The 72089-nt window shown below is 38.5% G+C and overlaps 1 pseudogene; it reads left to right on the plus strand.

The window, feature by feature from the left end:
* The first annotated feature begins 21354 nt into the window (after window positions 1-21354).
* On the plus strand, window positions 21355-21996 carry LOC118625606 (annotated as a pseudogene).
* Window positions 21997-72089: the final 50093 nt, after the last annotated feature.

Consider the following 72089-nt stretch of genomic DNA (forward strand, 5'->3'; position numbering starts at 1 on the left):
AGATGGAGTGGAGATCCCAATACAGGCCGTAGCCCCTACAGTCCTGTTCTTCATGAGCACACAGGACTCCTCTTGAATGTAGCATAACATGCAGGAAAAAAAATCCACCAAGTGTTAAAAGCAAAATTTTACAGTTATAAATAATCCCTTTAGAATAAAGGCATTTATATAATACAAAGGAAGCATGTTAAAGAGATTAGAGTTGAGGGATCTGCTAAGTCAGAAAATTTTTTATGTACAGATATACCTGGTGCATAAGTAGCTCAAAAATCAATTGAGACTCTGGCCAGGTGGTTTAGTTATTTGGAGCATTGTCCCATACACCAAAAGTTGGCAGGTTCAATCCTGGTGGGGGCACATACCCAGTTTCAGGTTCAATTCCCAGTCTGGGTGTGTATAGGAGACAACCAATCAATCTCTCTCTCTCTCTCTTAAAAAAAAAATCAATAGAAACATATTCTTGGATAAGGATTTTTTTAAAAATCAATTGAGAAAACTTTCCTCCAGCACAAAAAAAAAAAAAAAATGGAAATTTTTAAAAAACACTATTTTCTATATTTCCTAAAGAAAGCAAAGAAAAAAAACAGGCTTCTAAAAGTTTCCATTCAGGTAGGGTTACATTTTCAGAACAGTTTTATTTTAGCCAAAATGAGTTTCTAAAGTGATTTACAGAAATTGTTCCTCTAGATGTTATGTTTATATTTTGTGTAGCTGATTTTGATTTTTAACACAGTAGAATGCTACAGGACTAGACTGGTTTGGTGCATTTCTAAAATGAAGCTAATTAATGCTCTCCATAACCTCATGAGGCCATTCTGTTTGGAATAAAATGGGATGAAAACTCCACCCCACTCCTCCCACCCCTAGCCTCTCCAGGCCTTCACCACACTATTGTCTGTGTAACTTTTCTCTTTCATTTCCACAACTGAGTTTCTACCCACCCCTCCATATAACCCAGATGTCCCACACTTCTCCCCTCCCAGTGCTCAAGGCATATTGGTTTGTCAGACTCTCAAATTTGCTGAGTGCTTATATCTCAATACCATCATTCATAAGTTCCTGCTACTTAGAACACTTTTTTCTCCCACACCACACTGCACTTCTACTCAAATTCTAGTGATTTTCTTTTTTAAGGAGAAGTTTTCTCTGACCCCTAAATTATATTGTTAGATTGTTCTCTCTGACTTACACACACTTACTGTTTCTTCTTTTTACTTTCATCTTTCTTGTATTTTTTTTTCAATATCTGTCTTTTCTAGTAAATTATAAGCTCCAGGACATGGACTATCATGTTTTTTCTTGTAATTCTAATATTTAGCATGGTGCCAGGCACATAGCTGCTGTTTAATGAATAGTTGTTACAGGGATGAATCAATTAATGAAGTAAACACAAAGAAGTTGTTACATATCCAAGAGCTTTAAAAATATATTTATGTATATGCCATTCTTTTTTTTTTTTTTCTTTTTTGATTTTTAGAGAGAGAGGAAGGGAGAGGGAGAAAGAAACATCGATGAGAGAGAACATCGATTGGCCACCTCCTATATTCCCCCACTGGGGATGGGGCCCACAACTTGGGCACGTGCCCTGACCAGGAATCTAATCAGTGACCTCTTGGTGCATGGGTCGATGATCAACCACTGAGCCATACTGGCTGGGCCACATATGCCATTTTTTAAGTGTGTGTGTGTGTGTGTGTGTGTGTGTGTGTGTGTGTGTGTATTCCAGCCACTCAAAATATTAATGTAATTAAGAGCTCAAGATTGAAAACAATGTGATGTAAAAAGACCAATGCTGAGCACTAAAATCAGGTAAATATAGATTCATCTACAAAAATGTAAAAAACATGTCATATTAAGTAAAATAAATTTGAAATTAACAAAAGATTACTAGCAGTATCTATAAGTACAGCAGAATATGGTTGATTTTTACTTTTTATATGTCATTTATATTTACCAAAGAATCTACAAAAAGCACAAAATATTTTCTAACTGAAGAAAATCAACATATATTGAAAAGTTGAAAAAATAATAATTTAAAACTATTGGGTCTATGAATTTCAATAGTAAATTCCTTCAAAGGGCTAAAGAACAAACAATCCTGTGTTCTACAAATATCCAGGAGATACCATTAGAAATCATTATATGGTCTCTGGAAAAACAGACTAGAAACACCTTTTCCTATTTCTTTCACTAAGTATAAGTTCAGGACATTTTATACAGAATAGACATCAGAGGAAAGATAGAAGGAAGAAGGCAAACCAAATAGAAGCTTCAGGATCCAAGAAACAATACAATGGTAAGTTCTCTGGCTCTTCTCTATGCCTCATATATCCCAGAGTTGGGTCTTAAGAAACTGGTAACCTCAAAAAAATAATAGTTAAATTTTTTCAAATTTTGCAAAAGACACAAAGCTACAGATTCAAGAAGATGAGAAAACCTCAAAAAAAATAAATAAATTCTTAGAAATCCACACTAAAACACATCACATCCACCTTCTGAAAACAACGAAAAGGAAAAAAATTTTACAAATAGTGAACTAAAAATAATAGTTTATCTATAAAAGAAGAACAATTCTAGTGGCAGTGGATTACTTATCAGAAACCCTTAAGTCTAGAAAGAAAGGCATATTTTTAAATGCTGAAAGAAAAAAAAAACTGTCAATGGAGAATACTATATCCAGAGAAAATATACCTCAGAAATAAAGAGGAAAATCAAGACATTTTCAGATGAAGGAAAACTAAGAAAATTTGTCTCTAGCAGACCTGTCCTAAAAGATTACTAAAGAAAGTTCTCTAAACAAAAAGAAAATGATAGATGTAGGATCCTTGGAATATCAAGGAGACAGAAAGAACATGATAAAGAAAGATATGGTGAAGCAATACACTTTTCTTCTTTTTTTTAATTTACTAAATTGTGTATGACAGTTGAAGGAAAATTTTAACACTGTTTGATATGGTTCTAAATGTATGTAGTGGAAATATTTAAAACAATCATAAACTAAGGATGGTAAAGTGACATAAATGGAAGTAAGTTTCCTATACTTAATTTGAACTAATAAAATGATGACATCAATAGACAGTGATAAGTGATATATTATATTTGATGCCAGCAGCAACTCTAAAATATTTATACAGAAAAGATACACTAAAAAAGCACTATATATAAATCAAAATAGAATTATAAAATGTGTTCAAGTAACTCACTGGAAGGCAGGAAAGGAAAACAAAGAGAACAAACAGGGGAAAAAAAAGAAAGGTAAATTTAAAGGTAAATTATAATAATTACATTAAGTGCAAATAGCTTAAATACAATTATTTAATTGACAGTAAATTAAAAATCATAATGCAACTATAAGCTCTCTTCAGGACACTCATTTCAAATATAATTATGCAGACAGGTTGAAAATAAAAGGGTAAAAAATAACTTTCCATGCAAACACTTATCAAAGGAAATCAGGAATGACCATATTAATATCATATAAAATAGGCTTCAAAGCAAATAAAATTACCAGAGACATTATGGAATGATAGAAGAGTCAATCCACCATTAAGATATAGCAATCCTAATTGTGTATGGACCAAATAAGAGAACTGAAAAATATGTAAAGCAAAAATTTAATAGACGTAAAAAAGAAATAGACTAATCCACAATTGTAGTTGGAGACTTCTATTTCCAATTCTCAGCAATTGATTTAACAACCACACAGAAAATCAACAAAGATCTAGAATAATTCAGTAACTCCATAAACCAACAAGACCTAATCAACAGTTATAAAATAATCTATCTAACAATAGCAGAATGCATATTCCTTTAAAGTTTTGATGGATCATACACCAAAAAAGAGTATATCCTGGGCTATAAAATATACCTCAAGAAATTAAAAACAAATAGTTTAAATAGTGAAGAGTATGGCCCTGACCGGTTTGGCTCATAGGTTAGAGCATCAGCTTGTGGACCAGAGAGTCCTGGGTTCAGTTCCCACTAAGGGCACGTATCTCGGTTGCAGTTTGTCCCTAGCCTCGGTCAGGGTCGTGTAGTTGGCAACCACTCGATGTGTTGCTCACATCGATGTTTCTCTCTCTCTCTTCCTCCCTCCCTCCCTCCCACTCTATCTGAAGATAAGTGCAAAAAGTGTCCTCGGGTGAGGATAAAAAAAAAAAAAAAAAGATAAATAGTGAAGAATGTGTACTCTGACCACAAATAAATCAAACTAGAAATCAATAGCAGAAAGATAAGGTAAATCTCCAAACACCTGAAATGTAACAACATGCTTCTAAATAATTATTGGGCAAAAGAGGAAGCCTCAAGGGAAATAATATATATGTATATCTTATTTATATAAATATACGTTTCGTTTTAGATATATATGAATAAAAATGAAAATACAACAAGTCAAAATTTGTAGACCACAGCTAACACTGTGATTAGAAACGTATAACACTAAATACAAACATTAGAAAACAAGAAAGATCTCAAATCAGTAATGTAAGCAACCACTTCAGAAACCTAGGGGGGAAAAAAGCAAAATAAATCAAAATAAGAGAAGGGCAGAAATAATAAGGGTAAGAGCAGAAATCAATGACATTGAAAGCCAAAAGCAATAGAGAAAACTGATGAAACAAAAGAGATAAATCTTTGAAAATAACCATAGAATTGACAGGCCTTTGGCAAGACTGATGAAAAAAGCACATATTATCAAAATATCAGAAATTAAATAGAAAATATTACTAGAGAACAAACAAACTTCATAAAGATAATAGGGGAATGCCATAAACAACACTATACACAAAAATTTGACCATTTGGATGAAATGGACCAAACTGCCAAAACTACCACAAAACACAAACTACAACTTACCAACTATGAAATAGATCATTTGAACAGACATATGCTATAAAACAAATTTATTTTGAATTTAAAACTGCCCCCAAAAAATCACCAGGCCCAGATTATTTCACTAGAGAATTTACCAACGGTTTAAAAATGAATAAATGCCAATTTAATACAACCTCTTGAAGAAGAAGAAGAAGAAAAAGAAGAAGGAGGAGGAGGAGGAGGAGAATTCCCAATTCATTTCATTAACTAGTATTACTCACATATCAAAACAAGACAAAGACAACACAAATAAAAAAATACTGGCCAACATCTCTCACAAATATATACAAGAATTCTTAACAAAGTCCTAGCAAATAGAAATGAGTAATGTATGAAAAGAATTACACTCCATGGATGAAAAACTCAAATAAAATTACAAATGAAAGAGGAGACATTACAGTTGATTCCACAAAAATACAAGTAGTCATGAGGAACTACTATGACTCATAGGCCAACAAATTAGACAATCTATAAGAAATGCATAAATTCCTAAAAGTGTAAAACCTACCAAAACTAAATTATGTAGAAAGAGAAAATCCGAACAGACAAATAACAAGTAAGGAGATTGAATCAGTGATCAAAAACCTTCCAATGAAGAAAAGCTCAGGACCAGATGGTTTCACTGGTGAATTCTACCAAGTATAATCATAAATGTGTGTATGTGAATATATATATATATATATATATATATATATATATATATATATATATATATATATTTCTACCTCTGCCTAACTCCTATTTGTTCTGTTTCTCCGAAAAACCCAAACTAATGCAGCATTCAACAAAATCCAATATCCCTTGCTTATTTTAAAAAAAAAAAATGCACATATTGTTATTCATCAATTATTTACATGTTCCTTAACCTTTCCCAGTCTCCATGAATCTTAGTGGTCTAGGTATACGCCTCATTTTCACTTGTGAAAATGAAAGAATAAAGTTACACAGACAATTGTGCAGTGAAAGCCTTGGGCAGCTGGGGGGTTGGGAGGTGGGACTGGGGTAGAGGGGGTAAAAAAAAGAAGAGCTGTGGCTCTCAACATTGAATCCATTTTAGTGGCTAAAAGCAAAATCGCAGAGCTGGTAGAGTTAGAATTTGGAAGCAGTCTGGATTCCTGGGACACTATTTAGAAAAGAAACACATAGGAGCCTGACCTATCACGTACTATGATATGAGCAAGGGATACATCTTTGTTGTGTAAAGCCTTAGATATTTTAAGATATATTTGTTATTGCAGCATAGCCTTGTGTTACCCTACACCTAATATAACTAGAATAAGTTTCAATTATCATGATAAAGAATATTTATTTTAAATCAAAAGAAAGCATTATATTTAATGCTTCATAAACCAAAATCCCACAAAACAAATGCTTGGTGATCTTTGAAAAAGTGGTTGAGTGCATACCTGATCTCACTCTTAGTGATTCAGAGTGCATATTTGTATTTTAGAGACTGGGAAGTCACCCGGGCCGGTTTGGCTCATAGATTAGAGCATCGGCCTGTGGACCAGAGAGTCCCTGGTTCGGTTCCCGCTAAGGGCACGTACCTCAGTTGCAGTTTGTCCCTGGCCCTGGTTGGGGTCATGTGGATGGCAACTACTCGATGTGTCACTCACGTCAATGTTTCTCCCTCTCTCTTCTGAAGATAAATGCCAAAAATGTCCTCAGGTAAGGATAAAAAGAAGAAGAAAAAAAGACTGGGAAGTCCTATAGAAATCTCTATACCTCTTTGAACTCAATATTTCACAAATCTATTTGATAACAGTAATCTTTTAATCAGTGGTACATCTATTCACCAATGTGTTTGAATAGTACAGAATAAGTTGGAGAAAATAAGGCACTAGAAGCATTTCTATGAGACTCAGAATATAGGCAAAATATCCACTGTTTGTGCTAGACTAAGAATTGTACACAAAGACTTTTATTATAGCTTTATTTATAATATAAAACAAATAATAAATTTACATATCTAGATAGAAATATATTTAAACAATAAATATAAAACAAATTAATAATGTTTTTAAATAACATTGCATACCTGGAAAATACTGTGCATTGCTAGGTTGAGAAAGCAGGGTACAAAACTGTATATCTAGTATGGACCCAGTTAATATACACACATTTAAATATATATATGTTAGTGGTAGTTATCTCTAAAAGCTGGAAACATGGGCAATTTTTTGCTCTATTCTTTATACTTTCCAGTATTTTAATCAGAATAATGCACATTATTTTTTTAAAGATGTAGAAATAGAACAGTTTCTACCTTACAAAATTTCTGCTTTGTCCTTCAGCAGGCACATTATTATTAATAATAACGCCTATTGAGCAGGAATAATCTGTGTTCAGCAAGAAACATCTCGTATTCATGCAAAAATAATCTTAATACTTATTATTTTTAATGAGAAAAATGTGCTCAGGTAGAGCAATTCTTATCAAATACTTGATATGAATATGTAAAGGAGAACTTGACTTTGTAAAATCTGTGCTGTACACCAAAATGTTACAATCGCCGATAAACTATGGAGAGAGAGAAAGAGAGAGGGGCGGCAGCTGGCAGCAAGAGAGCGGCCCGAAGATTCAGAGGATCCATCCTGATGTGTGTGACCTAAAAGCAGGTCCCAGTGTGGTCCAATAGATTCCCATCATCATCACCACCACCACCAACAACAACAAAAACAACATACACATGCACACACACACAACACACACACACAATAAAGCAAGTTTCTTTTAAGGCCTTTTTCCTTCTTCTGTTTTATGACTTCTCTAGTCTGTGGCTGTCCATTTTCTTCTTCCAGGATCTTCTTCATTTAAAAGTCCTCTGCTAAAATAAATATTTGAGGACATTTTCACTGTGTTATTTCCAAGACAAATTTATGGCCGAATGTAATTTCACTAGAAGTTAACTCACTGACTATTTCATCGTCTTCCTTGTAGTCAACTTCAGGGCATATTTCAATACTAAAAGCCACTTGGTGGATATGTTGCCTCCTTAACATTTCCACCATAGCCTCTAGATTATTGGTGGGTGGGTGTTTGTGTGTGTGTGCATGTGTGTGTTTCTTTTCCCTTTTGTTTTCTACAATTCTGCCTTAATTTTATTTGAACTATGAAACTCTGATATGTAACACCATAAATTGTGTTGGGATATATATTCCCTCAAAGACCTCATGAACAATAAAATTGTATCTCCTTGCAGAATCAGACAGCTCAATGAAATGAACTTATACCATTCCCATATTTTTCTCCTTTTCACATATATTTAGTTTTCAAGGAGTTATAAAATGGTGCTTCCAAGATATAATATTGTGCCCTTTTTTACTGATCTTTTTTAGTCCAGCTTCTACAAGAACAGTAAAAATGGATCCATTAGAGCATGAACTGACATTTCAAACCTTTATTTTTTTTTAGGTCATCTGTAATAAAAACATAGAAAATGGTTTTTGTCTAGTCATTGGATCATAGTATAATGTAGAGGGAAAAATACAGCCTTCAAGTCAGATCTGGGTTCCAGTCTCAGCTCTACTGAATATTTTTATGGCTGTGTTACACCATTTACCCATTCTAAGCCTCCATTTATTTTTTTAGCAATTAAAATATAAAACTGCCTGCTTAACATATTTTAATGATAGATAAATGACACTAATTAAATGTGCTATATAACTGTTCATGTCCCTACCACTTAACTGTAGGTAGGTACTAAAGGCAGATAAATAAAGTTTATTATTATAGTGGATAATACATACTTACTCAAGAAAACAAATACTCTATAAAAAAATCATAAAATGTGCTCCAAAGGCACCAAATTTTACATGTAGATCATTCATTTTTATTTTTTTCCCAATTTTTTGTCGCTCTCTATTAAATCAGTAAGTTGATAGTTTTCTGGGAAATTAAGTTCTATTTTTCTCTATCAGGCTTTCACGTTGCCAGTTTTAATTGACAATTATTATAGCAAGATGGCAGTCTCCAGTTTGAAGCTAAGAAAAGCCATTGAGGTTGAGTAAAAAGCTGTTTAAAACTCTCGTGGGTAGTTTTCGTAGTTTGTTGTGAGGAGGGAATGGAGGCAGTTAAGTACTTATTACAATGTCAGCATGCATACTACTGAGATGAATCTATTTTGACCTTTGTTCACATTCCATCTGCTCTAGTGACTAGGGTGAGTTCACAGGTTCATGATGAGTCAGGCTTCATTTACATCCTTGGAAACATTTGCAGTTTGGAATACTTGACAGTAACACACCCCAGTGTGGTAACCCAGAGTGAGTGAAGGATTTGCTAAAGACGTCGCCATGGCTCGCTCAAGTATTGTGATGGAGGTAATTTACTGGAGTTCCTGCACTGAAAACACTTCAGTGTCCTGAGTTAGCCCCAGAACCAACTAGGTCATTATAGAATTGACCCTTGGCCAAATCATGGCACATTTCCAATAAAGGTGAAATTAATTAAAATAAACATCAAGAGTACCTTGTCAATGTGATGCACCACACAACTCTCCTCTCTATGCAGACACATGCAGAGGAAAGAAAGCAGGATTACTTCTTTGCCCTAGAGTCAAGTGGGAATTTAAGGAGACCATATCTGGCAGGGATAGAACTGCTTCTCCAGGTTGACAACTACACTTGAAACTCTGTCTTTAGGATCAAATTGTAGAAGCACTTCATTCCCTTCTATTGCTTTCCAGTTATTAGAACCACCCAAAGTGGAATGAGAGGAATCGTCTTTACATTAGAAATAATCAATCAACCAGGTAGTCCTTCTGAGCACCCCTCAGTAGGTGCTCAATCTCAGTCCCCTTAGCAGGTTCCCCTTGTTTTGTTTTTATCTCTAAGAAGGGCAAGATTTGGTCATTAAAAATCTCTTCACAATCTATACTTAACTCATTAGATGTTTTAGCTAGTTCTAGAGTTTTAAATACTATCTATTCACGGAAAAAAAAAAAATCCCCAAATTTTATCACTAGCCTTGATCTCGTGACTTAACTACAAACTTACTTACTTGATAGCTCATCTTAGACATCTAATAGGTGTCTCAATTTTATCATATCCAAAACTGATTATTTAGTTTTCCCTTTCCAACCTACCTCTCTTGATGTCTTCCTTATTCCAGTAATTGGCATCTTCGTCTTACCGTTTAGACCAAAATCCTTTCAGTAATCTTTGATTCCCCTCTTTTTATCAATAAATCCTTCAGTAAAAATGCCAGCACTTCCTTTGAATTATATCCAAAATCCAACCATCTTTAAATGCTTCCACTACTGCCACCTTGATCAAAGCCCCTACTAACAACTCTTGTTTGAACTAGCCTCCTAACCAATCTCTGATTTCATACTTGCCTCCCTACAGACACAGAAGCCAGAATAACACCTTTAAAACATAGGTCTGATCATGTGACTCCTCTATCTACCACCCTTCAAAGGCTCCCCATGTCATTTTGAGCAAAATACCAAGAGTGTCCCTGAGCATACAAGACCTTGATTAACTTGGACTGCGGCTGGGGCACTGCCCTCCACTTCTACTCTCTACCAGCTTTCTCTACCCCACCCATCCTGGCCTCCTTCTTCTTCCTCAAACACTACAAGCACACTCTCACTTTTGGGTGCTTGGACTCACTTGTCCCTGTAGATAGAATATTTCTCTACTAAGATGTCCCTTACTTTTTTCAGAACTCTACCCAAAAGTTGCCTCCTCAGAGAGACTTTTTGTGATTAGTGTGTGTCCCTCTTCTTTTCCTTTTCTTTTTTTTTCACTAGAGTATTTATCATCATGAGATATGTCTTGTGTTATTTGTTTATATTTTTATTGTCTTTCTCCCCTGACCAGAATGAGAGCTCTTTGTGAGGAGAAAATGTGTTTATTTATAACCACACATTGTGCCCAGAACATAATACAATAACTGGAACAGAGAAAATTCCCAATATGTATTTTAAATGAGTATGAGTATATCAATACAGTTCTTATGTTCTTGTCTTCAAGGAATGCACCAGCCAGTAGGGGGAATCAGGATAGACACAGCTAACTATAATGCAAGCCAACAGTGATTAAACAAATTATAGGTTAGCACACAGGAGACAAAATTAATTCTAGCTGGGGTTAGGGAAAGGTCAGAGTTTTCTCACACATAGAGACATTTGGACTGAAACAGATTAATGATATTCCAACAAGAAGAGATATGGAGATCAGCATGAACACAGGGCAAGAACTTGAATGCTTAGAAGTGCTCAACATATTCAAGGAACATCAAATGATCCTGGGTGGCTGCCATCTGGGAGCTAAAGTGAGTATAAGGAGAAAGAGATGGGGCTGAAAAAATAGAGAGAGCCAGGTCTTGAATGCAGTGAAAGTAATGTTGTTTTATGTAGTTAAGAAATATTTCTTAAGTATTTACTCTTGAACAGACTCTGTGCTAAGTGCTGGAGTTATAGAAATGGCATCCTGATTCCCTGTGTTCGGGAAATGGACAGTGGACCATAGGGTATACAATAGGCAGACAAATGAGTGTCATACAGTGAGAGTGTCATAGCATCTATCTGAGGGGCAGCATAATGAAGGGATAAATATTTTGTAGGCCAACAAGGAGTTTTCCAGAAATATTTTATGAAAGAGACTATGAGTCAAGGACTTTTGAGTTGGAGACTAAAATGGTGGTATCTAAGTTTTAGAAAGATTATGCAAGTTAGAGTAGGCAACTGATTCGAAGAGCAAGAGACTAAAAAAAGAGCTAATTCTCTTTTGGGTAAAGACTAAGGAGATCCTAATAAAATTACGTTACTTGACAAGACATCTCAGTGCTATCCTCTGTCCTGGTGAGTGCTTACCTCCTCAGAGATTTCCTAACATTAAACCAGTTTCATGTGAGTAGAAGGAGAAGTGATCAGAATCCACTTACCTGATGATATTTTACAATATTTCTCTCTAAGTTAAAACAGGTAAGAAATCTAGAAAAGCCATGCAAAAATTGTCGAGACAGGTGTGGAGGAAGAACAAATGAACCAGGCAGAGTGTGATATTATACAGAATGCTCTTTAGTATGGGTACGGTTAGTTACATAACAGTACTGGCTTTTATCATTGACATTATTTGTATATTTTCAATAATTAATAATAACCAAATAAAAACAAACTTGTAACGTTCTCTACTCCCATCTTTCTACAAAGCCTCTTCATGATTTCAAGATGTTAGCTCTGACAAGTTCAAATCATAATCATGATAATTAGTATTTGACACTCAGAGCCTCTTCACCAACAGTATGTGTTGCTCATTTGTCAACATATAGTTGCAGTATAGAAAATATTTATCATATATAAGAACCACATTTTGAGTCATTTAGGAACATTTTGATAAGCTAAATATACTGAAGGGTGCTTCCACCACTACTTATTTTTAACCTATGAGCTATTTCTATTTTGTTAAGGTGCAATTTTATAAGCTAAATTAGTTTTCAAATTCCTGTAGTTGCTGGGTTAAGTCCCTCCAAACTATTCTTTGACTCATGCAAAAGAAGTCATAAAATTGACTCACTAAGTTTAAAAAGTGAAAAATGGCCCTGGCAGGTTTGGCTCAGCGGTTAGAGTCGGCCTGTGGAGTGAAGTGTCTCAGGATCAACTCTTATTCCAAGTACTTGGGTTGCAGTTTCAATCTCTGACCCTGGTCAGGATCATGCAGGGGACAGCCAATCAATATGTCTCTCTCACATCGATGTTTCTCTCTCTCTTTCTCCCCCTTCCTCTTTTTCACTCTATGTAACAATAAATAAATAAATAAATAAATATCCTCAGTGAGGGTTAAAAATAAGTAAGTAAATAAATAAATAATAAAAAGTGAAAAATAAAATACTATAATCCCCACACATATTACTATAGGTGTTATTTTCTGGTCACTACAAATGCATGGAAAGAATATATCATTTTTCCATGTAATATTCAATATACTTCTTTTTTCGACAAAGAAACTAAGTAAGAGTCAATGGCATTTTTATTCAAGTGTATGTTTTCTTGTGGAAATTCAAAGCCTGTGCATTTTTCTGCTTTCTTACAGTAATTATTTTGACTTGGGATTGCTTAATAAGATTTCTCCTCTAGACCAGCACACATATTTCCTTAGACGGTTGGAGTAAGGTTTAAATATGGATAGCATCTGCATTCATGATCTAATTGAGGAGAAATACAAGTGTGAAGTAGAGGAACAAGAACAGCCATAGTTGCAAGTTAAAGAAGAGCTGTTTGTCATCATGAATTAATTTTAGAATATTTAAAATCTGTCCTGCTGGATCTATGGGTACAACCATTTTGATGCCTATTTATTAGAAACTATGAATCTTACTCAGTTTACCTATCAAAGTCACCAAATCTAAAAGTCGGTCACAACTTGCCACCGTCCCTTCTGGAGAAGCAGCCAAACTACCAGGCTTCGGTGGCTCCTCGGTAAGATTTTCTGACCCCATCTGGCCAGGTGCTTTCACGAGGGAGCCTGAAAACTACTGCTCATGATCACTGGGAGGCTTCCCCACAAATATCAGCTGGAAACAACCTGATATGTACAGAAATAGTCCTAGGGTTCTGGGGTTTTACAAGGTGCTTTGATAGAAAAATGATAAAAATAAACCATGAAAGTAAATAAACACTAAGTGAACCCCACTTGGAGAAATGGCATTATTAGAATACATCCATGGGAAACAATTCTCCTCAAAGCAGATTCTCAGGGTTTTGTTTTGTTTTTTTATGTCAGAATTATCTGATACATTATTACAGTATAAGGATGTGTGTCAAGATTATTATGATAAAAATTCAGTGAAAACAGTACAAGCCTATGAGAAACTAACTGAATTGAAATACACAGAGGTATTAGGTTAGAGAAAGATAAATGTATCTTTAAGCAGTATATGCCTGAGAAATAATGCATGATCAAAAGTCTTCCCACCGACCCACTTAGGACTAAACATCCTTAGCACAAAGAAGAAAATTACAAACAGGTACAATTCCGTATCAGAAATAGAAATGAATAGTTCCATACCTTCACCTTCTTAGGTTTGCACAGTATTTTATAGTTTAGAAAAGAACTTTGAAAGCATTACCTCCTTTGATCCTTACAACATCTTGGTGAAGTAGGTAAAAGATTTTTACAAAACAGACTTGAGTAAGCGAAGTTGTAGATTTGCTTAAAAAGCAGTGTCCTTGACTCTACTCACCAGCTGAGTCTTACACTACAGGCAAAGGATGGAGTTGAGCAAGGAACAGTGTCAGAACAGAAGGTGCAAGCTATATGTGCACATGTGTGTCTGATTGCAATTTTTTTGCCTTCCACACAGACTCAAGACATTTCTGAATCTCCTATGATTTTGGAAGACTTGTATCTATTTCTTCTCCTTTTAATTAACAAGAATAAAAATATAAGCATCCAAAGAGCATAGTATAGTCAATGCAACCTGTTATTAAAGTATAGACAGAAAATTGCAAGGAAAAAGAATAAAGCCAATGTGGCATGTGTCAAAAACATTTATGCAGTACTACATTGCTAAAGGCACCCATAGGTACCAATAAAAATATCTGAAGAAGTTCCCCATATAAGGCCTGTTTTTATCTAACAACTGTTTTCCAAGGTCATGCTCCTCTTTAGAGATATTTCAGTATTAAAACTCTGATTCCTCTACTATTTACAATAGTCATTGCTCTTGAGTATGGATCTGTGTAGAAGCAATGTCCCATGACAGGGAGCCATCTATTACTAACCTTAAATGTACCTGTATCTTCCACCAGACAGCTCCACCTAGGTGTTCTTATGGACATCTAGAAACCAATCTTTAAAAACTAATTACACTACCTTACTCCTCAAACGGACTTCTACTATATCCTCTCTCTCTCAATAAATGACAAAACCATTACGCAATCTCCCAAGCTATCAACCTTGTTCCCTGGACAGCTTCCCCTCTCTCTCATCCATACATCACTTAGTCCTGTTGACTTTGTCTTCATGATAACCCACAAATAAATGCCCTTTGCTCTAGCCTCACTGATGTTATTTCAGTCTGTGTGAAAGGTAACGGGGGCCTGGACTTCTTGCAAAAGTTTTCTTACTGACCCACAGGATAAAGTCCAGTTTCTAAACACGCCATGCTAGCTCTTGCTTTGTGATCTAGACCCTGCTTGGTTTTCCAAACCAGGCTAACCTAACCCCAGCCACACTGAACTCCTTGCAGCCCCCCAAATGCTATGCAGTCTTATTTCTCCACACTTGAGCTCTTTTGGTTCATTCTGCATAAACTGCACTTTCCACAACCCTGTCTGTCTCCCTCTAAGTATGTTCCAAAATTTAGCTCAAACATCAACCACCTCTCTGAAACCTCCTCTATTTGCAAACAGTTAGCCACCCTTCTTCTATGCCTCAGTTACTCATACCTTTATTATTATTATTGCTGTTGTTGATATTATTAGATGTTTTTTCTTCAAACATCTTTTCCATAGTTTTTGTCTTAACTAGTTTAATAATTATGTATTCTATACCTATTATTCACTTCTATCCCTAGCACCTGCCATGTATAGCAAATAATAATTTTTTTTTTTTATCCTCACCCGAGGACATGTCTCCATTTGTTGTTGTTGTTGTTGTTGTTATAGAGTGGGAGGAAGAGAGAGAAAGAAACATCGACATGAAAGGGACACATTGAGTGGCCGCCGCCTGCACGACCCAACCAGGGCTGGGAACAAACTGCAACTGAGGCACACGCCCCCAGTGGGAACCGAACCCAGGTCTCTTGGCCCACAGGCCAACGCTCTAACCACTGAGCCAAACCGGCCAGGGCATAATAAGTATTTTTTAAAATGGATGATAAACTAATTTTTTTATCTCCAGAAAATTTTTAAAATATTATTTACAATGGCCTTACACCAACTTGAACATTATCACCAAAAATCTCTAATCTATGTTTTTAAAATATCAGATAAAAGGAAAAAAATGAAACAAATCATTAGCCCATGGACAATAATTATTATATTAAACTATATTTCATATAATTCTGGGAGGAACCGATTGAGCCAGATTCTAAATTAATAGCCTAGATAGATAAGCAATAACTAAAAAAGATTTATCATGATGATAATAAAAGTTTTCAATCCATCCCACTCATCTCCTAATTTACCTTATCACCACCTGATGAAAGAACATCTGATTTAACAATTCTCCTGAAATAACAGCTGTCACTGCCTCTGTAGCAGTTTGGAGTGCTGCCTCCATGAAGCTCTATGAAATCAGTCCTGGACTTTTCCTAGCAAGCTGTCTGAATGACATCTAAACCAAGGGGCCGATGCTCTGTTCACAACATGTATGCAGACACTATGATGGGGGGAATAAGCTTCAAGATCATGTTTACCGGATGGAAAATATTTCTACAGAACCAGAAAAAAATAAATGTACAAACGATAGTCTTTTAAAGAGTGAAAAGCTACCAGTAAAAATCAATATAATAAAGAAATAGTTGGAAACCACTTTTAAAATATGAGGGGACAAAAAAATTTGAATGTGAGGTTTCTTTGTCTAGTGCTTGTTTTATCAGGTGGGGAGCCTTCAGATTATGATGTCCAGTTTAAATCACCAGGCTTGCCCTCGAGGACTGTGGCTATCAAGGAGAAGTTTCTGAGGGGAATTACAAAGAGAACTTAATAGAAGGAAAGATGGAGACTTTTAGGCTAGGGCAGAGATGCTAACATTATAGCAAGGTGATAACTAACAATTTCAGATATATTAAGAAGTTAACAAAAAGGGTCCTCAAATCATTCATATCAGTGATGACCCAAAACCAGAGAACATTGTTAAAATCAAAGAGGAAGGTACTGAGTTTAGGAAAAAGAATCACTAGACTTTGTGAATGATAAAATTCTAACTTACTACTGAGGGAGGTTACACAACCTTCCAGGAAGGACTGAAACTGTCATTCCGTTGCCTGCAGGAATGAGGGTGCACCGTATCCTTTCTCATGAATATTTCCAGTAATATGAGTTAATGATATTATCTCATACTCCTCATATCATTTATATAATATCCTGAACAACACAATGTACTCTATCACAATAGGTTTAAACTTTCCTCACAGAAGGTACATTTGATACCTTCGACCATTTCTGTGTCCACTAGCCAGAACCTCCACTATTTCTCCATAATTTCTAATAAATATGGAGCACCAGAAAATACACAACTCTTCAATAGGTGCCCAAGAAATACCAAATCAAAATAGGCAGATTACTCCATGGCTTCTGCATGTCATACATCTATTAATATATCCTAGGATCATGTTAACACTTTTAATAACAGCACCAGGCTGCTGACTCACATTCGGGCATGTTTCTACTTCCTTCATTCCTACATAATTATTCCCTTTCTTGTGTCAGCCTGGTTTGTTTTCATCCCTAATCTCATCCTGTTTAGCTTGGCCAACTTTTCTCAATGTTCAAGGGTCTGCTGAATTGTTGTCCTGGCTTCCATGTATCAGCAACACCACCAAAATGAAGACTTTCTTTTCTAGCTTTCAAATAATCCAAAGATAAAAAAAAAAAAAAGTCAGAGGGAAACTCAGTCATTTGTTTCAGCTATGTTCAAAGCTCTGTGCTAGGTGTTGGGGGTAAGACAAACATGATTCCTACTTCCTGGTGGATACAGCCTATCAGAGATAGAGATAAGTTAATTGACAACTACAACCCTCCATGACAAGGCCAGTAGAGGAAGGAAAGATGGCAACAGGATGAAGTGAAACTGAGCATGAGGAGAATGATGGGTCTAGACTGCATGTTCCAGGACCTCTTGACCTCTACAGAGAAGGATGCAAAAGAGGGGGAGACAAAAAGGCTGAGGATTTGCACAAATATATAAAATTAACTTCTTTAATCCTCACAACATCCCTGTAGGGCAAGTACTGTTATCCCAACTTTACAGATGAAAAAACTCAGTATTTAATAGGGTAGCTAACTTATCTGAAGGTCGCACACCTCTAGTTAATAAGTAACAGAACTGGATTTCCAATGCAGGTCTATATGACTCCAAAGTTCATGTATTAGACCATGTTGCTTTTCAAACATTCTCTATGTTTCTGGCTTATTAACAACAGTAAAAAGACTGTGGGAAGAAATGTAAAATTTCAGAAGTCCAGAAGTCCAGATAATGTGTGCTGCCTTTTTTTTTTTTTTTTTTTTTTTATGTGGCATTAAGTCAAAACATAACTACAAGCTGATTTGATATAAATGCATCTCAAATTATTCTGGACACTTTCTGAGACTGAGTTCAGCAAGCCAACTACTTGATGACTTGCTAGTTATATTACCAGGGCCTGAGGCTGTAATAATACATCCATAACTTCAAGAGCCAATATTTTTCATCCAGTTTGTAAAAAGGTACCATGGTTTTCCACCTTTGGGCATTCTTGTTTTCTTCTGAAAGTATTCTAATAATAGTGCAAAGTACTCAATAATTTCAGGAGTAGTTTGAGTATCTATTGACATGGTTCAATGATAGTAGTTTCCTGTCATAAGCAGGTAGCTAGTATTTAATATGTATTTAAATAGGAAAGGGAAACAACTCAGGAAATCAACCTAGCCCGCAGAACAATTTAACAGATGTTATCTGAAATTCTATGTTCAATTCCTGTTACTATCATTCATCTAATAAATACAGTGTTTAAGCTAAGTCCTACAACAGGTCACTGAAAGGGACCTAGAAGTGGCAGTGCACCAGCAATAACAGTCTGTCCCACTTCTGTACCTGACCGGGAACCTGCTCGCCATCTGCCATTTCTCTAGTTTCTATTGGTTGGCTCAGGGGATGATCCAGTTACTACTAACAACCATATCCAGCACTCAGGGTTTTCTTGATGGATCATATTCTGATCGATTTCTTTTTTTTTTATCCTCCCCCGAGGACATTTTTTCATTTTTTGTTCAGGTAGAGTGGGAGGGAGAGAGAGGAACAGAGAGAGAGAGAGAAACATCGATGTGAAAGGAACACATCGAGTGGCTGCCACCCGCACAACTGACCAGGGCCGGGGACAAACTGCAACCGAGGTACATGCCCTTAGTGGGAACCGTACCCGGGTCTCTCAGGACTGCAGGCCGAGGCTCTAACCGCTGAGCCAAACCGGCCAGGGCCTGATCGATTTCTAAAAATACTCCCTTTCCTCAGAAACCTATCAATATTGAATTTAAATTAGCACTACCACATTAGGAAAAGCAATGTTTAGGGGTACAGCTTAACTTATACATATTCTATGACCCAGCAACAGAAATACCTACATATGTTCACCAAAGGCACCCACCAGAATGTTTATAGCAGTGTGGTTTGTGATGTCCACAAGGGGAAACTATCGAAATGTCCAACTACAGTAGAATTAGTAAGCGTGCTGCATTCACATGGTAGCATATGTCACAGCAATGGGAAGGAATAAGGATGACAGGCAACAACCGGCATGGATCTCACACTCTTAGTGCTGAGTGAAAGAAGCCAGAAACATATACACAAAAGCGCATGCTGCCCTGGCCGGTTTGGCTCAGCGGTTAGAGCGTCGGACCTGCGGTCCGGAGAGACCCGGGTTCTGTTCCCGCTAAGGGCACGTACTTCGGTTTCAGTTTGTCCCTGACCCTGGTTGGTCGTGCGGGTGGCAGCCACTCGATGTGTCCCTTCATGTCGATGTTTCTCTCTCTCTCCCTTCCTCTCTCTCCCTCCCACTCTATCTGTACAAAAAATGGGAAAATGTCCTCGGGTGAGGATTAAAAACAAAAACAAAAAACAAAAAAAAGCACATACTGCATGATTCTACATATGCAAAGAGCACAAAGAGGCAAAATGAATGTATTCTATTAGAAATCGGGTTAACTGTTACCCTGAAGGGGTGGTGGTAATAGGACAGCAGGATGCCGACGCTGTCTGAGGTACTGGTAGTATTCTTTCTTAATCGGGATGTTTATTTATTGAGTGTGTGCAATTTCATGAAAATTGATTAACTACTTTTCTACATGTGTAGTATACTGCAGTAGAAAGTTTTTAAAGCCCTCAAAGGCTTAAGATATTAAAGAGCTAATTTTTGGAGAGATTAAAATGGACTGCATGAAATATTAGCTGTGGGATAGAAACGTTTTGAATAATGGTCTACATTGTAAACAACACAGGCTTAAATGTCTATTTCAAGATAAAACTGGATCCCTTGCTCTTCCAGAATTCATGAGATTCTCACAACTCCCAGCACACTGCTCCTAGTCTTTATTCCGGCAGCCACAGCCAAACCACTCCCTCTGGTCATAAATACGGTGCCACTCCTGCTAACAGGCTGCCCCCATTCCTGAAGGACATGCTCTGGCCTGTGGGCCTTGAAAGCAAGACACTTTCCAACTAGCCTCAGATCTTCTGCTGCTAGCCTTTAAATACCCTGTTCTGGTCATGCGGTCACCTTCATCTCTTTCCAAGTCACTCTGGGGAATTGTCCCCAAAACAGCCTTTCTCTCTTTGAGGACTTGGGTTTGATTAAGAGTAGAGAAGCTGTTTTATACATTGTTTCAAATTCACCCAAATGTCCAATTGATCTTGATGACAGATAATGTTTTATTTTTGTTTTTACCATTTCCCAGGAGGGCCACTTCCCACCCACAGCTCATTTAATGACACACCTGAGGCCCCCAAATGGCCAAATTACAACTGCTTTAGGTCACCAGCACCTTCCACATATTCTGGCTCTCTCTGGTAAATTATCAATCAGGAGCCCCTCAGCAGGCTGCTTATCTAGAGTGACATGATGACAAATTTATAATATACTTTTTTTATCCTCACCCGAGGACATTTTTGCATTTATCTTCAGTTAGAGCGGGAAGCAGAGAGGGAGGAAGAGAGAGAGAGAAACATTGATGTGAGAGAGACACATTGACTGGTTGCCACCCACACAACACCAGCCCGTGCTGGGGACAAACTGCAACCGAGGTACGTGCCCTTAGCGGGAACCAAACCCAGGTCTCTCTGGTCCCCAGGCCTATGCTCTAACCCCTAAGCCAAACCGGCCAGGGCACAAGTTTATAATATTAAAAATAAATATATCTTAAGAGAAGCCAATATAACTCTCAAAAGGAAAAGGGATCTAACAGGGAGCACCTACTATGTGCAGAACATTATGCTTAGAATTTACCTGTAAACTACCATTTTCAATCCTTACACAAGTGTGTAACGTGGATATTGTAATCTTTCTTTTGCAGATGGAAAAAAAGAGGCTTAGGATTTAAATATATAGTCCCAAATCATGCAAAGTGTGAAATGCAGAGCAAGACACTAAACAAGGCATCAGCAAATGTCTTTTATGAACGTATAGCAAATAGTTTTGGTTTTGTAAGTCACACAAAGTCTCTGTCACCTATTCTTCTTTGTTTCTTTGTTGGTTGTTTTGTTTTTACAACCTTTTAAAAACATAAACTATTTTTAACTGCTTGGCTGGATTTGGTCCAAAGGTGGCAGTTTATAGATGCTTGTCCTAGGAAGTTGGGGGAGCTTTCAGCTTTCGGCTCCCAGCAGGCTTAGGTGCAACTTTCCTCGGTCATCCCAAATCTGGGTTTATCTAACACCAGCGGCCTCCACTACACCACTGAAATTCGACCCCGAAGAGATCAAAGTCGTATACCTGAGGTGCACAGGAAAGAAAGTCAGTGCCACATCAGCCCTACCCTCAAGATTGGCCCCTTGGGTGTGTCCCCAAAAATGGTTGGTGAAGACATCGCCAAAGCAACGGCTGATTGGAAGGATCGGAGGATTACAATGAAACTGACCATTCTCAACTGACAGGCCCAGACTGAGCTAGTAACTTCTGTTTCTGCCCTGATCATCAAAGCCCTCAAAGAACCGCCAAGAGACAGACAGAAGCAAAACAACATTAAACACTACAGAAATACCACTTTTGATGATACTGTAAATATTGCCCAACAGATGTAGCACCAATCTTTAGCTAGAGAACCCTCTAGAACTGTTAAAGAGAGCCTGGGGACTGCCCAGCCTATGGGCTGCTATGTTGATGGCATCATGACACCCTCATGACATCATGAATGACATGAACAGTGGTGTATTGAATGCCTGGCTAGTTAAGAACTACAAAGGAACATACTTCAATTAAAGATCACTTGACAACTGAAAATAAGAAGAAAAAGAAGTTGAGGAAAAATATATGATAAAGCATGTACTCTGGACTTTGGTCTAAGTTTAAATCCTAGTTCTATTACTTACCAGCTAACATTTATGATGACCTTATAAAGTACTGTGAACACAAAAGAGCTATACTATAACACTGACAAGCTCAGAGGCTCCTCATTGCAGACCTGACAAGCACAGAAACCAAAAGTAACCACACAAACTCCTAACCAGACAGGTCATAGCGGTAGTCCGGTCCCAGGCCTACAGGGTCATTAACAAAGGTCAGTCTTTATCTTAAGGAAAACCAATCCATTGTTCTTATGCATGCAGAATAAGATATTTTTATTTTTATTTTTTTTAATAAGTTTTTGTTGATTTTTTAGAGAAAGGAAGAGAGATAGAAATGTCAATGTGAGAGAGAAACATCTGGCGGCTACCTCCTGCATGCCCCCTACTGGGGATCAAGCCTGCAACCGGGGCATGTGCCCTGAACAGGAATCGAACCAGGACCTCTCAGTCCACGGGATGATACTCAATCCACTGAGCCACATTGGCCAGACGAGTAAGATATGTTTACAATGTCAGGGTAATTTTCTTTTCCTATCCCTTGAAGGTACAACCACAGGCACCAGAACACAGTACAACCAAAGTAAGAGACCACAGAACCCCCATTGTTATCTTAATCCCCACATTACATCTCTATGTGCTGAAAATGTTAATTATTAATTATCTCATATCCACCAATATAAAAGAAGTGTGTGTTTTTCCATTTTGCTTTTTATCCAATCCTAGGGATTTCCTCACTTTGCTTTTTCTGTCTCCTTAATTTACCACCAATGAATTTCACGTAAACCTTCTTATAATCTACTCTGTTAATTCTAATGTATAAAATAAACTATAAAACTGCCTTTCTCCAGAGCATTTTCTCAATCTGTTGAGATTTTTTTCTCAGCTTATGTCATCAGTTTTACTCAAATAAATTCATTAAAATTCTCTACAGGTTTGGACATTTCTTACGTTGACAGTACCAGGCAACATTTTAGGTATTTTGCATGTGCTTATTTATTTAATCCTCACAACAACTCTGTGAAGTAGGTAAGTCCTATTATTTCCCCAGTTCTGCATACCTGGACACTGAGGCCCAGGGTAGTTAACTTACTCAAGTCTATACACAGCAAGTAAGTGATATAGCTAGAAAACCCGTTTTCACCACGGTTAATATTATTGAAGTCAACAATAAAGTACTTGATCAGGATAATTAGATTGCATTTGTACAAAGAAGAAAACTTTTTACTTATTTTTAATGATCCCTTTAGCCTTGCAAGAAAAGGACTCAGTAACTGAAGCTATCGTAACTGGGACTGAAGCATCCAGATTCTAGAAGGTGCCATTATTAAGGTTCTACAGGTTCAAAAGGGTGCAAAGCAGAACCTAGACACAGTGACTATTCCATTGCAAAGGAATAGACTAGATGTGAGATTAGTAAATCAAGATCAAAGGAACCCAAGGTATAGTTGGGACTCAATGTATGAACAGGTGAAGAAGTAGGTGAGGGATAACTGATAGACATCCAAATGGGCAGGTAATGGATTCAGAACCTGCAGCTAAGACATCAGCAAGCCTAGTTTAGGAGCCAAGCCCTGGGACTTTTGAGATCCCCCATGTCCATCCTGAGTGAGTAGTGAGACTGACTCAGTCCTGAGCTGCAGAATTATGGCATGAGTAAGGGTAGCTCTTTGCCCTAGGTCTGCACTGTACTCAGGGGGAAAGGGCTCATCCTGGAAGGCAAGGTCAGTTACATCCACTTACAAGACTTAAAGATCTATAGAGACAAGGGCCTAGGAAGATCCTTCAAATCCATAAATACTAAAGTTCTTTAAAATCCTAAATAACAGATATTGGTATTGATTGTTATTGCAATTAACCTGTTATCCACCATGGATAAATAATATAAAGGTCAACAAAAAAGAAAAAAAAGAAAAAGAAAAAGGCAACCACAGTCTTGTGTGGTAGTTAGTTACAATGGCCTACAAGGGCCCGTGTGATCTGGCTCCTAGTGTTCCCTAGTGAGACCCTTTGTACAGGCTGTCCCCTTCCTCTGAAATGCTTTCCATTACCCCCTTTTGTGTAGCCTTTGTGGCTGAGCTTAGATTTTTTACATTGTCTTTTATTTTTTGCTGTCACACACTTTTTAATTATATATGTTTTTGCCTGCTTCCCTCACTAGGCTATAAGCTCCATGAAAGCAGAGGCTATATTTGATTAGTTCATCATGGTATCTCCGCCCACTGCTTAGTACAGTTTCATACCTTTGCCTTTGGTAATTATTTGTTATAAAAAAATCTCTACTGGTAGGACATTGAAATGCCTAAATAGTATTTCTCTCCCCAGACTGAACAAAATTTCTTCCTGAGGTGAAGAAATATGTACTACAAATACAAATTATCTGTCAGTAGTCTTATGTAACAATACCAGGAAAATCATAAGACAGAGGATAAATAGAGTATCATAACGTTATTTATACCAAAAATGTGCCCACAAGTTCCCTGGGACAGAGAAGGGGCTATATATATAACAAAAAGATTTTGCTGGTAAACAAATAGCAAGAATGTTTCCACCTTCCACACAGTAAACATATGCTTCTTTCTTTTGCTTGCTAACAAAAAAATTTACCAAAACAATCAGTCCTGTTTTTTTCCTTCCATTTTTTCACTTGAGAGGGCTATAGTTTACGACATAAACTACCTGGCATCCTTGGAGTACTCTGAGTCCACGTTGTCTATCACCACTCAAATAGCAAGGGCATCTTTGGCATTCCAAATGCATATAAAGTAATCAATACAGAAAAAGAACAAATTAATCGAAAGTTATGTAATCTTATATCCTGAAAAGGACCTGATTAAATCTCCGCCCTTTGTAGCTATTTCTAATCTTGGATAGTACCGATGTTTACAATCCTTTGTGAGTTGACCTCAAGTGACCTAAGAATAGTTTTAATTGCTTATCAAATGTAATTTTATGAACGAGATAAAGATATTGTGAATGTATATAAAACACCTTTGAAATACAGAGAGCCTTTCAAGATAGAATTTTTAGTTAGCTTGCTACTCTTTCTTTGGAGTCTAATTGATTTTCTTGACATCTCTTTAGCCTGGCAAACTGCCTGCCTAAGTACTTTATCTGACCTTCAGGCTGTTTGCCAGGTATTGATCCAATACCTACAATGGCTGTGTTGTACCAGCTCTTCCAACTTTGATAAGGGCTAATGTACTAGCGTCAGGCAGACAGGAAGTCAATGGTCTCAAAATTTCTCTCATCCTCTTCTTCCATCTGTATCTTCCTTCCTTCTTATGCAAGAATTTCAATTTCTATCAAAATCAGATCTTAAGTAGATCAGATAGACATTGGGCCTAATTTATCTTCTAGGACTTTTCTAAAAACACATCTTAGAAGAGTTCTCAAAGCAACAATAAATAAAAATTTTTAGAACTATTACATTTCTTGCTGAAGTTAAAATATATTATTATGATGGGTTTCTTTTCTAAAGAAAAGTAAAATTAAATATGAGTTATGGTGATGCTTAGGGAGGATTCAGACAAACTGCACTGCACAGAATGAAGAGAAACCAGGTAGTAAGGGGTCTTGAAGTCATGCCATAAATAAAACAATAAAAGAAAATGGGATATTTTAGTTAGCCTAAAGAACAGCATACTTGAGAAGAGCAATGTGATAGCCCTAAGAGATTAATATCTGTAAGTTAATGTGACTATAAGTATTAATTTGTCGATAGAGCTCATGTTTTTCATGCTTTGCCTTGACAATAAATTTTAGAAAAGCACTTTCATTGAACAAATGGCCCTGTGTGGGCTGGGGAGATCCTCTCCAACAAAACGTTCCAATTACTCGTAAGTCCAGGATAGAATCCTTGGAGATAGAGAAAACAAAGGACCTGAAAGTAGAATTGTTGAAATCAGTTCCTTGGGAAACAGACTTTAATGAGAATGTATTTTGTGTTTTGAAGATAATTTGAGGTAGATAAAATTGACCGATTCCCTGGTATGCACACTTTGCCCCTTGTCATCTAACGGCAACAAAACAGTTGGAAGGCTTTGGAGACTCCATAATGCCTTTGCATAGGGCAAAGTGGCGTTGACTGGTGCCTCGGTTATCTGAGTTAGGTCCTTTTGGAGCTTGGAACAGAGGAAAAGCCATGAAAATTTTACTTTTAAGTTGTCAATCTGAGGAAAGCAATTCTTACTTAGAATAAACAAAACAAAATTCACATTCATCATCCTCAGAATGCCACTTGAAGCAATCTACATTCCAAAGTCATTCCAAGCAGCACAATGAAGACTGAGTTGATGACTGGCCATGGTAGGAAAGGGTTAGAGTCCCACAAAGCTGACATAAGTAGAAACATCCATAGGCTTTTGCAGGAGTGGTGTGGGTGGAAGAGGCACAGAAGCTCCCACCAAGCTGGCATGGGTGGGAGAGGAGCACAGGATCCCACAAAGCTGGCTGTAAGTGGAGGAGGTGCAGAGCATTTCACAGGTATGGTTTTGATAAACCCAAGGAAGCTGTGCTAAGAAAGGAGCTGCCTGGATTATTTTTATCTTCACCCATACTAATCAAGAGCCAATGAAACCTTTCATCCATTAGGTTCACCAACCCAAGCTATATTGCAGATAAGCCTAAAAGATAGACTTTTCAGCTGCTCCCAAAGCCATGGGAGCTTTTTGAATCTTAAATACCAAAGAATTGGGACACTCACCATCAACCCATTAGGAGAGGCAAGGGGAACCTCTAAGAAGAGAAGCAATGTTTAATTGAAAGCAGAAGAGGAGTAAGCAATGTGAAGGCCCAGAAATGCCTTTAGATAATTGCACACTCTCTGCTGGCATAGGATCCCATTATTGACAGGCTTTTGGACAACAAAACTTTACCAAACCCATGGCTGCTGGGGAAGGAACATTAAATAGAAAAGTGAAGTGATGATTACTCCAGGTTGTTTTGTCAATTATCAGTTAAATCAGTCCTGTTATTGTGATTACAAGGGTGTTTTTCTCCAGGACAACTGGAGGCAAAAAGACCTTGAAAACAAGGGGAGGAAATCAACTAAAATTTGGCATGAAAAAAATAGTTCAGACAAATACACTCAGGGGAATAAATATTACAAAGTGATGGAAGGTCTGAAAATGCACCAATGCCAGGAGGACCAGAAAGGGTGGCCACAGTGACAGGAATGTGCTCACACAAAGCAACAAAGTGCTGTTGGTGCAAGCTATGTCTGTGGGTCATGTGGGAGGCAGAGACTTTATTTACCTTCTGCAGGAAGAGTCTGTGGGATCAGATACAAGGTGCTATTTATGGGTTTGCATAAAAAAACAAACAAAAAAAAAACCACACACACACACACACAATAGGGCTGGAAAAACAGAGAGAGGTACACAAAATTTAGTAAATAACAAAACTGATGGGATTCTCCTCTCAAAAAATAGAAAAGAAACTGTCAAGTCACAGTCATAAAAGGGGGAAGGGAAAGGGAAAGTGGAGTCCAAAAGATAAATAATAAAAAATGTGGAAAGAAGTTAAAATGTTGCATTTATAAAGCTGCCACTCAGAGGAGTGCAGAAATTACTTCAACTCTTTGGATTTCAGTTTCCTCAATTGTAAAGGGACGGTTGTGGATAACATCCTTGTGAAGGCCTCTTCTCGTGCCAAATGTCTATGCCCCAAAGCAAGTTTTAAAATTCAGCTTCTTCTAAATCAAGCTCCAACTTCACTTTGGGGAATTCTTCTCTGATATAGATATCTTGTTTCACTCAGCTGACCCCTTTCCTCATATCCACAAAGGGCATCTGCTTATACTACCTAGTTATGAACAACACATTTGCCTTGTTTTTAAATGAGGATTGGAAGACACTGGAAAGAGAGTGAACTGGAAATTGGAAGCCCTGGCTTCTGGTTCTGGCTCATGCACAGACAGAGGATATATCCGTAAAAAGACAAGTCAGATTAGCTTATCACTCAAGTTCTTACCTGTTCTCCTTACTGGCCTTGTTCTAGTTCTCAGGCCTTCAAATAAGTTCTTCACTCAGTGTCTCTTAGTGATGAGAAGGCAACCAAGGAGTAGAAAAAGGACCAGGTCTCTTGCATTCCAATTTTCTACTTAAGTTACTCACATAAATTACAACTAAGATATGATAGTTAAAGGTCAGAAAGTACATGACACAAAAGAAAATAGTAATAAAACACCAAAAGATGAAGAACTTCCCAGATTGGTGACTCACTCCATTACAAACACATCTCCAGAGAAAGGAAGAGTCACTTCTCAGAGGGACACTTGAAATGAGATTTAAAAGAAGTTAGAATAGTCAACAATTGACCATCCTCCTCCAGTGTTCAGAAAAGCTGGCCCATGTACTTCCTCCTGTCTGATGTCCATAGCAGTCATCTCTGGCTAGTGCTGACTTGAAGACCACTAGAGACAGCCTCTGAATCTCCACCCAGCAATTCTCCAGTCCTACGTTTCCTCCGAGTCATTCCTGCAGCCTGCAGGCCACTCTGCACCCTGAGGTCCTGTTAGGTGTCTTGTCAGGCAAAGCTGGTTTATTTGAGGTCATGTTGGCAGCTGAGCCCAAGAGCCTGCTGCCTGTGTTGTTAACCTTGCCAGGATGGGCTGCATCTATTTTTTTTTTTATCTTCAATTATTCCTAGAAATATCAATTCTAGAAAACTCTGTTTTCCCACATAAGGATTTGGCAGCCAGTCCTCAGTAGTTACCTCATTCTTAGCTCTGCTGCCATCTGAGAGAACATCCCAGGACAAACTGTGTACCTGTAGGAGAATGCACAGAGACTGCAGGGTTGGATCGCCTCTTCTTCCTGGCAGGGCTATGTAGGAAAGGTCCTGGTGGAGTTAAAGAACATTCATCCTGTCAGAGGCCTAAAACTCCAGGTAGTCCAAATCCATCATTTCACATGCAAGGAAACTGAGGTTGTGTATAGGGAAGTCCCTTCTGCAGATTATATCTAAAAATATTTGCAAATATATGAATGAATAGATAGATGATAGATAGATAGATAGATAGATAGATAGATAGATAGATAGATAGATAGACAGATAGAGGATATAGAGAAATTCAGAAACAGAATTGGGAAGACAAAATGTACACTTGAGGAACACAAAGGTCAGAGGAAGAATGAGAGATTACAGCTCTTTATGTCTTAGTTTATTTGAGCTGCTCTAATAGAATACGATAGACTGTGTAGCTTACAAGCAACAGAAATTTATTTCTCTCAGTTCTAGAGGCTGGAAGTCCAAGATCTAGGTGCTGGCAGATTCAGTGTCTGGTGAGAGTTCACTTCCTAGTTCACAGATGGCGTCTTCTGGCTGTGTTCTCACATGGCAGAAGCAGCAAGTGAGCTCCCTGGGGTCTCTTTTATTAGGGTATTAATCCCATTTATGAAGGCTTCATCCTAATGAACTAATCACCTCTCAAAGACCCCACCTCCTAATATCATCACATTAGGGGTTGTGATTTCAACATATGAATGCTGGGGGAACACAAACATTCAGTCTATAATATTAAGTAAATATCCACTCCTCTCTTGTTCTTCTAAGGTCAAAATGTAGGCACTGGTCATCACTCTTGATTTTTGGTTCAGACAGCTTTGTCAGAAAACAAGCTGTTCATGGCTTGTAAATTATTAACAATTAATCAAAAAGTGAAAACTCAAGAGAGCCTTAGAAAGCATATGGTCACATCCCTATATTTTAGAGATGAGGGACTAAGACTTGAAAAAAGGAAAATGACTTTTCCCAAATATCTAATGGCCATGGGATGGTCACAAAAAGAAAAAGCAATACAGACAGACCTTGGTCTACTTGTCCCTGAACAGTTGTTGTTGTTTTACCTACTGAAAGAAGTCCAAAATATGTGCCTGCACACATGCATACTCATGAATCCATACCTACTGCAGGTGTAAGGAGTTACTAAATATACTACTTCAACAGCTGGGAATTTACAAGTTGACTTTTCACAAGGTGTTTGTGGTTTCTTAAAATGTGTTAGGCTCTCTTTTTTCTTCTTCTGGGATTTATTTAATTTAACATAAAACTTAAACATCAAAAGGTTGAATTGGTCAAGACAGTTATTGGTCAAGACAGTTATTTCATTGTTACTTTCTACCTTCAAATCCAAATCATGGACAGTGAATTCAAGCTTGGCTGTGTGAGGCCAGATTACCTCCTTTTGGCCAACACTGTTCAAATAAAGTGATCAGAAGCCAAAGTGGCCACCCTGAGGCCCTGCTGATGTTGAACCAGTGGGTGTGTATCTCCCCACCTGATTAAAGGGAATTCCCTTTGACACTAGTGGGAACTAAGAACTAGATCCTACTAGGGATCTAGCACTACTCTCACTGTTATAAACTGGGCCTTGACTTTAAAAGTCACTAAACTGTTAACTTAGCTCAGAGAGTCCATAATACATACCTCTACCCTATCTAGAGAAGAAACTCTTCCAGGAAACCAGACACCCACTGAGAAAACTAAGGGGTGTTCTGGAGGAATTCAGTGGGCTTCACACAGGGGTTTCATTTTCTCTGCAGCGGTTCTCAACCTGTGGGTCACAACCGCTTTGGGGGTCAAATGACCCTTTCACAGGGGTCGCCTAAGACAAACAGTAGCAAAATTACAGTTATGAAGTAGCAACAAAAATAATTTTATGGTTGGGGGTCACCACAACATGAGGAACTGTATTAAAGGGTCGCGGCGTCAGGAAGGTTGAGAACCACTGCAAGGCCTCGCTCATCTCCTGGTATCCTTTCAGCTCATCAGCAGCAACAAAACGTATTGCATAGAGACGTGCTAAGAACCAAGTTCAACACGAAGCTGGAGACCTCCTGCAAGGGACTGACAATTTGATGAAAGCCAAAATATGCACACAAAGGGCTAAATGATTATATGATAAAATAATCAAAGCACCAAATAAGTTAGTAAAGTAGTAAGAATTAAGAAATTCAGAGAAGGACATTGTGACAAATTTCAATGTATTATGAAGCCTTCCTTTATAGGAATTTAAATCCTTTACTACATTTGAATCTTGTTTTATTTTAGGGCAGGTTTATTATTTACTCCCACTAGAATAGAAAAAAAAAATGAAGAAAGCAGAAGAATCTAGCATAAAGAGTAGGAATATAAATTCTAAAACATGGTTTAAGCACCTACTATGTAGGAGGTTCATAAAAGGAAAATAAAACATACTATACAGTTGAGTAACTGACCCCCACCTTAAGAGTTAAATTTATATTGAAAGGCAAGTGTGTATGGCTAGGATGAGATCCTTGGATGAATTCCAACCTCATAGGCAAATTTGAGCAGAGTCAGGGATAGGCCAGTGATCAGTAGTGAGGAAGAACATGGTATACCCCAAGAAGTAGAACAGGGCCTGGAATAAGGTATTAGTTTGTGAGGCTAGAGATGTAGGTAGCTCAGAGTAGGCAACTAAGAAGGGCATAAGGGGAGGTGGGCATGAGATATTATCTAAGGAACTCAGAGGAAAAAGACAAGAAAGATATAACTCAGCTGGGACTGGAAAAGAAGAAGGAAACAGGCTCTTTCCCAGACCAAATCAACAGTCTGACAGAGGAGTCAGAAGAGCTTCCTTTTATCTGCATTTGTTCCCTACAAGGTAGGGACATCCCCTCCTTCCCAAGGGGAAAAAAAAAACGGTGCAGGAATCTGACATCAAGCCACAAATGGGACTTGGGAGTAAATTATTTAATTGCTTGTGCACCCCCCCTCCAAATTCCCCTCTGTGACCTGAAGATAGACATGATATACAGAATCAACTCAGTGATTCTGTTCATGAAGGCCAAGGGATAAACATATATATATGGGTGTGTGTGCAATGACTCCAATAATTGCTTCTCAAGAACAAAAGTTTAAAATGAAAATAAAATATCAAATCTTATACTAAAATAGTATTCATGAACAAAAAAAAAAGGAAATGTCTACTACCATAGTCAGATCCCAAAGAAAGACTTAGCAATAACAGGGCAATGAATTGTAGTACAGCTACATATGCCCCAGAATTGTGATAACTCAGTCCCCATGGGTCTCAACCAGCTAAAAGATTTGTTCTTGCTCATCATGTGTAGACAATTCCTTTTTATTTAATAATAACTAGCTGAATCTCTGGGCTATGCAATTTATCAAAATGACAATATTCTAAACAGAAGGATGAAAAGCAAAAAATATAATAAAGGACTATGTGGGTGTGGCAGGCTTCCTCTTAAACCAAAACATGTATCTTGGGAAAGTGTGTTTTTGAGTTGTTCAATGACATGAAACTTCTGGTGACCACTTGGCCCATTGTTTGCCCTGGAGGCAGCACTGGCAGAAGGAGAGGAAGCCAGCCAGCCCTTCAGTCACATCCTGGCTCTGTCCCTTAGTTGTAAGCATCGATTGTTAATAATTATTGAGTCCCTACAAAGTCCCAGTCCTGGGTAAATTCCTTTACCTGTGTTATGTCTCAATAATGATATGAGATAAGTACTATTCTTGTCCCTATTTTACAGATAAGAAAACAAACATAGAGAGTTTAGTAACTTGGCCAAGGTTACTTGGCCAGGATTTGGTCTTATACTATTCATGTTTCTTAATCCGTATGTCATATTACCTCTTCTCTCTTGCAAAGACTCTGGGCCACTTAGATTCTCTGGAAAATAAACTATTTATCTTACAAAATTAATGAAAAAATTAAATGACATAATACATATAAAGTGTTTAGTTTCTAGCCCAGAATAGCTAATTATTAAATAGTAGCTATTATTGTATTTGATTGATGACTGTTTTATAATCTCTAAGACTTCCCTGTTAAAATAATTACTTCTTAAATTATATGGCTACATTTTCATCAATAAGAATAAAGTTATTAGTACTAGCTTTTTATTAATAGGAGAATCACAATTGCCATTTAAATTACTTTTTACCTATATATTTTGAGAGCAAAGTCAAATGCTTAAGAGATAACTAATCAGGGCAGGGCTTTTGTCTGATACCATAAAACAAAAAAGCCAAATGGATGTTAAATGAACTTTTATGTCAACATTATAATCTGAATAACCAAAAAAAAAAAGTGGCTTACATTGACCCTGAAACATTATATCACTCACCAGAAATATGAAGTCACTCACATATGTGAACTGGTTTGTTTTGGGACCAAATTTCCTGTTCGAAGCCCCTTCACTCTCCCCCTCTTTCTTTCTTTCTTCCTTGCTAACAGAGCCCAGATTTTATTCAGGGGATACATGGCCATAGGCTAACAGAGCCCAGATTTTATTCAGGGGTTACATGGCCATAGGCTACAAAGAGGTGGAGACTCTCCGGACTACAGGTAGTGAATCATTATTGACCTAAGCTAATGATAGTGTTCCCATCCCCCTTGCCAGCAATTGGTTTAACAATGGACTCGTGATAGGAAACTGGATAGGAAATCTAATGAAGGGCTTTGGGAAAAGGATTTTCATTTTCAAAAGCAAACATTCAGGGAGAATTTTTCCTTTTTGCATTTTCATGTGATACTTGGAAGTACGGTGGCTAGCTTGAAATCGATCGTAAGGGCAACCAATGTAAGAAGATAAATCAATATGCTAAGGTTGTCAGATGAGAAGGACAGAGAGCACATGAGTCCTTGATGGGACACTGAAGATAATAATTAACCCTGAAGGTGCCCTAAGAAGTCCTCCAGACTTCCTGTTAGTGAACTACTTAATCTATCCATTGTTTAAACCAATTTTAGGTGGGAGATACTAATTATTCCTTCCCACACCCATTCATTTCTCTTGACTAGCTAGCTACTAGCCCCCATTAATGTGCTTGCTATAAATCTGCTTATAGAGATCCCCAGAATATTGTAACAAGACCTCAGATTCAGTTGCAGAAAAAAATTGCTCCATAACTGACACATCTTCTGAAAAAGTATGTCCTTGCTTAAATGTGTTTCTTTTGCCCTCTACACAAACATAAAATGTCACCCCCAACCTTCTCTCATTGGGCTTCCACAGGGCTGGCAATATCTAGAAAGCAACTGAGTCAAATGGCAGTAGCAACGTGTGAGCTGCCCACGAACCACTAGGTGTGTCTCTGACCACGTTAAGCAAACAGCACGAGAAACTTGCGTGAGTGGGCACAGCCATGGAGAGCAAAGCACAGGAGTTTCTGAGAGCTGCTAAATGAAAGTCAGAGAAAAGCAGAGACTGACAGTAACAGCCTCCATTTATCAGGGGCGACCGCATGGTTGTCGTGAGCAGCTGTTCTCTTCCACTACTGACAGGCAGCAGGATTTCATCTGCGCACAAAACTCTCCACAGTGCAGTCTGTGAGAATAAAAACATGCTCTGGAAGAACATTATAAAAACCTTTCCTGGAGACTCTTCTATTGTTTTCTCATGTAATTATGTTTACATATATACACAGAGTGGAGCAAAAGTAGGTTTACAGTTGTGAATACATGAAACACAGTGCTCATTCTTGTATTGCTTATTAATTATTGTATTATTTTCCATATGAAGAACTGTAAACTCACTTTTGCCCCATGCTATTTAGGTATATGTGTCTATAAATATATAAAAATATGTATGAATAAATATATATAAATATAGATATATATATATAGAGAGAGAGAGACAGAGAAAGAGAGGTGAACAGATGTCATGATGATAAAAAAGAGAGAGACAGAGACAGAGATTCTGCATACATGAAAATGGAAGGGGCAATACTTAAATACAGTTCTGCGGTTGAGACAAACTAGCTATTCTGCAGTCCCATTAATCTGTGATATGCTATATCCTAAGGACATTCCACCTTACCAATGATTATTGTCATCATGAATTATTCTTGCACTGGTTAGTCTATTCCTTTCTTCACAGGCTTGACTAAAGGACTCTCCCTGAAATTTCAGCTGCACTTCTTCCTTACCACTGCTTCTCATATCCTCTTTGTTTCCCTGGGTCTCCGATTTCATCCTTTCCCCTTTCTTCTTAATCCATCATTCTTTGTGAGACACTGTTGGCTGAGCACTGCACAATAGGCCTTGTCTCACCCTATTTACCATGCCCATTAAATCTATTAGTCTCAGTACACCATCAGCTTTTAAAAGTGCCCCTTTCACAGGCCCCCTTCTTACCTGTTCTAATGACATTGTTCCCTCTCCCACTGCCCTTTGAACACTCATGTCATTAAGCTCCAATTTCACTTTGCTTTTGATAATGACAAGATGGCTGCCCTCGATCATCTTACTCTGGAGCGTAAGAGAGTACGTTTGCAGCAGCAGCCACAAGAGATACCTAGTGATTGTTCCCTTTGCCTCTCCTTCCCTCAAGGTCCCAGGACTGCTGTTAGCATTTGGCCAGTTTAAGCTAGTTCGTGTAGATGGGTTTTTTTTTATTATTATATTCTTTAAAAAACATTTTTTTTTTCTTAGAGAGAGAGGATGGGAGAGTGAGAGAGTTAAAAACATTGATGAGAGAGAATATCAATTGGCCACCTCCTGCATGCCCCCCACCCCCCCAACTGGGCATGTGCCCTGACCAGGAATCGAACCGGTGATCTCTTGGTGCACAGGTTGACACTCAGCCACTGAGCCACCCCGGCCAGGCTCACGTAGGTGGTTTTATTGATCATTTCATGGACATGGAAAGTGGATATTTTGAAAGACTTTTCTCCCTGGTTGCCCCCCACCCCCACCCCCCGCCTAAGCATTCTACTCAGATATTCAGATCCCACTCATTCCCTCAACTATATACTTACTAAGTGTATTTCAGCTGCCAGGCTCTGAGCTAGGTGTTAAGGAGACAAGAAAAATGAGATCCAATCCCTTCCACTGGGAGATTTCTATCTGGGCAGAGGGGAGGAAGAAGATAGACCTGCCAATCAACAGCTGCCATAACAACAGGCTAGTGGCTTTACCCAGTTCAGGGACCCCAATCACAATGGTTTCCTGTGTTTTGTTGTTTTTGTTGGTGTTTATTTGTTTACTGTATTAAAAATAAGGGCAATCTTTGCAGAGTATTGTCAACGTGGACTGCACCAAAATAAGGATGAACCTTGATTCAAAACCTAGTCAGGCACAAATTTGAATACCCTGAGACAAATCATTTGAGTGAACTCACCTCTGAAGGTAAATCAGTAGCACCTACCTCCCAGGGGCAACTGTGAGGATGAACTAGAACAACCCCTGGAGAGGAAGCTAGCCCAGCACCTGACACTCCGTAAATGTTAATTGCGAGTACATGCACTTTTCATATTTCCCAGAAACCCTGGATTTCTAAGGACCTATCCAGCTGGTGATTTTTCTAGGTGGGTGGTCGAATACACGTGTGAGCCAGATCAGCAGTTCAGTTGATTCACCACCAGCTCCTTATCTCCAGAGTACATGTTACCCATGAGAGTTTAGACACAGGGAAATTGGTTTAGAGTTTCTTCTGGGAATTTATTCATGTCATAAAATGAAGCTGGATTTATTACCATTGACAGTCTCTACTCAAGGGGAGTCAGAGACCTGAAAAGCAGTGGGGGGTCCAGATCAGGAGAAAACCACATTAACAGACTTTCTATGGAGGCCTCACATAACTGCCTGAACAGCAAATGCACTGAACCCATCTCCTGCGGCTCTTCACTGTGACAGACCTCCCCCTTCACCCCAAGGGAAGGGGATTTCTCAAAAATCTTCCCATATATTAACATTCTAATGACTACACAGTATCAACTGAAGATCAGTGAAAGATGATTATTGAGCCATGTACAGACCACCCCAGCATTTTTAATTACAGCTCATACAAGAAAACTATAACTTCTTTTGTTTTGCCTATATTCAAGATAATCTTATCAGGATTGTCAGGAAAGAATAATATTTCAGTCAAAGAATATTCAACACCCCTTCAGGCATTTTCAGGATTCAGAGTGTTGGCATATATTTTAAAACCAAATACAGAAGAAATGCATAACTTAGAGAGTTCAGGTGCTAAATTAGCAGAGGCTGAGGGAAAGAATGAGTCAGGAAAATGCTTCCCCATAATGCAAATTAGCCTTTAGCCCCAACTTTTTCAACTCTTGTCAATGTGCTGAAATCTGGTGTTGATGTTGAAATCATCTGACAACTTGTAACTCAACTATAAGCAGTTAGACATCAGCTACATGTGTCTATTTTTACACACCAGCAGCAATTCCCTGGGGAACCCCACCTTTCCTTGTAGCCTGCTCTTCTGTCAAGCCTGAGAACCATTCCCTCCTATGGATGTTCCATTCTCTTCTTGGATGCCTTTAGAAAGTTGCCTTCCAGTTCTTAATTACCTCAAGCAGCTGCCCTGATGCAGCTTCCAGGTTCAAACCACTGTGGAGTATCCATTTTACCACTCAACACTATCACTGACTGGTGTCAAGAGAGAGGGATTGCTCTGTGCCTGTCAGGAAAACAATAGTTGTTGTATTCATTGGCCTCCCAGGAACTAGGATGCCTTGCCGTTGTGCATGAGATTTCCCCCCGGGGACTTTGGCTGATGAGCCATCAGGCACCAAAGAGAAATGGCTTTATTCTGCCCTCTGTTCTCCTTGGCAGGATTACATCATTTGCTCAAGTACCATCATCAACAAGTCTATATATACACTGCCTACAGAAAACATTTTATAAGCCAAAAGCCGTTATGGCAAACAAACACCATTAAGACAATGTTCTCTAGGTAAGACAACACAGTGCCCAGTTCCCAGGCAATGGCTTACTTATTTCAGAAACAATTCCAGTTATCAAAAGCACTCAGTAAAGACTTGTGGATTAATTAATTCCTTGATTGGTCTGGAGTACATCAACTGAATACTCTGAAATCTGCATTTTCATATGAGGGAGGGTTTTTCACAGCAAGATATTTGCTGCCAGACATTTAGCCTGCCCACATCTTACAGAAAGAAAAGTACTGTTACTGGGGTCCCTGTCTTTCCTCACAAAGAATAGAAAAACTGCCTGGTCCGGTTTGTTTCAGTGGTTAGAGCATCAGCCTGCACACTGACGTCTTGGGTTCAATTCCAGTCAAGGGCACATACCTTGGTTGAGGGTCATTCCTGGCCCTGGTTGGGGTCGTGCAAGAGGCAACCAGTTGATGTGTTCCTCCCATGTTGATGTTTCTCTCTCGCCCTTTCTCCCTCTCTCTCCCTCCCAAAGATTCTTACTGCATTGGGCTTTCATTAAGGAAAAAATCAACATTTTGCCTGCATCGCTGGTGGTAGTTTACACCTAGGTGTCATTTATCTTGAGACCTATTTTGTTTGTTTGTTATTGATCCTCATCTGAGGATATTTTTCCATTGATTTTTAGATAGAGTGGAAGGGAAGGAGGGGGGAGAGAGTGAGAGAGAAACAAAATATGAGAGAGACACATTGATTGTTTGCCTTCCACATGACCCTGATCGGGGCTGGGGATCAGCAACCCACGTGTGCAACCTTGTCAGGGAATCAAACCCACAACCCTTTGGTCTGAGGGCTGATGCTTCTAACTGTTGAACCAAACTGTCCAGAGCTGGGACCTGTTTTTAAAGAGTGTAATAGTTAATTGCTAGTGTTTCAAACTCACTATTAAACCATCTCTTCCTTTTTTTTTCCCCCCCCAGAAAAAAATCCAGTATCAGGACAAAGTGTTGAAAGAGCAAGCTTCCTTAATGAGAATAAATATGTATAATGGGTTCTCAATTTGAGAAAATGAGTATGCTGAATGCTACCCTTTCTCTTTCAAGGCACCAATCAGGTCCAGCCTTCCAACAGTGAGTTCTCCCAACACTGGGCTCACTGTGCCTGGTGATTCAGGGGTAAATTGCACTTTGTGAACTCTTCCAGAAAATGAAGAAATCCAAGTGGCCTACCCTGCCCAGGAGGTAGTACATCGACCTGGCATCACAGAGTAGGCCGACTTGCTTTGGGAAGGTTGTCTAACACTTGATTCCCGGACACTCATCTTTTACATTCATTTCTTAGGATGACCTGAACACCAAGGTCCCCAGGAGCTCATTTTATCAGTGAGGTGAAAAGAAGATTGAATACATTGTAAGACCAGAGTTTCAAGTCTGGTGCTTCCTCTATTCATGAAATGTAATCTTCCTGAGACTCAGGGTTCTCATCTACAAAGTCAAGGAGCAGAACTAACATCTCTCACCTCCCCTTCAGCCAGTCTCTGTGACTCCTCACCAAAGCTCCATGGACGGCGTGGCTAGGAGAGAAGAGGACACAGAAGGAAGGCGGGTGAGAGTCCTGAGGGTGCCACAGTTACTGAGCATTTTCCAGGATGTCATTTTGTCTTTCATTTATCTCTTATCTGAGTTTCACCAAGGTGCTGGAATGATTTGTAGGGAAATAGGATTCTACACTCTTGAATATGTAGTAGGAGTTAGTTATGTGAACTGAGGAGCCCAATTGTGTTTTCAAGAGACCCTTAGTCATAATAGAACTGGCTCTCCTTTCTGAGGAAGTATGGAGTTAACTCACAAATACCTCTAAGAGGCACACTTGGGGTGTTCTTCCTGGAATGCTGATGAATTTCTGATGTAGGTTTCTTTTCTCATGACCAAGCATGTGCGTCTGAGAAATACCTATCCAGGACTCGGCAGACAGCCACAGCCCAGACGACCAAATGCCTGAAGCTGCAACATCATCACGTGGCCCCAAAAGCTGAGCCCTGCCCAAGGCAGGGGGCCCTGCAGATTCATAAGACAAAGTGGGGACAGGGAGACAGAAAGGGAGATGTGAGGAAGAGAGAGACAAGAGACAGAAAGAGGGAAAGAGAGGACAGAGAGGAGAGAGAGGAGCCTGGAAGCATAGGTCATTTTGCTGCTTAAAGAGTAAAAATCAAGGAAGTTCTTTCTTATATCTTTATCCATTAAATTCCATTGTTACTTTTATACTATATATATATATATATATATATATATATATATATTCATATATAATCCTCTGCTATGTATCCTATCTCGTTCCCCCAGTTAGTTAATAGTAAACCATGTCTTGGCTTTCTTATTGTTGTTTATGATAAATACTAAGGTTGCTCACCAATGTTACAGATTTTCTACCAGGCCCAGGATAAGATTGCACTTCCCTACCTCCTTGAAATTGGTCAGAGACATGTGATTGTTTTTGCCAACAGAGCATGAGCAAAACTCATGTGTATTGCTTTGGGGTAAAACCCACTGTGGGTCAGGCATTTTGTTAGGCTTCCTTTCTCCTTCCAATGTCACCAGCAAATCTCCAAACACTGGAGGCTCCATCAGCCTGGCTCCAGATTGAGAAAGTCTGGGGCAGAGCCCACAGAAGACATGTATTGTGAGAAGGACATAAAACTTGGTTGTATTGAGCCACTATGTCTTGGGGGTTCTTCTTATTGCAGCAGAACCCCGGCAAACCTGACACATATCTTTGTTATTACTGGTTATGATTAGTGGAAGGCTGTCAGATACTGTTTTTTATAGTGTGATTTTACAAAACATTAAATGTCTAATGTAGAAATAAGCCCATTTCAAAGAATGGGTTCTGTTTGCAGAGTTGCTATGATCTTCTGCTGGGTGTGGAGTTCATCACTTTCAGTTTCATCTGAATAAAATTTTCTGTATATTTATAGCACTCTGCATCTGAGGGGAAGTGTTGATGAAAAATATAAAGAAAGACTTTTGCCTTCATCATAGATATTTTTCAGGAATTACGATTAGTAAATACTTTTTATGAGTATATAACAACTGTAAACTTGTCAGAAATAGACACTAGAAAATAAAATTATTGTTGTCACAATTATTTTATCATCTCCAATACCCAGCAGCTAAGCTCTCAAAGATTTTTAACACCAAATAAAATCTAGCCAGTTGAAAGCAGGTTTATAAACCTAATAATACTGTGAAGTTTAATCTGTAGAAATAACTAAATTGATCTGAAAGTATTATTCAGATCAAAATTTTTAGCTGAAGGAATTAGATATTGGAGAATGTAGACATAATTAAATGCCACCTAACCTTTCCCAAACAAATCCTCATTCAGCTGTTGGCATCTTTAATGCAAAAACCTAATCTATAAAGTCACTAATTTATGGTGGTAGCTTGCACATTCTGAAAATCATGGTCTTTCTTCACACTCTTAACCAATAACAATTCAAAAATGAGGGAAGTAAAATGAGTGGAGAACAGATTAGCCACTCAACCTCTGCTCCATTCCCTGTGTTGTATTGTGGAAACATCCTGGAAGAGGTGTGATCATTGTAGTTCCTTAAACTGGCAAAAATCCTCCCCCAGCCCTGGTGGGTGTGGCTCGGTCTGTTGGAGCTTCATCCTGTGCACCAAAGATCAGGGTCGAGGTTCAATTCCTGGTCAGAGCACCAACCCAGGTTGCAAGTTCAGTCCTAGGTCTGGGTATGTATGAGAGGCAACTTGTTAAAGGATAGTAAGAAGGAAAATTCTAGGACAAGTGTAATAGGAAAACCAGGACAGATAGTTACACAGCAGTTTGTAGCCACCTAGTAAATCCTATCCTCCCTAAACCAAGGACACTTAAGAGTAAATGCTTTGGGGAAAATAGGGGAACATCTGTAACACTTTCAACAATTAAAAAAAAAAAAAAGATTAAATGCTTTGCACTGATCTTCCCACCCGGAAGGTAAATAATTTAAATCACCCAACTCAGGGAGACAGATAGCAGAAATCCAATTAGTACCATTTGCCAACCACACCAAAAGACAGACAAATTAAGAGAATAAATCTCATTTTGTTACATCAGCATAAAGCTGATGAATATTCTACTGATCCTCCCTTAAGACCTCCCCTAAATGTCCAGCCTTTAAAACCCCTGAAAAAACGAAGGTCTCAGTGCGCTCTCCCTCCAGGGAGCTTGCCAGTACCATTCCCTTCCCCCTCTCCTTCCGCCACAAGCCCGATTCCTCTGAACTCTAAGGAACCCCATGAGGCTTGCAACCAGGGGAACAATGGGCAGCAGCAGCTCCTCCAGGGCTAACTCCTGAATCTGTCCAAGGTCCCCTTTTCTCTGACTTCCCAGTGAGACAAAGCAGCAGCCCAGGCTTCCTGTTGCTTCTTCTATGCCCTCCTTTGTTTCACTGTCCTAAGTGCTTTTGGCTTGGTCAATAAATTCTTGCTTGTTTTTCTATGCTTTATCTCTTCACTGAAATTTTTCCTTCAAGAGGACAAGAACTGAGGTCTCATCTCATCAGTAACAAACCGATTGATATTTCTCTCTCTCTCCTTCTCTCTTCCTCTCTCCCTAAAATCAATTGTTTTTTTAAAAAAATCTCCCCTAATCCCAAAGTTCTGCTGAATAGAAAAAAATCCAAGAACAGAGGTGTTGTTATTCTTCAATGTAAATTGGCCATCGACAGAGAACATGGATTAGAAATAGCCTGCTAGGTTATTTCCCAAACCCTGTGGAAAAAATCAAAGGAACTTGACAAGCATAGATCTGAGAAGAGAAGGAAGCATTGCATTCATTTCTTCATTGTTGTTTCCATGTCCAAAGGATTGGCGGTGATGAACTGAATAGGACCTCATTGTTATAGAACTTTCCCAGACCTACATCAAACCATATCAATAAGCACATCCCACTCTTTAAATTTTTTTTTCTTTTATTGATTTTAGAGAGAGAGGAAGTGAGAGGGAGAAAGAGATAGAAACATTTATGAAAGAGAACATTGATTGGCTGCCTCTTGCATGCCCCCCAGTGGGGATCAGGCCCACAAGCTGGGCATGTGTCCTGACCGGGAATCAAACTGGTGATCTCTTGGTGCATGGGTCAATGTTCAACCGCTGAGCCACACCAGCCAGACTGCACATCCTACTCTGAACAAGCTTAGAAGTTGAGATAGCCTGGTGAAACATTCATTCAAGTATAACATAAAATTCATATGCATTATTTCTGAACAAATCATTTGCCTTTATTTACAATAAAGAACAAATAAAATTACTTTTTTATCATTCCTCTTTTTCTACTGTTTTTATGTCTATAAAATATTTTTCATAAAAAGTGGCTGTCCCCAGAAAATTCTTCTCTATGCCATCATAATCATAACTTAAAAATTCAAAATATCTTTAGTAAACAGGCATTTTTAGTAATGTAAGTTATAAGGAATAAACATAAATTTAACATATAATAATCTCATTTAGTTTCAGTAATCAAAAATAAGCATTGGCCCATAAACCAGAGAAAAGAAATAGCTCAGATTTTAATTATGTCAAACACTGTCAATTATTTCTCAGTCTGTTCCTGTAGAAATATTATATTTTAAATGTTTCTAGCTTCTATTTTCTGAATTATATTTTTTAAAATTATCTACATGTGCACACAAAAAAAACAAAAAACCACAGTGCTTTCACTATAGTCTTTTGGTTGGAAAATTCTAAGCCAACTGCACTGAACTGCACACTCATGAGTTAATAAATAATTGGGAGGGGGTATATTTTTGTTCTTTTCAACCAGATAATAAACCCTCAATTCATCACAAGGCCAAAATGTATTCTTATTTGAAGCCAGTTAATTCACTTTTCTCGTCAGTTTAAATAGAATCAAATATTCCTTATTATTTGAAGATTTATTATGGAATAATTTCCCATATTTTGTGTTTTATTAATGTTTATAATGCATTTTATAAGTTAATATTTTCACATTATAGTAAATACACAGTATTAAAACAATTGATTCTTCCTTTCAAAACAAAAACACACTCATAGAAACAGAGATCAAACTGATGATTGCCAGAGGGGGAGCGGGTGGAGGAATGAAGAAAAAAGGTGAAGGGAAATATAATCAAATAATATTGTGATAACTCTGCACATGACAGATGATTATTAGACTTAGTGTGATGATCATCTCATAAGGTATATAAATGTTGAATCACGATATTGTGCACCTGAAACTAATATAATATTTCAGGTCTACTACACTTTAATTAATTAATTGAATCCAGGGGTTTTCAGGGCTTCAAAACAAGACATTCCACATCAATATAGGTGATAGTGATATAGAAAGGATTTAGTACAGCTGTTCTCAACAGGATTAGGAATAAGTGTATAAAAATCACCACAAGATTTTTTTATTTTTTTCAAATTACACATGTCCAAACCCTACTCAAGATTCTGGAATATGTCTGGTCTGGAAAAAATTCCTGTGGCAATCCTGAGGTTCAGTTATAGGAGATTGGATAACGCTCTGAATATAACATAGAAGTGTTGATTGAAATGTTTTCTTCTCTCTTCTAAAAACTTAGTGCAGGAGAAAACTCAAATAATGTTAGAGGATTGATCCACTGAGTTCTTAGTTAAAGTCTTAACTGCATGGCTAACTCTGCTTAGAGGCAAATAGGCTGCCTTTGTCTTTCACCAAACTAGAAACATTTGCTCAGAGAAACATTTGCTGGAGAGTTGACCATCACCACCAAACACCTCTGTCTTGTAGTTAACTGGCTTTGCCACAGCCTGCCAGGCTGCAAACAGCAGCTGATGGGCCAAGTCTAAAACACAGAAAGTAAAATGGCTCTATTAAGTTAAGAGATTAAAGCATCCTGCTTTGCAAACTAGGCTAAAGCCCCAAACCACAAAATTATCTTGATGCCTGTGATTGGGAAGAACTAATTAGAAGAGAGGTTGTCATTTTATTTTCTTACCAGCCCTCTCTGATCTGAAGCCTTGACACCCCTCACTTGTTACCTAGCAACCCTTCTTTGTATATGTAAGGTTACTCTATTCCTGCAATGTTATCCAATTTATTTGCCACTTTAAGCGTCCTTATCCTCTTTAGGACTATCCCACCCTGGTGTGATTGGCCTTAGGCTCTAAAATACCAGAGAGCAGTCAATTAAGTGGATCTAAATGTCTCTGCAGGGCCTACCATACAATGGTGCTAAACAAAGGCTACAGATTTCACCTTGGACTTTGTGGCTTTACCAGAGCCCTGCCCTTCTGAAGCCCCAACCTACCACCCTCTGCTAACACAGAAATTGCTGTCATTGCTTTTATCTTGATTGAAAGAATATATGCAGGACTGGTTCCTTTTAACTCAGTGGAAAAATGACTATCAATTTAAACATTAACTGGTGTCCAATCTAATCATGAAGCTAAAAACAGAATTTGTTTCTGCACATTGCACAGCTCAGAAAATTACCACCGAACTAAACTTCCCAATTTCACCTAAACCCTAGCAATATGTAAATAGGTAATCAGCCACATTTGGAAATGTATTTTTTAATCAGGTAGTTTAGATGCATAATCACCTCCAAATCAAACCGCCATTAGAGGCCATTAACTCTTGAAGGGAGGAAACTCAGTTAACAGAATTCTATCAGACAGAAAGATCCTGATTCCAGCTGTAATTTTTGTAGAACCTGGGCTGATGTTTATTTCCAGTTGCCTTGTTTTGTTCTCCTAAAAAAGAGAATTTTGATTCCTTCTCAGTGCTGGAAAAGAATTAAGAAACTTAAAACAATGAACACAAAGCACTTGAGTTCTTAGAAAAGACCTATTGCCTCTTTACTGTTTCTATTTTCCCCTCAGTCAGTCACTTGAGAATTGCTCCTAATGCCAAAAGTCTAAATACTGACAGAACACCAAACTCCAGGACATTCTGATATACAATATCTAATATGCAATCTAATAAACATACTAATAATAACATTTGCTCAAAGCAGTAGCACAATATTGCTCATGCTAAAATAACCCCTGTTGCAAGAACCCAAATTCCCAATTCATTGCAGTACCCAAATAACTCCAAACCTTCACTGCAATTCTTTTGGGGTTTTATACTGAAAAGGAATTTGAAAGCATTTGTTGCCTATCTCCTACTGTGCTGGTTGGGGAATAATGGCAACAGGTGGACCTAAGTCCTGGGATATGAGACAGTGGGGTGTACAGCCTGCCAAATTTAGACAACTCAATTAAAACAGCCCTATTCACCCATACCAAGAAGAAAAGCTGGGGGCTGGGGGCAGGGAAGAGGGCAAGCATGGGTGACAACTGCAGTTTTCTTCTCTGGGGTCATTAGCTATGTTTATATTTCTATAGTATAACTGCACTCGAAGCTAGCATGGTTATTTTTGCCTTTGCCTCATCACTCAGCGCAAAAGGGCAAAGGTGAGGACCTATAAATTCACACAGCTGCTGACTGGGAGAAGGCATTTGGAAAATAGTTCAGTATTATGGGCCTTTATTTCACACAAAAATATTGCTTGTTTTAGCAACATTATGCACCCTAAACCAAGAGAGCACCCAGGCTCCTGCAAAACCTTCCCAGGTTGAAGCAAAGCACAATTTCTAGTTCTTATGCCAGCCGGAGGTACGCAAAGATTTTCTCAGCAGGAAGTCACTCATAGACATCACATGAATATTTAAACAATGGGAAGCCAGCAAAAAGATTCTTTCACGCTGCAGGATGATAGTGACTTCTGAAATTATCACAATTATCATTCCATTATTGCAAAACAAATGACCTGATTTATTATGCTCTGCCTCTGCTCATCTCTGGATCTCTTCCTGATATATTACACAACCGGTTACTTAGGCATTCTACACAAACAGCATTTGTATCGACTACTTCATTAATATTTTGATTATTATAAATCTCAGGAACTCAATCCACATCCTAGACTAGAATCAGCTCTCCCCCAGACTCTTCCCTTGAATAAGATGATCAGAGAATTTTAGAGTGGGATATGATGATGTCATCTCCGAAATTCTGGAAAACAGAGCAGCTCATTAAATAAATAACTCTCTCTTTAGCGCAGAAATACTCCTCACTTATATCTCACAGCAGAAAAGGCCAACAATTCTTAAATCAACAGGAAAAGAAGTTGACATTTTTTTTTAAAAATCAAGGCAGAATTTCTATTCCCTAGCTTGATTCCAGTGCCACGTGTGATGTCTTCAAAAAAAATTTTTTTAAAGAAGTTTCCTGGTTGTTTTCCTTTTAAAAAGTAAAGATGAAGGGGAAAAATCATGGAGGAACATAACAGTTATCAGTTAAGCAGCAGAGACAATACTAAAAGTCAGGCCTTCCAATCCTATCCTCTTTTAAATCCTTCAGCTACTTAAAGCAGTGCCATGTGCCGTATTTACCGACCCACCTGTCAGGTAGGGCAAGTTTGTTTACCCTCTTAGCAAAACTCATCACAGAGTAGTTGTATCCCAGCAGAGACACAGCAGGGCAAGAGGGGAATTCAGAGACAAAAATCAAGCAACACACTTGGCAAAAAGCAGATCATGGTAACATGTGTGTTGCAATGAAACAACTGATGAGCCGTGAGTCGAATTCCCACTTCTACTGAACATTACCACAGTATAAAGGGCTTGAAAAAGAGCTCGTCTGCTATACACTAATGACTTTAAATGGGCTTGTGTCAGGCTGCAGGTTGAAAAAAATACTGAAAGCATTTTTCATGTGCTATGAAATGACTTTGCACATGATTTTAACCTTTACATGGCCAGCAACAATTTGGGTCAGCCCTTTCCTTCATCTGGGTCTAAAATTTGCTCCAGAGGCACAGTATTGCTGCCTGCTTTCAAGGTGAATCTAAAATTGGTCGTTCCAGGTAAGTAGCCAGAGAAACTTTTGGATGAATTCTCCTGGCAACACCCACTTCTTTTATTATACTTCTTTTATTACAGTTTTCCCCCATACTCTATCTTCCCTTCTAAAAACAAAAGCAAAAGCAAATGTAAAATTATCAGGACTCCAAAAGCAACTGAACTTGTGGGACCTTGTGAAGTTTCTATTACAATAAATATTTCTTGAATATACGTAGAACATCATACAAAGATGATTAAGACACAGCCGTAATCCTTCTCAACAAGATGAGAATATTGGAGAGATACAGAAATCAAGAAGAATCAAGGTAATTCTTTTGAAAGAGGTCACTATATTTAACACAAATTTGTTGAATATTAGAGAACTTCATTAGGACTGCATCCAGCAGGCAAGGAGAAAGAGCTAAGAAGTGATCTCATTTTGTGGTTCGGGGAGAAAATCAGACCACCATTGAAGAGCCATTTCAATAAAGATTAGAAAGATAATAATAACTCCTAGCCCTTTCGCAGCTTTAACCCCAGAAATGCACATAGAATAAGAAGTAGCCTGAGAATGGGGGGAATTTGATAACTTGATGGGTTCTCATTTCAGCAGACCACAGGTGTTGGGGTAAAATGCTAAGAAGGCGTTTCCAGACAGAAAGAAAAATCACGACATAGATACAGCTAACTCTGCTTGGAACCAAGAGCTTGGCTGGCCTGGTCTGGAGGGAAACATTGCCTGCCCCTTTCTTTTTATCCCCCACATGGGAGGGAACATCCTCATCTCACATGAATGATGCTGTGATATATCATAAATTAGCCACAATCCTCTCCTTTAATCAAACAGACACACTTTCATGGAAAGAAATAATACTTAATAGAAATGCATTTATTTCCCTTTGTATTGGCACCAAGTAAAATAATGAGTAGACCAAGAACAGAACTGAATCTTTGGCAATACAGCAGTATTCTTTGGTAAAGCATCTACTCTGGGATTATTTTTCCAACCAGAATAAAAAAAAAAAAAAAGTATGTTTTATTTTCCTATCAGTCATCAGTGATAAGTCTAGAACTTTTAAGGCATCAAATAGCCAAGCAAGGGAACTAAAAGAGAGAGAGAAGTAGAAAAAAAAGGAACAATGGCAGCACTGTATAAGTGCACAAGTTTAAACCGTTGGAGGAAAGCATTCTGCTGCATTACAAATACCATGAAGGATTGGTCTAACTTTTTATACTGTGAAAATTCTCAGTATTCTATAATAATCTTCTATTGTCTAAATCAGACACATTTCTTACCACAAAACAAGTTGTAATTGGCCTTTGGCACCACAACTGGAATCACTCAAGTGGTGATTTTGGCAGACATTTAATGTTCTCCCATTATACTTTCCAGGATGTTACTTTTATTTTCTTATTTTCTTGGATCCAAAAGGATTTCTTTTTTAATTAAAGGATAAAGATGTTTTCCTGTGCATCTTGAATCTCTTTGGTCCACTTGCAAGTCATAATGATGCTGAAGAAGTATTTCTACCCTTTTGAATCTAGATCATAACGTAGAGACAACGATATGACCATCCATTGCTATAAACTAAGGTCTCCAGTCTGCATAAACTCCAGTCTGAAAATGGCAATAAATTCAAATCAATAGACATGTTTTCAAAGAGCTTGCAAAATCTAAAGTGTGATATTTTTGTAACCAGATATGTGAGAAATATTTGTGTTAATATGATATTATTAAGGTGATATCATATGAATTCATTGCTTTTTGCTTTATGTATCCGCTCCACTGATTTTGAACATTTGGGGAGGTATTTAAAAAAGAAGAAAGAGCCCTGGCCCCACTCTAGATCTAATGAATCAAATTTTCAGGAAGTTGTGAGTGCTTGGGGAAATTTTTAAAGACCCACAGTGTTGAGCAAACAAGACTAAGAACAACAAGTCTACCCTGGCCTTCAGGAAATAGGTCATCTTCTACAGTACAAGAAGCAAATGAATTTTCCTGCTTTCCAAGGAGTGATGGGGACAGGTTTAAGTCTTCATAGCAAAAATATTATCTACAGCTCCAAGAGAAGGCACAACGCAAGTGGTCTAAACAATTTCAAGGTTTCTGCACAAAGAATATCACACAAATATCTTTCCCAGTTTTGTCTATTTTACTGTCCTTTTAAATAGGAACTCCTAATGTCCTCTCCAACCTTGACCATTCCTATGACTCAACAGAATATGTCCACTCCAGGCACATCATCTATTTTACAGAGCAGTACTTTGGGTAGACAATTTGTTCAAGAATTTCACCTTGCAGATAGGTTAACTGACAGAGGATAGAAGAGCATAAGAATATAAAACTGTCAAATGAAATCACATTAAATTGATGAGTTCCCAGAACAGAAAGTCTATTGCACCCCTCACAATTTCCCAATTATATTAAAGTTTGAAGAAGAAAAATCTATGATGGACAGAGACTTGACTTGACTTGGGGTGGTAAACACACAATACCGTGTATAGATGATGTATTATAGAATTGTGCACCTGAAACCTGTATAATTTGGTTAACCAGTGTCATCTCAGTAAGTTCAACAAAATGGGTAAGAAAGAAAAATGTAGAAATAAAATAATCAAATTCACTAAATATGTGACCACACGGTGATAAAAAGTCATACTAAGTTATGTTGTAAATAGACCAGAGAAGGGAAGCCATTCTACCAAAAAAGAACACTCTCTGACATCACCAGCATAGAATAATGTCAATTCTTTAGTTAATTTGACAACAGAGTACAAAAATATCTAAGACAAAGTTATATTCTTGCTTATTTAACAAAGAAGAGTATCTTCTATTGCTAGTTATTGGACTAAGGATTTGGTAAATATTAGTTCACTTAATTAATGCTCAGTACAACTCTATGGCATATTTACTATTAGTAGTCCTGCTTTACAAAGAATAAAAATGAGACACAAAAATGTTAAATAACTTAACAAAAGACCATATAATTAGTAAGTGGCAGAGTGAGGATACAAAGCAAGGCAGGCTGACCCTAGGGTCCATGAAATTAAACCCATGGGCTATAGTCTCTCATCCGTTACCAAAACTGTATGGCAGAGAAAGTTTATGGCTTCTCCCAACAGCTTATTTCATTCCCTCCTTCCATAAAGTCATGAAATTTTCTTTAAGGTTAGCTGGCCCACCTAATATGAGCTCTCATGACTCCCTTGGACTTAAACTACAATACATTTAAAACGGGACATGTTGGCTAATAATCTCCTTTTCCTTCTTATAAAACTAGGGCACACCTGTTATATAGGGGGGGTTGTGATAGGTAGCCACATTCCAGCCAGTCATAGGAAGAAAGACTGGACCATGGGCCCTGAGTGCCAAAAAAAGGGGCAAGTTTTGGTGAGGAGATACCTAAAGGAAAGGTCTGAATTGTGCGTCACTGCTTAGGTGTACCAAGCCTAGAGAAACATGGAATCCTGGCTCCTCAGGGAAACCTACATGTTAAGAAAGAAATGTTTGCTGAAGGCCAAAGGTATCTAAAATGGAAAATGACTTTGCATCTTCACAGATTTGCCTAGGGATTTGTCTATAGCAAAGTCTCCAGTGAGGCAGATTATATTTCCCAAGATAGCACAAGACAACCTCTCAATCTTGATAGAACAAGACATGTTCTTCTTACAGTGTCACATTGACGCTCCTCCCATGTAAAGTGAGCCTGTGTTCCCTCCCCTTAAGTCTGGGGAGGTCTGAGACTACATTTGAAGTGATACTACGTGGCTTCCAAGGCTAGGTCATAAAGGATGATACAACATCTTCCTGGTATTCCTGGGACATATATACTTGGAACTAGTCTGTTAGGAAGCCAAGAAACTACACAGGGATTCCAGGTATAGATGTTCCAGCCAACAGCCCAGCTGAAGTCCCAGCTGACAGCTAGCATCAACCACCAAACAGGTAAATGAGGAAGACTTCAAGATGGCTTCAGCTGCAGCCACCATTTGACTCCAACCACATAAGACTTCCCAAGAGGGAATAATTTAGATGAACACAATCAACCCTCAGCACTATGAGAGATAATAATAAAATAATTGTGTTTCTCAGGTCATTAGTTTTGGGGTGATTTGTTATGCAGCACTAGTAACTGAAACACCCAACCTGGAAACAGGCTCAGAAGCCACTTTGTGCAAACATGAGGATTAAAGACCAAAGGATAATTGGGGATTTCCTAATAAGAGAAAGAGCTAAAAGAGTTTAGAAACTGGGTGGGACTGACTGAGTCACAGCAACTAGAACGACTCCCTTTTTTTTTTTCTATAAGTTGAGAAGCTATAAAACCTCCCTTGAGAGCATGCTGAGCCTGCCCAGAGAGAAGCTACCTCACAGATGATTAGAATGTAAGTGGATAACGAGCCATTTGAATTATCTGCTCTAGTTCAAACACATGCTGTTGCCAATATGCTGTGGCAGCCAGCTAACATCTGAGCATCTTTAATTTAAATTGCATATACTTAACTTGAAATGGCATCTATACTCTAAAACTAAGAATTTACTGTACCATCATCAGATCATAGGAGAAATCATCTTTTCAGGAATTTCCTAAATTTGCCTTTTTACTGCACTCTGATATGGTAACAGCTTAATGTCTGATGGCTCCCAAGTCAAATGTTTCAGAGTATGAGATATAACTCCTAATCCAATCAGTTTGTTAATACACATGCTATTTCCTGTTTACATATATGAATGGGATAATTCTCAGCAGCTTTAGGTCTGCTTCTCTCACAAACACCAAAATCATATCTGTAACCTTAAATAATAGACACATTCATAAAGCCAACGTTTAACTTACCAAGCTTTATCAGAAACAAAAATTGCAAGGCAAAACTCCAAAGGAAGTTTTTAAATTTTAAAACAGGCTGATGATAGAAATTTGAACCTATACTCAAATTTTAAAAAAAAAAATTATTTAATATAGAATTTGCGGAGCCCAAGTTCTAGGTGCAGGATAACAACAAAAACAAACAAAAAGCAATAATCCAAAAACATGTATTAGACCTAGACATATTGCATTAACTATTTAAAAACAGATTTGGGGGAGGTCATCATATTAAAATGGCACCTTTCAGCCATCATCCTACTTGGCCTCCTCAGTACATTAACATTGTGGACCATGTACCATCCCCCTCTACCTGTCCTAAAGCTTTCTTCTTTTCTTGGATTTTTACACATTATTCCCCCTTATGAAAAAGAACACAAAATGGGCCCAAGGCCGCCTGTCACTACTTGAGCCAAATTAAACAGAGACAAGGTTGAATCACATACGAACATTTATTCCAATAATGCCAACAATGTAGAGAGAGCGGCAGGTCACCCTGAAAATTCTGCTCTAACATCTTCCACTAGCCAGCTGATTATATGGATAAAGAAGAAGGGCTATGTGCAAGGGAGAAGGAGGGCGGGATAAAGGCTGCAGGGTCCACAGTCCCTGTGTCTCCTGGATTTTGAAATTTGATAACAAGGTATTCCATTTTCTATGACATTAAAAACAGCTCAGCCCATTCCTGGGATCAGAGAATGGTCAGCATTCCTGAGGCAAACTCCTGGAGGGTGTCAGAGTCCAGGCACAGCAACCAAGCCAAAGTGTTTCCTGTCCTTGTTCTACTCTCAAAAGGTCTTTTCTTTTCTGAGTAATGGACCCATCCGGGCTCCGAGGCATCTTATCTTTTCATAGCCCTGTTTTTCTTCTTGCAACACATCCTCCAGTTTCCCAGAGTCTGTAAGAAAACCTCTTATCTATAGTTAGTAAGGTACATAATCATTAAACAACTGTGGTCTTATTCCTATTATGCACCCTTCCCCCTATCACTTCTTTTCTTTTCTCATGGGAGGCAGTTTCTAGAATGTAGGTCAACCTGATTTATATCCTTAGTCATCCCCTCACAGCTATGTGACTTTTCACCAGCTAAATTATCTAAGCCTCAGTTTCTGCATCTGTATAATAGAGACAATAAGGACATTTCACACAAAGATACAGTAGTGCATTAATGAAATAATGCATATAAATAACTAGGTACATAATAAGTACTTAGCAAATGTTAATTATTAGTTTGTTGTATCTTAGTGATCCTTAGTATCTTGTTCTCTACTGGCTCCTGAAAAGTTGGATTTCACAGAGTCTTTCTGAACTCCTATTTACTTCCTTTGAACTACCTCATCCCCTTCCATCACACCTCCACTATGTCAGTGATTCTCCAGTCCTGGTCTTTCTACAGACCTTTATTTTTATGTGATCATTGCCCTGTTCTTCCAGTGGAACCAACTCACAGTTACTTTGTGTGTCTAGATCTAGAGGACGGTCCATACATATCAGAGGTCCTAGAAATGATGTAAATATCTTCATCTATGGGCTATCAATTGAGAGATTCTGAGCCAGGTGTTGTTTTAGGAGAATGACGTTAAGATTTGAGCTTTGAGGCCAATACTGTGACAAGCTAACAGGCTAAGCAAGCCCTCCTCCTGTGTGTCCTGCTATGCTAGGTTTACTATTCCTAATACCATCTTCACCTGTCTCCACCCAGCTCTTTGCCCCGGGAGACCTGCATGGACAACATCCAGAGGTTCTTGTGCTTTCTAGCTTCTAGCTGGGCTTGGCTAATGGGCACCCGTGGCAGGACATTGGAGAGAGGAAGAGGGGAAGTTTGGCTTATGTATTCCCTTGGCTCCTCCCTGTGATGTTACCTCTCTGTGCTGATTTCAAACATCAAGTATGTATCATAGCTTCTTTCATGGCAGCACTCTCCAGAGGACTCTGTCCTGTGGAGTTCCAAGTCCTGGTGGTACTAGCCTCAGGGCACATCACTAACTTGCCTACACCTTTGAACACAGTTTCTTCTTTAACACTCGTGAAATGATCTCAATTTCAGTGAACCATCTGTCTTCTGCTAGAATCCTGACTAAAACACCTGCCTGCTTAGTAGCATTGCCGTTCCTTATAAAATAAAAGTAAAATTGACTAAAAAAATTTTTATGATAAATACAATAAAACTATTCTACAAAAAAAGAAAAAAGTATCTATAGTTCCATCACACTACTAGAATTGCTTTGCAGTATTTCTGATACATATTTAACAGTTGTAATTGAGATATTTATAAAATTTCATGTGTTCCTTATTTCATTTAATATTATAAAATTAGAATTTTTTATTGTGTTAAATAATCTTTCCAAACATCACCTTTAAAAGCTGCATAATATTCAATTAAGAAGATGTGCTCCAATTTGCTTGATTTTTGTCATATTATTGAACATTTGGCATGCCCTTTCAAATGACCTTTCCAATGCATTCATTCACACTTACCATCACACATATGGTGATTTCCGTTCCTTTTCTCTACTAGCTTTGCTGGAGGGCAGATTTTAAAATTTACATATGTTCTATAAACAAAAGCCTTCATGTTCCCTGAGGTCTCTCCTTTTAGAAAAGGTTTTCTAGTTTTGTGCAATAGAAAACACAATGAATTTGAAGTCAGAAGTTGTATGTTCAAAGCCCAGACTTTTTGTTGCAGTCTCTATGACCACAAGTACTATACTTCTTTGAAGAAGTTACACATGATCTTTAAGGCCCCTTCAAGTCTAATATGCTCTACAAATGATTCACTCTAGAGTCACAACCATAAAGATAAGGAAAAGTAAGAAGATTATGAATCTAGTTTGGAAGCATGAGGTCTTAAAGATCATCTGGTTGATAAATGCATTCTCTCCCTGTTCTTAATCAGCATTCTGGGAATTCCCCTTGCATCTGAGGAAGCTGAGACCCGCACAGTCCCTGTGACTTGCTCAATCATAAACAGAGCATTAGTTATGGAGCCAGCATTCTGCCCACACCTGGTGACTCCTGGTCCAGTGTTGGGTTCAGTCCTCCCAGTATATCTCTTGACAAGAGCACTTAAATATCTACAGACCTGCCTCACTCACTAAGATATAACTCCTTGACCTGCAAGATCATGTTGTTTGTGTTTTGTTCTTTTTCAACTTGCAATTACTTAACCTTCCTCACCATGGTGCCACATCAGATGATAGCACTATTTCTCTCCTATGGCTGTATGCAAAATTACTAATAAAAACAGATTTAAAAGTTCTTATGAAAAATCAGAAATGAATGAAGAATGGTTCACTTGGCTTTTTCCAGTACCCAATGAACTGGAGACAGAGGGGAAGCATCTGAGGCCAAAATGGAAAAATTAAAGAAAGGAAAGGAAAAGAAAGCTAAGAGTAAACAAAATAGAGTTGAACACTGAAATCACACTAATAGGTAGTGGTACCTCAAACTCATCACTGTCCAGTTCTGCAGACACTCTGAATCATCAGCACCAATCTGATAATTATGCCATCCACACAGCTTTTCAAAGGAACTGTCTCAAACATTATCTCATTTTCTTCTCCCAACAACCTCTTGAGGTAATTACAGCAAGATTTGCCACTGAAGAGATAAAGACACAAACAGATAGAGAAGTAACATGACCTTCCCTTGGCACCAATTTCTTTGGGTGAGATTTGGTTGCCCTAACCAGAAATTAGGCAAAGGGGATAGCACCCTAAATTCAGACCTTCTAGCTATCCCAAGGAAGGGTCTTTAGAGCATGGCAGGGTGGCTGGAATCTAAAGTTCCTGGCTAAATGAAACTTGAAGTCTTACTTATTTAAGTAGAGATAACCTGAAACTCTATTTTCTAGTTTTCTTGGCTAACAAAATATCAATAAAACACAAAGAATATATTCTTGTAAAAATGTTTCCTTCCAGCTCTTAGAAACAGGGGCCCAAAACGAGCTTCAAATATGCCCCTCTACCAATTACTCCTAAATAACTAGACAGCTCACAAATTCAATGTCTACAAGAGGGCACTGAAAAATGAGAGAGTAGAAAAAGGATACTTTGGGCCTCTCCACTTTGTTGAACAGTGTTAGAACCAGAAGTGACCCAGAAAACACTGAATTCAACCTCTTCAATCTTGGTTTCTGCACTCTATCTCTTCTGTTCATTCATTCCCTCATTACCATATCTTGATATCTATGATCCCTCAGAAACATTGGTAGCATCTCATCATTCTCACCTATTTTGTTCTAAGACTAATGTCATTAAAAAAACATCCTTCCAAGCCCAGCTGGTGTTGTTCCATGGATTGAACATCATCCCATGGACTGAGAAGTCTGGGTTCGATTCCTGGTCAGGGAGCGTGACCAGGTTGTGGACTCGATCACCAGTAGGAGGTGTACAGGAGGCAGCCGATCAATGTTTCTTACATCGATGTTTCTGTCTCTCTCCCTTCCTCTCTATCTAAAAATCAATAAAAACATATTTTAAAAAATATTCTGCAAATGAATAAAGAAGGATAGTACATCCTTTGGTTAGAGATTTACCTGACAGCCATTCTTTCTTTTTCCTGATAACAGCACCCCAGTTTGTTGTATAAATCATGATGTACTAGATCACTTTCTTCTTTCATGTCATCAACTTCCCAGACTCCCTTGTATGTTATTAATTCTATCCCATGGAAGATAAGGAACTTTCTGTTAAAGAGGGAATCTCACCCTGACCGGTTTGGCTCAGCAGTTAGAGCGTCGGCCTACTGGAGAGTCCTGGGTTTGGTTCCCGCTAAGGGCATGTACCTCTGTTGCAATTTTCCCTGGCTCCGGATGGGGTGGTGTGGGTGGCAACCAATCGATGTGTCTCTCTCACATCGATGTTTCTTTCTCTCCTTCTCCCTCTCTTCCTCCCACTCTATCTGAAGATGAATGCAAAAATGTCCTCAGGTGAGGATAAAAAAAGAATAAAGAGAGAATCCCTTTGGCCCTGGCCAGTTTGCCTCAGCGGTTGGAGCATCGGCCTGTGGACCAGAGAGTCCGGGGTTCGGTTCTCACTAGGGGCACATACAAAAAAAAAGAGAGAGAGAGAGAATCCCTTTGGCTCTTACTGCTTGATCTCTTGCTTTAACATGGTGTGAGAAATGCTTGAAGCTTTGACTATTATTTTGCCACCATGAGATGACTGTTACAAAGATAACAAAGCCAATGTATGAGGATGATAATCCAGAAAAACAGGAATAGCCTTTAGAGTATTTCTGAGCAGGCAAACCAAGCTTCAGGTGACCTAAATTGCAAACCCATGTATACAATGAATGTTTTTTGGTTGAAAGCATGGTTAGATGGCTTTTTGATTCTTACAGCTGAATGAATCCTAATGAATACGCCCTTTCAGGTAACACATGCAATTTGACATTGGTTTCAATGCCTCACAACCCAAAAAATGAACTAAGGCAACCATTATGGGTCCCTGGAGCACTGTGGCACGGGAAGTAGTTTTTGAATAAAGACATCACCTATGTGGCCACCACCAGTGGCCCTCAACTCCTTTCTCTCAGCACTGCCTGAAGTTTTTTTTAAAGGTAGAAAAGGAGACACATCCCCATTAGAAAAAGTTGTCATCACAATAAATAATATCAAAGCAGCAAAAGAGCAGAGTTCTCCTCTTTATTTTAGCCTTTAAGAGACGTATATGTTAATTTACCCAAAATAAAGATCTGTCCATTCCTCAAACAAGTCCTGTGTAAAAGCTGCATGGATCACATCCCAACACCAAGGCCAACTCTACCGCCACCAGCCAAAGGCAAGGGCCTTCTTCTTCGAAAGCCAACAGTTTCAGAGAGGCCAAAATGCTTCATTATATTTTATAAATGTACCTCAGTATTTTCCACATCTAGACTGTTCACTCTTTGTTGAGTTTTTAAGGTGATACAAGCTGTTAATCTCTCTTTCACTAATAGATACCTCCATCTGTGAGAGGCTCATGTAGAAACCATGTTCTTGCCAAGTTCTGTGAGAGTCCAACTTCAGAATGTTGGAAAGTGCACTTTAAAATTTCTTCCAGCGGTCGCCCCAAACACCGATTTATAAATATCCAAGGAAGGTTTGAGACCTGGTCCCAGGACTGCATTCCATGTTCATTATCTGAAATCGTTTTTCCCTTCCTTCAGGGTTCCCTTAATACTTTTCATGGAACGTGGATCACTTTCTATCTCTGATTATAGTAATGCAGGTGCATGTCTCACAGTAGCCTGTAGAGGACAAGATTTTTTAGGGTAAATATGGCCTTTTTAGCCCTGGCCGGCTTTCTCAGTGGTTAGAGAATCAGCCTTCGGTCCAGAGAGACCCCGTTCGGTTCCCGCTAAGGACACGTACCTCGGTTGCAGTTTGTCCCTGGCCCTGATTGGTCCTGCGGGTGGCAGCCACTCGATGTGTCCCTTTCACGTCGATGATTCTCTCTCTCTCTGTTTCTCTCTCTCCCTCCCACTCTATCTGAACAAAAAAAATGGAAAAATGTCCTCGGGTGGGGATAAAAAAAAAGATGGCCTTTTTAGTCTTTTTGACCCATCGATATTCATACAAAAGTTTTTTTACTTTTTGCGTAAATTAGTTAGGCATCATTTCCTCTAAGCACACGGTTATGTCTGCCATAGAAAAGAGCATGACAAACTATCTGAGAGCAGCTCCCCAGCAGCAAATGGAGAGAGAATTTTCTAAATAAATGTTTACTGTTCTTAAGTCTGATATTGAGGTCACATTTGTCTCGTATTTAAAAAATTAAAACATAGCTACATCTGTTTAAGGGCTCAAGTTTTACAATCCCATTCCAAAAAGAAAATAGCCATAAGTTGGTTTCAGATTTAGATTCCTTTACTAATCTGCAATTTTGGAATTATGGTAGAGTCATGTGACCTTTGCCCATTAAAGCAGCTGTTTCTTTGCCTGTTTCTTTATTAAACTCATGCCCTGACTTTATCACTCTCTTCTTCCTTGTTGTTTTCTACCCCTGCAGACTTGAACTTTTTATCTTTCACCTTATATCCTCTCTACTTTCTTGATGCCTTTATCATATGCCTCTCCTCCTACCTGGAATACTGTGAAGTCAAGTCCTTACCTCTTGACAGAGAGACTGAGCGCATTCTCCAACCAGTCTAGTATTCAACCCTGGTGGTGTTCTCAAGCCTTCTGAACCTCTGGCTTGAACTCTTATTCCCCAATTCCTCAGGACATATGCTCTTTCTCCTCAGGTACTCAAGGAAGAATTATATGAGTCTCATTTTTAATCTCAAATGTACAGCTGTCTGTTTTTCCTTTGTAAAGGGTCATGTCTGCATCTTCTGATAGCTTTGTCACACCCCATAGGACCATTATAGTCTGTCGACTTAGCAGGTACCAATTTATAAATGTAAAGAAGAAACAGTTAAATATGCACGGTGGGCTGTTTTCCCAGTTGTGGGATACATTTGCAGTAATCTAGTCAGACTTCCTCTGTAACATTTATGTAATGAAGTGATTGCTTCGGGTGTTAATGTATGACCATGGAAAAGATGTAGAAAGAAGACTAGAAAAGTCTGGGCCCCACTGTGTGCTAATCAGTTAAACATATCTCTAAAAGTACCCAATAACCTTTTCCAGATGTTCTGCAATTAAATTAAGAAAATACGTCATTTAAGTTGCCACCTTTAAAAAACAGGTCTAGCTAATACCAATAGAAAATGTATTCTGTGTCCAGCCAACCCCACAAAGGATAAAGAGAAATATAAGAAAGCCAGAGGCCTTCAGTAATTACAAATTATTTGAAGAGATGATGAATGTGTAAGCAGAATTCAAATGAAGACGAACATGTTCTGCTTCAACAGTCTGTACCTTCCATCATTAGTGCCAACCTGCCTATGTGTGCCAGCCCACCCTATTCTCTTAGGCATTCTCCCTACCTCCTTGAACATTGAGGGCAAAAACTAGACAGTAAGCAGCTTGCTCTCTGAACAGACATTTTGAACTTGAATCAGAAATTCAGTCCAAACCTGATGGTGGGCAGCCCTAATCTCTCTTTTAATGGATTTACTGTTGAACACAGAAATGCTTTTTACCTACATGATTTTCAGACTTCCCAGTTCCCACAGTGTATCTCGTTCAACAGGCCTACATTTCATCAAGGGAGGAAAATAACTCCCAGGAGGGCTCAATGGAAAAACAAAAGCAGACAGACTGCACCTTGGAATATCCGTGCGTGATTTTAGACCTCTGCTTCATGCTCTTGCTCTTTGGAGATTTCGTTGTTTTCTAAAGAGAGAGAGAGGAAGAGAGATAGAAACACCGATGAGAGAGAACATCAACTGGCCACCTCCTGCATGCTCCACACTGGGGATTTGGCCCACAACCTGGGCATGTGCCCTGACCAGGAATCAAACTGGCGACCCCCTGGTACATGGGTCGACGCTCAACCACTGAGCCATACCAGCCAGGCTGGGGTTTCTTATTTTGTGCTTTCTCCAGGACACATGAATTTTTTTTTCCCCAGTTGGTTGCCTCCTGCAGAACTCTGACCAGGGCCGGGGACCAAACCACAACCAAGGTACGTGCCCTTTACCAGAATGGAACCCATGACTCTTCGGTCTGCGGGCCGACGCTCTAACCGCTGAGCCAAACTGACCAGGGCAGCACTTGACTTTTATATAGAAAACCACTGACACCAGTTATCTGTCAGTTGAAAAATCCCTTGCTTATCTGCTCTAATCCTTCTTTCATTTGGAATATGGTAAACAAAACTAAATGAAGTTATATAAACAACAACAACAAAACAAAAACTCTCTAGCTATAAGAGATAGACTCAGTGCATCTCAGCAGATAATATCTCATAAATGATTCATTGCCATTGCTTTAACCCAGAGCATTTTGTATTTTGCACATCGAAGTGAATAACCATTAGTAAGCTTTATGCATAGCACTGTGTAAATTATCTTGGATCTGTCACAATCTAGAGAATAACACCAATATTTGGGGGGTAAAGATGTGTTCTAATTATTTCTATGCTGAATCTTGTATCTTGACAAGAACTATAGGTTATCAAATAGAACCAGATTCAATTCCAAACCTGATCTGGGCCTTTCCTTTAATATTTACAAATGGAGCATATGTCTTATTTAATATGTTGAATAGAAAGAATTTTTATTCTGTAGGCTTTATAAATATTTTGTTTGACAAGAGAGATAATTGGAATAAATACTTAAAATGCAGCCTAAGGAGATACCTGAGTTTTCAGATATAGCCCCTCATTACCTTAGAAATATACCTCAAACTAAAAACCCTGGTGCAAGTACAAAACAAGAACAGTCTTGCCTTGACTCAGCTGCTGAATAAGGAAGCAATTGGCTCCAAATAATTCTAGGTCTTACTTCAGCTATCCAAGGCAGTGGAGTGGCTAAGCCTTTAGTAAGGCAGACCCCCCTTTTCCCCCCCACAGCTGCATTGTGAAGCAGGGTGTCAAAGTCAAAGAACGCTATAGTAATGGATTCACATAGGATGAAGGAAATAAGAAAAGAGGTGGCTGAGAAGTACATATTGGGCCTGTGGAGCTAGCACAAACTCCTAGCAGAATGGAGAGGTCAGATGGGAGGTCTTGGGCTCCCAGTTCATGTCTATATTATCAAGCCTTCCCAAACACTGCAGACAGGGCTGCCCATGCCCCAGGCCTTGCTGCTTCCATCAAAACATACTTCTGCCCTGATCCACTTTCTCCAACACAGGTTGGCCAGCACTAGCTGTTTATTAATCATTTTATACTGCAGTTAGTGACTGCCGACTCTTCATGTATTAGACCTCAAAGATAATATTCCTGCTTCTTGGGGTTCCCTTTACCGTAGGAAATGAGGAATTCAGTGGAAGACCTCTTCAAGATCTCTCCAAAGACTCAGAGGGTTGTTAACAGCACATCATCCTGGGCTACATATTCTGACATCACATTATTTGCATTTTAATTAAGGCTCTGTTGGACATGAATTGTGTAACAGAATGTGACCTGGTCATTATAGTCTCTTCTTAGACTCTTGAAGATAAAGTGTGCAGAAATATTATATACAAAATGTACATAAATATGACCAGGCTAAATGACAACAAATTATCAAGAAAGAGAAAAAAAATAAGTTACCAAGACAATGAAGGAAGAGAGATAAGAGTCTGTGAATTACCCTGGAGCAAATACATAAAGGTTTGAAAATATAAACACCAAGAGGAAAAATACAAGCATTTTAAAGTGGGTTGACTTTTGCCCCAGTTCTGAACCATGTTGATAAATAAAATAAAAGTGGCTAATTAGCATGAGTCGATCCTTAACAGCACACCACACTGTGAGTCATTTTATGGTGTTTTTAACAAGCAAGGTCATTAATACAAGACAACACAAACCAAATAAATAATTTAGACATCAGCCTACTGCACATGGTTTGGGGTTCCTTTGCATGACCTTTGAAAGAAACAGCCCCTTGGCATAATTGATCACCAATGAAAGTGAAGTCAGGTGGAAACTCTCTTCCCATTCCAAAAAGAAAAGTAACACTGTGGGTCAGAACAGAGTCCAAGGTGAAGAGAGGAAGGAGGTTGCTACTATATACATTTACCTCTTCTCTTGTGTTTTCGATCCCAGGTTTAACTGCAGAGTCAGCACAAAGCCCTGGACCGAAGAAAGTGCCTTTTCTTTGCCCCTCTCTTGCGGCATTGGCAGGGAAGAAGTGCCACTGTGCCCATACAATTACTGTGAAAAACTTTGCCTGCAATTGGCAGAACTTAATGAGATATTTTAGGCTCAGTTTGAAAAGTTAACTAAATAGCAACAATTATAAATTAAGTTAATTTGTACTCATTGGCACTGTGGCACGGCAGTTAAGTTACACTCTAGAGTCTGATATATCTATATTCAAATCCAAGTTATAGCTCCGTATTGGAAAGCTGGGCCTCAGTTTTCACATCTGTCAAATGGACGTAATACTAGTATCTATCTCATAGGATTGAGAACTAAATAAGATAATGATTTTCCAGTACTTAGCCTGAGGCTAGCCTGAGTATTCAATAAGTCCTGATTATTACTATTAATATTGTCTCAGCAGACCATGATGAGAATACAAGACCTTGGCTGCCAGGCACATTTTTCTAGAAATTATTGAAAAACTGACTAATACCTTCATTCCTTCAGTCACCTTGATCAAACTAAAATTACTTTAAGTAAGACAAAGGCCAGTGGGTGAAATAGTCAATGAAACAAAGAGACCAAGGATTTTTATCATAGTAATGATCAGAGACCAGGTTTCAATGTCTTGTTTTAGCCAGGTGGGTAAACAGAACTGCCTACAAGAAAAAAAAAAAAAAAAAAGTCTTCAACATTTCATTCCAATAAGATTAGCTTGTATTAAAAACTGCACAATTACTATAGCTTTGGAAGATGTTATCATTTAGAGAAACTGGGTAAAGGGTTCACAGCATTTCTCTGCATTATTTCTTATAACCGCATGTAAATATACAAGTATTTCAAAACAGATTTCATAATTTCAGAACGCTTGACCTAGAACATGGCCTCATAGAATGTTTGATTCAAAAGGGATCTGGGAGACAAACCATATGGCCCAACCCTTTTTTGACAGATTGAAAAGCTGAGAACTAGAAAGATTTAGCTTTTGAAACTGGTTAATAGCTTCTAATCAGAGCTTGTTTCAAAACTGTGTTGCTTCTGTGTTAGTATATATTGTGTGCCATGCTATTTGCTCAGCTTGTTGACAAAAGCAAGACATGTATATCATCCTCATTCATAATTCACACATGAGAGAAGGAAGGTACAAAAGCACACTATTCTTTTAAAAGTTTATAATTCTATATTTCTACCTGATTCTAGCATATGGTTTATAAGAGTTTCCTAGGGCTGCCATAACAAAATATCACAAACTGGGTGGCTTAAAACAACAGAAATTCGTTGTCTCACAGTTTTGAAGTGGGAAGTCTGAAATCAAGGAGTCAGCAGGGCCAGGCTGGTTCTGAAACTTCTAGGGGAGAAGCCTTCCTTGCCTCTTCTGACCTCTGAGAGTCCTAGGGGCTCTTTAGCATCACCCCAATTCTTTTCCTTCACAGGGCACTTTTTCTGTGAGTCTTCACATCATCTTCTCACTGAGAGGGTCTGTGTACAAATTTATCCTTTTTAGAAAGACACCAGTCATATTAGATTGAGGCGCATTCTAAAGACCTCATTTTAAGATGATTACCTCTGTAAAGACCCTATTTCCACATGAGGTCACATTCTAGTACTTCTACATATCTTTTGGGAGGGGGAACATATTTCAACTCATAACTGTCCACAGTAGGTGCACAGTAGTTATCTGATCACTAATTAAAGAAGGAACGTCATTGATATTAGAAACCAAAGAAACCACAGGCATCAAGTCATAAAGACACGGAACAGATGATTGGATTCATTTGCTCTAACAGAGTAGTTTTGAGGGAGCTTAATATTTGTTGACATAAGCATGTTCAAACCTGTAGATAATTTTTTATAAAAATGTATTTGAGTCAACAGAGGATGTGCCTGGAAGCACATTCTCAACAGACTGAGATAAATGCTTCCAAGAATAAGTTTGCAACTCCTTTTATGCATTTGAGATTAAGGAGGGAAAGTAAGGGAGACTACATAAAGGTGGAAGAAAGCAAGGAGTGTATGGCATTACAGGATAGTTAAGACTGTGCTCTCATAATACAGTGTACAGTTGATGTCTTGTGGAATTGTGCACCTGAAACCTGTATAATTTTGTTAATCAGTGTCACCCTGATAAATTCAATGAAAAGGAAATATATATACAAACAGTGCTGCCTGAAACATATCACCTGGTGCTCCTGTACAAAAGTTTTCCTAAGGTACCCTCCTAGGGGACATAGAAGATGTGCACTTTCAACTGTACTAGATCATGCCAAATTGTTTTCCAAAGTGATTGCTATCAGCTATCACTAGTGTTTAGGAGACCCCATTATACCAAAGTCTTTCCAACACTTAAAATTGTCAGATGTGAATCTGGTAGATGTGAATATATCTCTCATTATGATTTTATTTTGCTTTTGCTTGATTACTAATGAAATTAAGCTACATTTTGTATAATGATTGGACATTCATGTTTCCTCTTCTGTGAAAAGCCTTTTCTTTCTTGTTGCTTCTTTTCTTTTTTTGTTGAGGGCTGGGGTTCTTACTTATTTTTAGGAGTTCTTAATGAATTCTGTATATTAACCTTTTGTTAATTATATGCATGGCAAAAAATCCTCCAAATTTTTGGCTTATCTCTCTTTATGGTGTATTTTAATAAAAATAAGTTCATAATTTAAAAAAAGACAATATGCTCTCTTTGAAGGATGGGTCTGAAAAGAGGCATTTCAAAGGGGTATCAATCTTGTTGCACAGAAACAATGCACAGGGCTTGCTTAAGGCAAAGATGTAAGCCTTTTACTATAGAAGTAAGGTGCCTGGGGTATGACTACCCACCATGACCTGCCCAGTTAGGGATTTATAATCAGATGTGAGGTTATTTTTGTCCACAATGTACAAAATAAAAGAGAGATGTCTGAGAGACAGGCAGGGGCCCATTCATGAAGAGCTGGGATAAAAGCTTGGACATCATCCTGTAGGCAAGAGGTTGTTCCAAAGTTGTTTCTTGAACTAAGAATGAAAGACAAATAAGACACAGTGCCTACCTTCAAGGGCCTCATTGTTAGGCAGAGGAGATCATGAGAAAATTCTGACAGTTCAGTGTGTTATCTTGGGAGCCAAAGGAATGCTATACTCACAATATCTGGAGGGCACAGTCTACAGTAGAGTGGACAGTTGTTTGCACAATAATTTCAATGTGTCAACCTGTTGTGTTGGGTGGTTTTTTTTTTCCATTAATGTATATATAACAATAAGAATAATAAAGGTAATGATAACTAGATTGTATGGCAAGCACTTTGGTATATTATCTCATTGAATCCTCATTACAATGCTCTGAGTTGTGTATTATTGTCGTCTCATTCTACAGATGAGGAAAGCAGAACTTAGAGTTTAAAGTTACAGATCTAGAAGAGGTAGAGCTGAGATTTGAACTCTCATCCACATGATTTCTAAGCCCTGGATCTTACCTATGACAGTGTAGTGTTAATTGATGCCCTTTCCAATGATCTTTGTGCTCTTATTCTAGAGGTTGGTGGTGATTTATTTAAAGTAAATCATCATCCTTTCATCATAATGGATAAAGCTTATAAAAATGCTGATTGAGTAAATTTAAGAGAAGTGTTTGTCAATGGCCATTAATCAGTCTATAAGCAATGTGTAAACTCTCTGCTAAACAATTAACTTGTTGGAAAACATGTAAATAAGATAATTTTGGTTAAGTCAGATATTAGCTGATAGGTATGGAGATAGAACATTAGGGACCAGCAAACCACCCTTCATTTCATTATATTTATAACACACCTATTGTATATCTAATGAACTTCCCTAGAAATCCACCCTCTGGGACTTTCAGGTAATTGAGAATTGTTTCTTTCTCCTGATTCAAAAAACAATTGGTTTCACTAACAATAAATGGAGAATTTAGTTGGAAATGCAAGTGTAAGACAGTATGTTATAAATAATTAATAAAATTGTCTGGGGATCAAATATGTGGTTTATATTTGATGCCACAGTAGTTATGAAGGGGGGTGATCCAGGATCTTCAGAATCTTATGTAGGGAACCATGGGCCACTCCAAACTTGTTTGTATATGTGATGTTCACACGCACATATGGGAGAGGAATCACAGCTTTATCAAGTTCTTTTTAGGGTCCATATAGCAAGAAAGGATGAAAACCAAACTCATCTTGACACAAATGAGTAAATCAAGGCTCAAAAATGCAGTCATTTGTGGAAAATCTAGAACAAGAGACCACTCACTGCCTCCCAGCCTGGAGCTCCATCTCCTACCCCAAAAGTTTAATAAACTGTGGACTTGGCATGAATATGGTCCATAAACTACTACAGACAAAGATCAATGTCTAAGAAGGCAAACATCCTATTGCTTCACATTGCAGTCTGATACTTCCAATGTTCACAGGATGTAAAAGTGCCACTTTAGGCCATATATTTTAAGGTAAATGTTTACAGTCTAACAAGCATTTATTATTTATACTATGAAAGAAATTAATCCCTCAAGTACTCAGATGGCATTATATTTCAATGGAATGTAAAAGCCGCCCCTTTCCTCCTCCCTCTATCCCCCACGGCCCCCACCCCTGCTGTGTGATTGGCCACATCCACCATCAGCAAAAATACAATACAATCCCTACTAAGAACCCTACACTACTATTTGGAATGTAATTGCCCAACACCCCATGGAGAATGCCTTCTCCAAAACACCAGCAAATCTTTTCCATTGAGACCAGGCTGAGAAAGACCAGACAGAGAACTCTGGAAGCTAATTTGGAAGATGTTAAAACAATGAACTTCACTTTTTTGGATGAAAATAGAACCCTCCCCCAAAAATAAGGACGCAGCTGTCAGTTCCATTTTCATATTAGCCCTGGACTAGATCTACATTTTTCAGCCCAGCTTATACAACTTTGGAATTATGAGCCAGACCCAAACATGCAGTCCATCTGATTCACTGAGAATCTTACTGACACATGACTGAGGTCTCTGATTCCTGTTGAACCCTAGATACACAATTCTTTCATGCAGTCTACAACCCTACTTTTGGTTTTCCTAAAGCCACTGTTTGTAAGCCTCAAGATAACAAAGGAAACAGAGAGGCCGTGTCTCCCCTTCCTGTTTCCACCACCTCCACCATTACTATCTTGTGTTGGCCCAAGAGATTAAAACAAGGGACCAATGAACACATTGGCCAGAGACTAGCAAGTTCATTTACCTTGAGGAGCTGTGTGTCAACTTGTCCTTTCCATACAACTTCATGGGTTTTATACGTGTACAGGGTGGCTTCCACTCGGTGGTATTGAAGTGGGATAAAGTGCAATCTGGATCTCTTCTCGCTTCCAGGATTGTCAGATACCTATGCTTATTGCTTAGATGCTGCAAATTGACAAGAGGATGTTCTGTGTGTTTGTATTTTAAGTGAAAAGGAAATATATGTGATGTTTGCTGTCATGACAGTGAGGGAGCTTTGATGACATAAATGTCTCCAGAAAGATGAGTAAATTGGCCCTTTCAGAGAGCAGGGCTGCCAAGAAACTGAGGGAGTGGGGGTGGTGTCAGCTTCAGGGAAACACCGTCTGGCCTATAAATCAGGCAAATCACTTTCCCTTATAACTTTACTTTAGAAATGGAATTTTATATTAAAATGGACAGATAGATAGGACATTCAATTAACATGCCCCACCTTTATCTCCTTTGGTTCAAGTTAACCCCCTGTTTAAAAGCTCTGGGCACCACTGAAAACGAATTGAACCAATTATTTGAAAGTTTGTAATACCTGATTAGAATCAGATCTTTGTGTTCTTTCTACTGTAAGCATCATAATACTTAAGAGGGTTTTGAGGGAGATGGGAGTGGGGAGGAGAGTGAATTTGCTGAAGAGAAAAGTATGTCATTTTCAAAATAACAAAAATTTTTATACTGTTGAGCACCAAAATTTTATTTCACACTCACGAGGCCAAAATAAAACTTAGTATCTTCTGTCCTCAGATTAATTTTCTTATTATTTTGACCAATTTAATTGGCACCCAACAGTTAAAAAATTAGTCATTCATTCACAAATATTTATTGAGCACCTACAAAGTGCCACACAGTAACAGAAAATAAGCAGACTAAGTCTTCTTCGTTGAGCTGACACAAGAGATGGACATTAAACAAATGAATATGGGCTATATTGTCATATACATTGCTATAAAGATATATGAAGAGGCTGATGGGTTAGACAGCTATAGATGATGTCACTTAACATAAGATGATGAGGCAGATCCTCTCTGAAGAATTAACTTTTGGGTAGAGACCTGTATGGCTGAAACGGTAACGCCATGTGAACACCTGGGGCAGAGCATTCCAGACAAAGGGAAGAAACAGCAAAGATAAACCCCTTGGATAAGAAGGTTACTCTCAGGGAGATTAGTGTGGCTGAGCCGCAGGAAGCTTGGATGACAGGAAGAAGGTCAGAGAGAAGTCCAGGGTCCCAGACATGTAACTTTTTGTTGATCATGGTAAAGATGAATTTAATTCTAAATATCATTGGAAGCTATTGGAGAGTTTTGAGCAGGAAGAAATGATTTGCTTTATATTTTGAAAGCATTCCAACCAATAGGAATTTAAATCCCTTTTAATTGTCTCCCATTTTTATCTCTCATCTTTGGTTCAAAAATTCAGTTGATTCTTCTTCATGTATCCATTGTCTTATTCCCAACCCCATCCTAGATCTTACCTGCATTTTCTTGTATGTGCACCATCACAAGACTTCTAGGCAGTATTCCAGCCCCTAGTTTCTCCAAGGTCCAATTCATCTTAGTACCAAATTAATCTTTCAAAAAACCAACCCATTCATGCTATTTTTCTGCTTCAGAGTAGGAAGTAGCTTACTTCCTACTGGCCATAGGCTAAAGCTCAGATTTCCCATTCTGTAGTCAAGAACTTCACAGTATGGTCCCAAAAGTATCAATCAGTAAAGCCAAAAACAAAAACAAACAAACAAAAAGCCCACAATTGACCAAACTAAAAACCAGCTGATCTTTATTTCTACCCCTAAACATGCCTGACTCATTTTGAAATTCAGCCAAATCCTTCCTCAAATTGGATTGTTTCTCCTTTTATATCAGCCATATATAAATATATATATATCCATATATAGTTTCAAAAAAAAATTTATAAAATTCCAAAAAACAAATTATATGTGTGTGTGTGTATAATATATATATATATATATATAATATTTGTATTTTGGAACTCAATTCAAAACACATCCTCCTCTTCAAGGTTCTTCTGAATGACTTCACTCCAAAATGTCTGTAGTGCACACATCCAGCACAGCCCATTAGGGCATATATTTTCATATTCTACCTTGAAATACTATGTACTTATTTCATATAATTTTATACTGTCTTCACAATAAAACTGTAAGCTCCTGGGGTCTTACTACAGTCGGCCTTCATTTATCGTGGTTAATCAGTTCCAGACTCTACCGCGATAAATAAATTTCCACAAAGTAGGATTCTTTATTTATAAATCAAATATTTTTGAAGTTAGATCATAGAAAACCTGTTTACAACCTTCTAAATATGTTTTTTAACATTATTAGAGCCCTCTAGACATGAAATAACACCCTTTAGTCACCATTACATTCGTATTACTCAATACATTAGAAAAAATAAGAGAAAATAAGACATATTAGACGTTATAAATATCATATTATTATTGTACATTTAATTACACACACACACACAGTTCTTACACACAACCACTCACCTATGAAAATAGTGCAACTTGTTTGATGATGAAGTGATGAAGAGATGTACTTGTACAGCAAAGAAGAGCAAGGTTACTGCTCCTCTGAAGGCATGACCTCAGTAGGAAAGTCTTCAGGTGATGCAGTATCTTCAGCAGGTGCATCATTGTCTTCTTCTGCTGAAGGAGTACTAGGAGTAGGCAGTGGGTGTCTGGGTGCGTGGCTGAAGAACATCGTGACAGGCAGTTGCTGGCGTTGCCTTTTCATGTACGTGAGGAGGCTTTTGTAAGGTTCAATTGCTCTATTAAGTGCATTCGGAACCTCAATGTACACATCATTTGTGGGTCCCATTCGCCAATCATGCCCTGTACTACCTTAATATTTCTCACGACTTGCGAGAGACACTCAAGTGTAAGGCCAACTTCCTCCTCCTGACCCCCAGGAACCTCTGGCTGCTCCTCCTCTTCCTCACTCACAGACTTAGTCATCTCCACCAGATCCTCATCAGTTAAGGGATCCAAATGTGTCTCCAGCAGCTCATCCACGTCATCGCAGGTCATATCTGCGAAACCTTCTCTCAGCATCTGGGCTAACTTAATTGCCTTATCCACTGCCGAGTTGCTTATATCCTCTGGGGTGAATCCTCTGTAATTGTGGACAATTTCAGGCCACACATCTTCCAGCTGACCTTCATGGTCTCCATCTTTATGTCCTTCAACCCAGCCTGGATGTTCTTCAGACAGGTCTCCATGGTATACAGCTGCCAGTACTCCTTCAGCAGGAAGTTCTCCTCAAGGTTCATGCCTTCAAATAAAAACAAGAGCATGCTGCCAGTGCGTTGGATGCACAAGGGCTGGATCACGAAGCAGCTGTCATCAGACTGGTTCCACGAGTGCTTCATCCCCCAAGTCAATAACACCATGACTTGCGAATAACACCTTGATCCATGGGCTGGATCAGCGAAGTGGTGTTGGGAGGAAGGAACTGATCCGCACACTGTCATAGGATAGGTCTTGCGCATGACCTCCAGCATTGTCCATGAGGAGAAGGACATTAAACTCAAGTCCCTTCTCCGCGAGACACAGCTTGACTTGGGGGATGAAGCACTCGTGGAACCAGTCTGATGACAGCTGCTTCATGATCCAGTCCTTGTCATTGTGCATCCAATGCACAGGCAGCAGGTTCTTGTTTTTATTCTTTAGGGCCCTAGTGTTCTTGGCCTTGTA

Source organism: Molossus molossus, unplaced genomic scaffold (genome assembly GCF_014108415.1).
Source record: "Molossus molossus isolate mMolMol1 unplaced genomic scaffold, mMolMol1.p scaffold_m16_p_11, whole genome shotgun sequence".
Lineage (NCBI taxonomy): Eukaryota > Metazoa > Chordata > Mammalia > Chiroptera > Molossidae > Molossus > Molossus molossus.